Source organism: Haemaphysalis longicornis, unplaced genomic scaffold, assembly GCF_048455015.1.
Source record: "Haemaphysalis longicornis isolate Haplotype H1 unplaced genomic scaffold, Haemaphysalis longicornis Haplotype H1 scaffold_5, whole genome shotgun sequence".
Lineage (NCBI taxonomy): Eukaryota > Metazoa > Arthropoda > Arachnida > Ixodida > Ixodidae > Haemaphysalis > Haemaphysalis longicornis.
The window spans coordinates 67,295,272-67,367,360 of NW_027526385.1; the positions used below are offsets into that span (position 1 = coordinate 67,295,272).

Here is a 72,089-nt window from a genome sequence, read left to right on the forward strand (position 1 = left end):
GCTATAGTGCTCCGGCTGCTTTACACATTTTCAGTAATACCAATTATTTGTTTGAAGTTTGCAATAAAATTGATGTCATTTGTTAGTCTTTTTAATGAACGAAACTTTTCGTGGCCACAAAACAGTGGTCGAAAAACAAATGCTCAGTTTCTTTGGTGGCTTGTAACGATTCACTGGAATTTCCCATGGACAACCCAAGGAATCCATGGCTCGTACACTGCAGGGTAGTGCGAGTCTCCATCCGCCGCGGTGGCTCAGCGGCTAAGGCGTTACGCTGCTGAGCACAAGGTCGCGGGTTCGATTCCCGGCCGCGGCGGCCGCTTTTCTGATGGAGGCGAAAAGCAAAAACGCCCGTGTTTACGAGATTTCGGCGCACGTTAAAGATCCCCAGGTGGTCGAAACTAATCCGGAGCCCTCCACTACGGCGCGCCTCATCACCTGCGTTGCGTTGGCGCGTTAAACCCCTACAATCAATCAAATTAGTGCGAGTCTCCAAAAACATTTGACAGGAGGACTGGAAACTAGCGCGGCCCACAGGCTCCATAGGTGGAAACCAGTAGCCTACCCACACAGTGCCATAAAACAGTCAATGGCGGGAGTCTCTGCTAAATAGTAAGCAGGTTCAAAGGGTAGGTTCGCATTGATAGATTTTTATGCAAATGTTCACTGTGCGTAGATTAACTATTTAGGGGGCACAATAGCCATTTTTGTTATTTCGGAAAGCTTTTGAAGGGTTGCCTAGGTGTTCTTCAACAAAAAAGAGTAAAAGCTCTCAGTTAGGGATCTCAAAAACATTGTTTAGACTCTCCAGCAATTGCCCATGCCTGAAGGAACTCGGCTGATAGTTGGTTCCGACTGTCGTCCTCACTTGCTAGCTCCCTGAGCAAGCACATGAATGCAGTGACTAAGAAAGATGGTGACCAAAGTGAGAAGAGAAGGTGGATCCCGTACAACAGGCCTTGATCATCTAAACACCAGAAAAAAAGCGCCGATGACTCACAGGCCACGACTAGGGCATTAAAATACCTTTTGACATACATTTACAGGGCATTTACAACCTTTTATCAAAAAAATCGTATGATTATACACAGTCCCTCCATGGAAGGGGTTTGTTTTTGACAAGGCCGTTGAAATTTGTTATTAGTAACAACATAAACTCATCATTGGTCCCTTTCATTCAGCACGCTTACGAGCTTCGTTTTAAAAACCCTGCTGTTTTCCATTTCACGTATAAATGAACTGCGTATGAAATATTATCTTATTTACCTATGTTCGAAGTAAACTGTGTTATACCGTAAAATGTGATGTGCCGAGTGCATGCAGGTGTAACGTTCTTCAATAGGACATGCAGAACATGAAGCTCAGTGCTGATAAACTTAAATCAGGGAAAATAAAGCTTCATATGCTGCTTCTTTATTTTTGTAACTATTCTCACTACCAAATACCTTGGTGATAACTCAGCTAAGCTCACCTTTTCCCCAGGGCTTTATAATTATTTTGCTCTGCAATTATACTTTCTCAGCTGGAGCATGCCTGCTGAATTCAGGCCTCAACCACGCTTTGCTATTTCACAATTGCAGCTGTATAAAATGTTGCTCTTTTGGTTTTGCCAATGATTTCCAACAAGCCACTTAACTAGTGTCAAAACCATTTTATACCTTTAATTGTTATTTATAGCAAACAGTATTATATCATTTTTCATAACACATTTTGTTGTAACCTCACTCAATGATTTTGTTACCCCGCCAGCCTGGTTCATAAATATTTACGTGAACATAAATGCCTTATTGCAATACATTCACATGCCCGTCTTGCAGCAAATCTGCAGTAACAGACACCACACATTTCGGCTTTCAGGCGAAGCTTTGGTGTCCGCAAAAAGGAATCTTTTTCTTGGGTCCTCTGCAGCGCTTGGTAGAAATAGATCACTTGCTGGTTTGGCTTTCTCGGAGGACTCTAGTGTAGTACAAGAAAGTATCGCTAGCTTATTCCTTATTTGTTGTTGTTTTAATGCTGTGCATCTTCCAGAAGAACCCTGACATTTTGTTTGGAAATGAAGCTTCACACCACAAATAGTGCACAGACAGTAGAGCTACTCACTTTTTGCATAGACACAGAAGTTTGGCAGATTACTTGTCATTAACAAGCAGGTGTTTGATTTCTGGCTTAAGGTGCAACGCTGGGATAGTTTACTAGTTGGGGGAAAAACACAGCGCTGATAAACGGTACTGAAGTACTACGAAAGGTGCCGTGATCAACATGGTTTCCATGTGTTGGCAGCTTTTTTGTCCAGTGTTTTTCATGAATATTTGCCAGGGGGCCTTAACATAGCCTGCTTTTGTGTAACAGAAATGTCAACAGTGAAGCACTTATCAATGCTCACATGCTGCTCATTGATACCAGAGCATAAGTTCGTTCAGCAGTCATTTTATTGTTAAAGCCACCCATGATCCATACACCTTCCAGCTGTACTGCAACTTTCACAAACACCGACAGACATTCACATCCACGCACGTGCCCTTGGCTCCAGTTCTTGCACAAGGAATTAAGAAGTACTCTCGAGAGCGGGCAATGTCACGCTCGACACCAACCATTACCCCGAAGTTGTGCTCGATAAACTATCTTTTAAGCCTGTTGGCTTAAAGGATTGTTTAAATGCCCGTTTTGTGGAAGAAAAAGAAACAGCTAATGGGCACACAACACACAACCCGTGAATGTGTTTTCTAGCAGCTGGCTTCTGACGAGACTTGCATCATTGTGAACAAAATGTGGGACATTTTGTAATGCCCCTTATCCCTGAGTAAGTTCACTTGAGCAATTTTCCAAAACAGTTGACACAGTGCGGAGTAAAAAGGAATAGAATGTGAAACGTCCCCTCACAATTGGAAACTCTTCCTGTTCACTACCCCAGAGGCTTGGACAGTAGACGCTTAAAGGCCAACTGCACTCAAAATTTCGACTTCTTGAAAACCCTATTTCCGTATAGTCTGCTTAAAAAGAAAGCAACATGCAAAATACAACAGCTGAAATACGCACGTGGACGCCGCAAGCGACCAGCAAAAATCGGCGATTTTGAAACCGAAACCGAGGAGACCGCGGCCATTGCAGTGACGTTGCAGCCGTCCAGCGAGCGGCCGGACGGTCACCAGTTCGGGAGAATGTCTGCGCGCAAGCTCTACGCGCGCACGGGGCAGCAGAGCTCGACCGGTTCTCCCGCTGCGTGGCTGGCCAGAGGAAAAAGCCACCGCAGGCTGGAACGTCACAGGCGCGTCATGGCTGTTTACGCGATCCGCCGGCAGGTGCAGAGTGGTCTGCGGCGGAGCCTTTTTAAACGCTTCTGACTGATTAACGAGGCGTTTCACGGGGCTACCACTTGTGTCCCAGCTTATTTGGGGGTACTTACTACGCATTAAAAACAAATTTGGCCGAGGTGAAATTTGAGTGCAGTTGGCCTTTAAGCACGCTTCACCAGTTGCGAATACAAGCATTAGTGTCAAGTTGAACTCCGCAGAGTGCTTGGGATGGGCATATAGATGTCACAGCCACTTGGGATTTGTGCATAGACTGCAAGCCTCCGAGATAAGCTCTTATCATCATTAGCCCATCCTGCTGAGAGTGAATGAAAGTAGTGTGGCTGGTTATGTTCAATTCCAACCAAGGCAAACACAAGAGTAAAAAGGAACGAGCATATCAAAATAAATACTCAAAGCAGATGCAGGAGGAAGTTTTGTTGCCTAACCAGGTTAGAGGAGGCAAAAGGTACTGGAGCGAAGGAAAGGGAAATGAAAGCCAAGGAGTAATTTTAAGCCTTGCCTATCATTTCGTTAAGACTTTCCAAGTTAAAAGCACAATGGTACTCAAAGCAACAAATCTGAGCATAAATGAACAATAACTGAACTGTCACTTGTTAACCTTATGCACACCAGACTTTTAAAGGACTATTAGCAGAAGTTCTAAACTTGGCTCACACGGCGATCTTATCGGCTGCACTTCTCCCATGCTTGCACAGTTGGAGCTTGAGCCTCCTTGCACAAGAAGCCAGTCAGTCAGCGAATGGTTTCAGTGGTATCTTGATCAGATATCTTTGGACGGGCAGTTCGGCTCCACCCGCGGAAGTGAAGCTGCGCTGCCTGCACGGATTCTGCAGCGCCGCGTGCACAGATCGTTTCTGCGGAATAGTCAGGATACATTTCTCGGGGATAGTAGTACTGCCCCGGGGGAAAATTTGCAGAAGCTACATGCGAGGTCGGATTGCGTATGATGATGACATGCGCTACCTGACGACACTCGATTCGTGCACACGCTGACACTACGTCACTCGCGTTGGCATGTCATACTGATCCCCACGTTTTATAATTGAGCCACCACACCAGAATCAGAACACAAGGCTTAGCATGGAAGAAGCGAGGCACAAGTAGACAATGAATGCAGGCGCGTAAAGCCGATGGCACGCGAACTGCAAGACAACGTGAAGATTACAAAATATTAAACGACAACACTACAGTTCCAGGAGCATGTAAAAAGCGGGGCGAAGCAGCATGCAGAAAAGAATGTGTTAGTCTTACCAAGACGTGCAACAGCAAGTTCAGGAAAAATACCCAATCTAAAGAATTACAAGCACACCTCCCAACAAGAAAAAGGCGCCGCGAGGCAGCCGCTGTACAGGGAGAATGGCGTAACGATGCGTCAGGCCTGCCATTCGAACCACGGGCGGAGAACATCGGGACACAAGACGTGAACACCCTGCTGCCGTTGTCGTTAACACAAAAAAAGCGACATGATCAAATGACGTAAATATGACGTTTGTTTTGTGACGTCACAGGAAGTCACGTGATTACTTTAGCTTGACGTCACTTCTGCGTGGCAGCAGCCACTGCGTGGGGAGGGGGGGGGGGGGCTCGTACCACGTGCGTGGTACGAGACATAATCTAAGTAATTACTTACAGCTCCTTTTATTCGTGAAAGTTTCGGTTTAGGTGGAGCGAACACCGAGGCAGCCGCCATGACGGGAAGGCGCATTTGACGTCAGTCGTCGAACCCCAGCCGATTCCGGTTTGGGAGTGCGCGCGTGCGCCAGATCGGCCCGACCGGCCGAAGTCTCACGTGTGGTCAGTTCCAAAAACTGTGACGTGTGCACAAGGCGGAAAAGCGCGCGCCTGCAGGACCGCGGCCGCCTGATATGTCCCGGGAGCCTTGACGTCGGCTGTTTGGGTCGCAACGCAGATGACGTCATGAGCTTGCTCGATGGCGCGTACGAGCTTTCTCGTTTGCGCAAAGATTAAAATTGATTTAAATAATGTTCTACTGAACGGTTACGGTTTAAACTTCCTAGGGAGTATCTCCATATACAAAGAAAGCTTTTTACATAGTTATCCGAGCTTTGAAATTTAGTGTCAACACTCCTTTAAGGCTTCCCTTGGCGTAACGCATCAAATACTTCTCTACTTCCACCTTGCGTTTGCGTCGTTACCTTTGCTTCCGTTCCTGTATTTTTCGCCGGGAATTACTACGGTAGGCACACTGCTACACTTGACAACTCCAACCGGATCTGAGTCCTATGAGGCTGACGTGCAGCCGTTCTACTCATATGCCGTCACGTTCACTTGTCTTGTGAAATGACGTCAGCGCACGACGCTCTAGGCCGGCCCTTGTTCCCCCGCTAGCAACTTCCTCCGGTATCGAGGTGGTAACACATTCGGCCACTACCCTGAGGACCGAATTCCCAAACGAATTTCAATGTGCTTTTTTATTTACTCAACCCAGCAGCGGTCATTTTCTATGCCGGACCACGACAATTCAAGCTTTATACGGTATGGGGCAAATGGTTCATTAATATCAGGGGTTTTAACGTTCATTACACCCTTGCAAAGGGAGTTTTTTGCTGTTTTTGATAGGGTACAAGGGTGTTAGTTATAGACTAAAAAGGGTGTAAACCATTTTACAATGTTAATCCTCCCCACTTCTACAGCGTAAAATGATTTACACCCTTAAGGGTGGTGTAAATCACTGTCCGTAACTAACGCCCTTACACCATAGCAGAAAAGGGTGTTTTGTATGTTATAACCCCCTTACACCCTAGCAGAAACACAAGAATACACCCTTATAAAGGGTGTTTTAACGTTAATTACACCCTTGCAAAGGGTGTTCTTTGTTGTTTTTGATAGGGTACATTGGTGTTAGTCATAGACAAAAAAGGGCGTAAATAATTTTACAATGTAGCAAAGTTCGATATAATGAGGTTTATTGCGTGTACATTGGCTACCACGAGGTGTCTTGGCCCCGAGGACAGTGGGCAACGAACAATGAGCGAACGGGCAATGAAGTTGCACTGTAAAAGTATTTACCCACTTTTTGTCTATAACTAGCGCCCTTACACCCTAAAAGAAAAACGCACCCTATAAACTGGTTTTTAAATAAGGGTATTTCTCGTGTGTTTGGCAGGATGTAAGGGTGTTATACACGACAGAACATCTTAAAGGGTGTTTTGAAGTTGAATTTGAAGTTTATTCATCAAAAGTAAACGGTTACAAAGGAAGTTTACAGACAAGGGTCCCGAAGTCAGCGACTGCACTGGGACCCTCAATGATGAAGTACACGAAAAACGTTACAGAAGTAGCAGTGGAAGCGAAAACAAGTACAATAAAACCTTAGTGAAGAAAACAAATAAGCAAAAACATGTAGTGCATGGTTTTCATGCAGAATTTACTAAAATAATAAGCTCTGTACATAAAAATGGCATTTAAAAAGCAAATTATCATTATACACAATTAAAAACTAACGGTTTGTAAAAGTACACAAAAAACTACTGCGAAAACAAATGACGAAAGTAAAACCAGCGAAACCAAGAAATTAGGAAATATATCAGGTTAGAAGAAGATTTTTTAAAGATTTTTTAAAAGCTGTGATAGAATGTGAAGACTTAATAATAAGTGGTAGGCGGTTACACAGATTAATGGCAGCAAAATGAAATGTTTGCTGGCCATAATAAGTTTTTACCTTAGGTAACAACAAGTTGTTATTCAAGGCAAATCTAGTAGTGTTATGATTCTCTAAAGTACCCACGTCAAGAAGTTCAAAACATAATTGGTTGTTGAGTAGTTGAAAAAAAAATACCTAAGTTATAATCGAACAATGCTGTGAAAGATAAAACTGAATTTCCGCGGAGCAGAGGTGATGCACTTGAATAGCGAGGGCTGCTAGTAATGATAAGCTTGATTTCGAATGTGCTAAATAGATGATAGGTGGGTGTGATATGTGTTACCCCAAACAGTAATTCCATAGTTGATATGACTGTGCATGAAAGCGAAGTAAAGGGATAACAAAGCCTTGGTTGGAAAGAACGGTCGCGCCTTGAGCAATGCCCGGATGCCAATTGCCATTTCTTTTCTGATATGATCGACGTGAGAAGTGAACTTAAGGTTAGTATCAAGAATTATATAAAACAATTGGACGCAGACCCATGATACGATCCGATTAGAGCCAAGTTTTATTTCTGGCAACATACCTAACACTTTCTGGTGGCTTCTAAAGATCATAAGTTTTGTCTTAGCAGGATTAATAATTAAATTATTTCTGCAGCACCACTCAGTCACATTCGTTAAATCAGCGTTTAATTTATCAGTTAGGGATACTATAGATGTGTCTGATAATGTTATTGTGGTATCGTCAGCATATAAAAGACAGTTGTATCGGTGTAAAAAGTTGGGTAAGTCATTGATATAAATATTAAACAATTGTTATTCTTATTTCCACTAGGGAGTAGACGTGTTAGCTAAAGAAAGTGATTTACACCATTTTACGTGATGACGTGAATGTCAGAGTTAGCGCACTGGTTCCTACTCTGTCGATCCTGGTTCAAATCCCACGCGGACCCAAAAGTGTTTTTAAATATTACTTCCCTTTACAGCGGCAGCCATTTTGGTTCTACATGCTTTAAAGAAAGCGGTCACTTTTCGCGTTTTATGAAGCGTCTAAGCGTCTGCCTTAATATTAATAGTAAAACTTACACTAATTTTAATTCCTGTAAAACCAATCCAAATGTCCGCCTCTTTAACGGTGTGCGGCACCAACTGACCGAATGATCGCGCTGCTGTTACGGGCTCAACTATAAAACGTTTTGCAGCACAACTGTTATTTATTAATACCAGTTTAGTTGGGGTGAGTTCCGCGAAATATATGGATGGCTCAAATTGTATTCGTTTGAGTGTCCGCGCCAGAGCAGTTCTGGGAACTGCGTGGCCATCTCGCGGCCGCAAGCGAAACTAAAGGAAATAGCGAGCGGAGCGGCGTCTAAGAGGCGGCGCTGCCATTTCATGGCGTCACCAGGGTCCATCTTCGTGCGTGCGCGCAAACTGGGTCTGAACAGTCTCATTCTTCCATGCATTCGAAGTCAAATGTGAAACGAGTGTACCCCAATAGTCACTTTAGGGGTTGAGGTCAAACGCAATGTGCAATTCACGGAACCTGCCTGTAATTTGAGCACAAACAGCTCAACAAAAAGGAATACTAATGTGCACACACACACACACACACACACACACGCACGCACGCACACACACACTCAGAGAAAGAGGGAGGGAGGGAGGGAGGGAGGGAGAGGAAATGTTTGCATTGGGCATGTCGAGAGAGAGCAAAAAAAAAAGAAAGAGTGGGAGAGAGAGAGAGGAAGTTCAAGATGCAACGACGCATTTTACGGGTAATTTCGACTCCGCGAACTTGAAACTCCAAGCTGGGAACAGGACTTAACAACCACGTGAGCTTTGATTATTTAAGCATGTGCCGTGATGAAAACAAGGGGAAGTTCGTTATCATCCTTGGTTTGGTGAGAAATTATTGACACTCTTAGTCAATGAAAAATTATTCTTTCCCGTTGTGTGCAACTACTAGGCACTTGGTATATCAGCTTTAGATACTGAAGTAGAGCAGTGAAGATTGCTGGGCGAACTGATGTTAGAACTTTGGAAACGAGGCAGCGCTAATAGGCGATGATGTGAGAAAAGGTGCAATACAGAGCACAGATTTTCATGTTCATTGAGCCCAGAAGAGAAGAAATATACAAGCGGCGCAATTGTCCCGATGTTGACCAATTTGATCACTTCGCACTGCTTTCAAGAGGGCAGTCACTCTCTTTACCAAAAGGGAAATGGAACCGCACGGTTAATGCGTATTGCACTGATTTTTTTCGGTGGAACTGCGCTAGGATAGGGTCTCCCGCATTTGTGATGCCTCCCATCTAAACACCACGCAGCTGCGCCAACTTTGTCCACCTGTCTTTAAAACGCGAGGCATTCGCGTGTGTGCGTTTGTTTGTTTGCAGACGGCTGTTGCCGAAAGAAGAAATATAGAGAAAAGCATTTATTGGTAAGGGTGGCTCAAGGGCCGTTGGGGGAAGGGGATTAAAGGATGGGCTAAGATGATGTGAGCTCTAATGTGAGGTGCGTTCTAAGATGAAGTGTGCAGCAACCTTTTGGGTGTCGTTACAGAAAGAGGGGAGCAGACCCGTCGTTCTATATAGGGCTCGAGCAAGACCACTTGATATTCCGAATAGTGCGATTGGGTGGAGGGTGGGAGTGCCCACGGAATGAGGAGTGAGGGGTATTATGGGATTGCTGCCAAAAGAGGCGTCCGCCGGGGCACAAACTTTAACTCTGTCGGCCGATCCACGTGACAGGAAACCACGAGGACGCCATTCTCCATTCCGAATTGTTGGTCTTTTGTCTCGCCTTAATGGGGATGTCCTGTTCAGTCCGGACACTCGAACCCCCCGGGGACATTAAAAATTATTGAGCGTGCGGGACGTGTAGACTGTATGCTCTAAGGTGGCGTGCCCCGATTATCCACTACGGAATATATATCTAACCCGATTACAGATCATCTAGCAACATTAAATGACGTCGAGAAACGGCTATTTGAAAACCGACTTTCTAGCTTGGATGACACTACCCCTATAGATGTTGGGGATTCTAATGCATGTTTTTCGGGACCGATAAAGGGAGTTGTTTAGGTGTTTAATGTTGAAGGCTTTTGGCTTGCGACGGCACTGGGATCCTGTTCAACCGACCACGCAGCAGCGTACCTGCATCGACGTGACATTATATTTAACATGTGGGCAGTTGTGAGTATGCCGATCAGTGTATATCATTGAGACAGCGAAGCCACAGTGACTGTCGTTACTAAGTGACTACGACTTTACAGATCCACTGGTCATCCGCATTCGCAGAGTAGAATGGTTTTGAATGTTTTTTATAATCACGGGATGAAGCCTCGGCAAGCCGTTATTACCAGTTGAGAGTCTTAACTCCTCGTGTATCTGCTAACTCTGCCTAATGTGAGAGGGTGGTGCGCCTATCGGTTTAACCCACAAATGAACGCTCTATAAGTGAAACAAACTTTTCTTGAACAATTTTTCCGTGTCCTTGTTCCCCCTTTCCAGCAACAGGACCTGTTGGCCTCATATCTAGAATTAAGTAATTCGTCCCATTTCGTTATACTAATGCCACGTTGGATTATTTCTTTTAGTCTTTTATTTATGACGACTCGATATAGCGCATGAAGTTGATAACGGCATGCAGCCGCAATCTCGACAATGGACAGATAAGTGGCCGTTCCTGTTACTGTTTGACATTTGTCTATCTTCTGGTAAAATGCGTTCGTAGCCGGTCACTTGAACATTTACTTGCGACATTGAAATCACTGTGCTCAAGAGTCTATGCATTTGAGCATGAATATGTCACGATGGATTTTCTGACACCATTTGGATGTACAGTAAGCTCTCCGGAATCGCCAATAGCGCTGGAATGGTTCCGTGTACCGTCAGCTTAAACTGACAGAAAACATGCACGTGAGGAGCGAAGAAAAGTTCCGTATTTGCACGATTATAACGCGCCACCGATTGTAACGCGCAGGTAAGTTTACGTGGGAAAATTAGAAAAAAAAACTTTCTTTTGTACTGTCTTATTTATTTATTTTCAATACTGCCAGTCTCATTCCTAGACCATAGCAGGTGGGCAAACAGGTTGTACATGGAGGTGGTACATCAATAAATATCAGTGCAGAAAACAGAAACAGGAATGTAGTGAAATGGCAGCCATCACAAAGTACAAGAACGAAAAATATACTAATTAGTTTACTTTTAATTATAGATAGGAAGAATACGGAGCTGAAATTCTTCAAGAACACACTTGAAACTTACAACATGTACACACCCATAACAAACAAAAAGCATAATCAAGTCCCGCTTTTTAACTTCTGACAAGACAAAGATACCAACAGCAAAAGAAGAGAAATTGTGCATGAAATGCAGTGGGTTGAATTGAGTTGGATTTAAGGCACAAACTACTAGATAGTATAGTCACACGCACTACCGCTAAACTCTCCGTGTCACATGTCGTTACCTAACCTCATGTACTGTTCCCCTGCCAGTTTTAAAATAATTTTTAAATACTCTTTAAACTGTTGTCATTGTTTTCTGAATGTTTACCCTTTGCACCTTTACATTTACTTTGCGTGTCCAATGCGATGCTGCTCGATGCTTTGCAGCGGGTTTCGGTTTTGAGCCCGATTGTAACGCGCGCACAAATTTAAAGCCTACTTTTAACAAAAGAAGGAGCGTGTTAGAATCGTGCTAACGCGCTATTCGTACATTACAACTGATTAATTAGGTGTTTGAGAAACTATTTTTTGTCGTTTCTTTTTGAGTCGATATAACAGCGCAACATCATCTACTGAGTCTAGATTAACACCATTGGGTTGTATGTTGCTGCTCTGCGTTATAGTATATAGTGCATGAATTCTGGCTTGGTGTACAAAATCACTTATGCCATTAAACCTGACTAAGTGTAAAACGATGCCATTCATCCGAAAATTGAGTACAGCACATAATACCTATAGCATAAATCCCGTTCCCATTAGCCCTACACTATCATACAAATATCTCGGAGGGTATCTGTCATCGTCGCTATCATGGCCAACTCATATTCAAACCATCTGTTCCGAAGCCTCACACACTCTCGGATACTTGCGCCGCAACTTAAAATTAGCCTCGCTGGACATTAAAAATTTAGCTTATAAAACTTGTGTGTGACCGAAACTACAATATGCTTGTTCAATATGGCCATAGAGTTTCATACTAATATACACTAGAGGGAAATCTGGTACCACTGTCTAGGGAAGCCGCGCTTCGGCGAACGTTCCGTCATGTACCGGGCAGGCACGTTCCACTTGTCCTTGGCATGGCTCATGAATAGGCTGAAAAGTTGGCTCTGGCTGCAAAAAAGCAACAGTATTACTGCAGAAGGTTCATCAAATTTGTTTTGTTTTTATAAAACTGAACCTTCAAAAAGATTAATTAGTAAGTGATTATGTAGAAGCTTCAGGCACGATGAACAAGAAAAAAAAATGTTACCCTTTTTTCTTGATTATGGCCTCAGACGCCGTAGGGCTAGCTAAGCCAACTAGGCGAGGAACGTCGCTAGCTGCAATGGCGCCGCCCACGGCGGCCCGCGACAGCAGCGATAGATTTCCCTCTAGAATATATTAGTATGAAACTCTATGAATCTGGCACCCCTTACAAGCTTATCTTACTAACGATTTAGAACGAATTCAAAACCGCGCTGCCCGTTTTATTTCCCCCCAATACTCTAACGATATTAGCGTTACTGCACTAAAAGAATCATTAAACCTGCCATCGCTTGAATCTCGTCGTATAATTTCTCGATTGTGTCCTGTGCATGCTTTCTATTATCACCCTCGTCCTCCTACAATATCACACAGAACTTCATACCGCATAAACCACAGTTATCTAGCGCACCTATAAACGGACACACCTGTGCAATGATTACCTCCTCCTTTCCCAATGGGGTAAGACTGTGGAACAAACTACCAGATAGTATAGTCACATGCATTAACTGCCAAACTTTCCGTGTCACGTATCGTTATCTAACCAAATGTACTGTTCCCCTGCCAGTTTTTAAGATAATTTTAAACTGTTGTCATTGTTTTCGGAATGTTTACCCTTTGTACCTTTACATTTACTTTGTTGGTAATATTTACTTTGTATTTTGCCTTTTGTACCCTTTGTATTATCATTGTTCTCTGAATGTTTACACTTGGTACCCTTTGAGTTTTGTTTCTGTGTTTATTATACCTTGTGCGGCGCCCCCCTTATGTAATGCCTCCGGGCTGCTAAGGTAGAATAAATAAATGAAATAAATAAATGAAAAGCCAGAAAAAAAAAACGAGTTCCTTCATGCGATGCCCCGTCCTGGGCAACTACTCTTCGTACAGGAACACCGTGAGAAAAGAAAACCTACGTATCAGTTCAAGCAACGGCACTGCTAGCGGCAGCCGAAGACAGCATGCATGCACAAGTTTCTTCGAGTCTTTTTTTTTTTTTTTTTTCGAGGAATTTATTTTCTGTGGGTTTGCATGTTGAAACTGTGTTAATGTTCGGCTTTAGGAACGTGAAAATTTACTAAACGTGAATGCCCGTGGCCATTTAGCGGCGCATTATCGACAGAGTGCCCGCGCTAGATTAAGTTTTATCAATGTCATCTCGTCTGGCGTCAGGCGGACCAACGCACAAAGAGCAATTAATTAAGCGTATTGTATCAGTCAAATGGGTGACGCATGCGGTGAGCATTGCAAGGAACCAGTGATTAGATATATCATGGATGATTAAGAGGACAATATAAATTAGGTAGCACGAAGTGACGTCTGTTTCGATAATGCATTTTTTTTCTTGGACAATATTTACTTTTTGTCTCTGCTTCCTCTGTGCTTGTGTAACCTCCGTCTAAGTTCCGTTTTTAGAGCCGTTCCCTCACGCCGGTGTACAGCTGGAACGAGCCGTTGTAGAGGGCAATGGCCGTAGGTCCAGCGACCCAGCAGCACCCGGGCGACGTCCGTTATGTGCCAACGCCTGCTGAAGTAGAAAGCCGAGAGGATACGTGATGACGTCATTGCAGCGTCACCCTGCGGAGCGAACAGAAGCATGTGCTGAGGAGTGCGAAAAGGCATGGACGCGCTACACTCACAGGCGCGCCGTAGGATTTGACTAAGTGCCTTACAAGCTACAGCTTAAGTCGGGCTTATTGTTAGTTAGTTTGACAGGCGACAAGAACGACGACTATTTTCCCAAACGACAGGTATTTGCGCAGGCGACAGGTATTTGCTGGCTAGCGTTGCTCAAAACCGCTGTGCTTGCATCGTCACTTAACGGACTGTTGCTTTTGTCGGTCTCTCTGCCTATCACTCTCTCTTCTCTCTTTTAATTTTTATTCCTTCTGTTTCCCCCTATGTAGCTTTCTTTTTTGTTTTGTGGACGACCTTTGAGCCGATCTGCTGACAGGTTTTATGCGTTTCTATTTCCGAAGCAGCAGAGGCTCCGTGCTTGAGAGGTGAGCTGGCCTACGATTGCTTTCACACCGTTTCTGTGCGTTGGTGACTTCGGCCAGTCAAAAAAAGCTGGTGTTGAAACTTGTTGAAACTTGTGGAACTTGGGGGCGTCGTCGAGCGAATCTGTGATCGTGGAATAGCGATGATGGCATTCCCGGCCATTGTGTTCTGCAACGACGTGACCGCATCCTGCCATCGATAGCGAAGGTATGCTCTTTCAGCATTAATCAAGAAACTTCTCCGGTAGGCAGTGGCAGTACTCTATCGCCTGACGAAATATTGCTGGTTGGCCTTGTTGTTCGTGATGTGCTCGCTTGAATTTTCTGATAATGACGTCATCCCGAAGGCTTCCTACAGCGGTGATGATGCTTTCTTTTCTTTTTTCTCGAAGAATCCGATTTACTCCCAAAAAAAAATTCGGCCGAAATTCAGAGAATTGCGCGCTAATGCGTAGCGTTCTTATTCCGCTTGTTTAGAGTGCGAGTTCCTTGCAGCTAGATATGCTATGATTAGCTAAAGACGATGGGTTATTTTATTGTTCTGAAGTTTTCTTTTTAGCGATCAGGTGCGTTTACTTAGCCAATTATGTATTTTCCCTCAGATTCAAGGCGAAGGGCGGGGCTGGTACGTTATCGCTATTTTTTATTCGCATTTCAGATGTTCTCTTGCGGAATTCCTCCGTTTACTTCGGTTTTTGCAGAAGCTGCATACGAAGCATATTTGTGATTTCCAGCGTTGATTTTTGTGATTTTTTTACTTTTTATGTTTTATATTTTCGGTTTTCAATATTCTGTTTGACCAATTATCTCCATTTACGAACGATTAAACGTGTCGCCACCGCCAAATGTGCATGCTTGTGGAAAAGCAGGGTGTTACACGGTACTGGCTGTGGGGGTGCTGGGCGAAGAATGCTGCGCAAAAAACAGCATAGAGTTGAAAACGCAAATGTGGAAACACAGTGAAATTTACTTTGTTTTTTCACTTATGTGAAAAAACACAGTGAATGTGATTTGTGCTGCGTTTGATATTTTTCTTTATTGCTTTCGTGATATTGCCGCGTTCATAATACGCAGAGCTCGCCGTTACTGCACCCAGGAAACATCCAGCCGGGGTAGGTTTTCTGCGCTTGATCACACCCCAGCACAGTAATTCTGGCGAGTCAGTAAGCGGTAGAGGCTTCTCCGGGTGGGTAAAAATCAAGAAAGGCTGCTCTCACAAATCACTGAGAGCGGTCTGTCTTGATGTTTGCTCAACAGGTAAAAGCCGTACCGCTCTTTGACTAGCCAGACTCGCCGATTGGGAGGGAAAATCAAGTTAAAAAAATCCCGGGCACTCTCCACTAACGTGAAACATCGGGAGGGGCGAAGAATGCAGTGTGTAAGTGTATTCTTGGCGCCTTGGCGTTTTTGCTGGCGGAGATGAAACCGTTAGGGGGTAGAGGTATACAGCTTTGCTGTAAAAGTCTGGTGTCCTTGAAGCACGATGCTCTGTAGCGCGAGGCGTGAACGAGTGTCCCGGTGTTTTTTTAGTACGCGTTACGAAGCGCTCCGGCGCGAGGCGTAAACGAGTGTCCCGGTGTTTTTTAGTAAGCGTTATGATGTAGCGCAAGGCGCAAACTACTTTCCCGGTGTTTTAGTGCCATGACTGCACGAGACGACGATTACAACAACGACGGCGACACGAGACGCCAACAGCCCCAGCCCTTAATAAGGGGCTTGGCCCCTAAAATACCTCTTCCCATTTAGCCTGTTTGCTAATCCCCTGGATTTACTGTCTAAACGTCAGTAATTACTTACTGAGCTGCCTTGCGACGGGTATTTCACCTCTAAAGCCTCAGATTTCTGTGATGGTGTATACATATGTTAAACCTTTTGAGTTAAAAATGTATCAGCGTGAATTCAGCTGCGGTACTTGACAGTACGGATGTCGTATATATAAAAAATGCGTGTTTTTATGCCTAAAGATCAAACATCGATTAAAAAGAAGTGACTCACATTGGTACGGTGTACAAGCCAGACCCCAACGGTGCAATTGTTTAGCGTTGCCATTTTTTTTTTTTTCGCGATTTAGGCTGAGGGAACCGCGCAGATGGGAGTGTGTGTCGTTATTATTGAAGGTAATGGAAAGCTGACGAGACTATTCTCATCGTTTGCGACTACTGGTACAGCGCCACCGCAGATGTCGCTGTTTATCAATTGGGCCGGGTGATTGGGCAGCAACGTACACCGAATTTAACGTAAGCTAACAATAAGGGGGCAAAAAGAGTGCCATAGGAGGAATACAGGAAAATGAAGAGGCAAGACAACCACTGGCACTGCATTTTAAAGCGAAGTTTTCAATGCCTCTCTGGTGACGTTTGATGTTGCAGTAGAACACACTGCAGGAAAGCCAATTTTACACAACGGGCTTCACAAAACAACGATGATTATTAGCGAGTGCAAATCAAACGCTTCGATAAAAGAAAAAAAAACTCTTCTCGTGGATGGAACCTAACCTCGATCCCTCGCGTTTTGAAGTCGATGTCCATCCGATTTCGTTATACCGACACAGTCGAAGCAGTTTTGATTTGGGACTTTGACTTTGACTCAATTCGTGTTGAAAACGTTTCGCGTTTTAATCATCTTTCTCTTAAGAAAGGGATTTGGGTTTTTCTTGCCTTCGTCTTATTAAGCTGTTTTTTTTTTGTTCTAGCCGTGAACTAAACCACCCAGCAAAGCATATTATTGAGCTTGGCTGCAATATCAGAGAAAAAATCGCGCCAAAAATTTATTTGATGACTAAAAAAAATGGCTGAGCTTACGATGCTCCCTAATGCGATATTTGGGCGCAGCAGTAGTGCAGTGAGGCAGCACTCACTCGCGGGTTCTCCTGACGGCATGCAGCGATGATGAGCCTCTGCGTCGGCGGCGCAAAGTGCGCCTCAGGAAGGAGCCCCGAACGGCGTCTTAAGCGAACGCACATCATAGTCACGTGCATGCCGCCCTCACGTTTTCGCCGAGCGTCGCGCCGTCGAGCGCCTCGTGCGGGCACAGCATACTGCCCCCTCGCCTCCCCCACCGCACACTTTCGCAGAGCGCTGCCTCGCGCCGCCACGGCGAACCTCTCTCCCCTCCCAATTTTGCGGACTCTCCTCCTTCGCTTTCTTTCATCGTTCGCTTTTTATTTCACTCGTCGGTCTTGCCATCGTTCGCTCAGTCACGCCGAAGACGCTGCTCAGCCAACACACAGCCGCCGAAGGGCTGCGCCCTAAAATAGAAGCATCGAAAGTATTAGTTTTTCTCGCCGTTGCCACACATCTGCGATGTGGGGCGCTGTAGCGAGGGCTGCGAGGTCGCGTCATGAGTTTACACCACCTGCGGCCTATGACCGCCTATTAGCGCTATTTTGCCTGGGGGACAGATTCATCTCGACAAATTGTTCCCTCTCTCCTACACCCTCCGTGTTTCAAGTTAAAATTGCTCCTACCTCGCCTCTGTTCGTTATTTCCATTTACTTTTACACAATAACTTCCCCCTCCTCTACTCATGTCGTTCCCTCTACCCCCTCCAGACTACTCACATTGGAGGTCAAACTTATCCATTAGAAAAAAAAAACGGCGGGGAAGAAAATCTGGGAAATGCCAATAGTACAAACAAGAGAAAGACCAAGTATGAAGGTAGGTTAAAGCTGGGAGTTGTCTGCACGATGTACGAGCAAAAAAAAAAAAAAAAAACACACACACACACATACAAAAAACAAGTACATTCAAAATCGATGAAGCAACAGTCGGGAAAAACAGTCATGAGATGTGGACAGAAAGCTGAAAAGAGGTGTCGAACATTTTAACAGCAGTGCTGCTTAGGCTCTTGGTTTCACCGTCCATGAGCAGAAATAATACCAGAGAAATACCGAGCGCACGTGAGCATGCGTCTCATGGGAAGCTCCCGGCGTCATCCAGCCTTGCGCGTGAGCTTGCGCAAAGTGAGGGGCTCGCAAAAAGAAAAGAAAAAAATAGCGAGCGCACGAACCAGTCAGCGCTTGAGCAAACAGCGTCGCCGACAAGACGACTGTCGTCTGCACCTGACGTCGCTCGATCCGCGTTGCTAGGGGCAACCACCTGCGCTCATAAAACTCGTACCGCCGGACCGGCGGCGGCAGAATTCTCTCCTACTCTGTGCCGCTCATACGGGGGTGGGGCGACCAAAGAAGATCCGGACGCCAGAACAAGAGGCGGCTTATAGGGATTGATTGATTGATTGTAGGGTTTAACGCGCCGACGCAACGCAGGCGATGAGGCGCGCCGTAGTGGAGGGCTCCGGATTAATTTTGACCACCTGGGGATCTTTAACGTGCGCCGAAATCTCGTACACACGGGCGTTTTTGCTTTTCACCTCCATCAGAAAAGCGGCCGCCGCGGCCGGGAATCGAACCCGCGACCTCGTGCTCAGCAGCGCAACGCCTTAGCCACTGAGCCACCGCGGCGGGTGCGGCTTATAGGGAAGTGCGCCGCGCCGCCACGCCAGAATGCAATCGTCCCGAAGAACAAAAAGAAGATGCAGTGCAGGTGCAGATACAGAGGGAGCACTCGAAAAAGACTTTGCGGCGAGGACGATGAAATATAGGAAGACTAAAGAAGGCACCGTACAAATATACCACTTATATACTTTACATTACATGTGATCTGGTCTTCTGCTGACGAGCGTCACATATATGCATAGGCTAAATGGTTCTCAGTGACTTAAATTGTGCTCGTCGAGTTTCGCTTAGTGAGGCGAACACAGCTCTGCTGTGCCATCAGGCATGCACCGTTGTGCAAGCTGGCTTCGATGTTTTTTTTCTTTGAGCAATAACAGTCACAGAGAAGTAACTCATTGCTTCACAGAGAGCCTACCAGTTTGCTTGGGGACAATAACGTTAACTACAATAAATGAACTACAATAAAATTAACGTATTCAGGAAACTAGAACTATCTATCTCAAGTCCTATCTATCTATCTATCTCAAGTCCTATCTATCTATCTATCTATCAAGTCCTATCTATCTATTCTGTCTCAAGTCCTTTACGCAACAGAAATTTGTTGCAGTGGGTATACAAGTAAAATAGAAAATGACGTGGTTAACTTTTTGTAGGAAGGACGCAGAAAGGATGTGACATGTTGCATTAGAATGTGCTAGGTTGGAGGATGATGGGATAGGTCTTCATCCTGCAGTGGACACAAATAGGCTTATGATGATGATGGCGATGATAATTATGACTAGCCAATAAAATCCGCGCGAGGGAAACGGCTGCCTTTGCGAAGCACTAGGGTTTGAAGGTGATCGGCAAAAATTCAGACACAAATTTGTAGAGGGGACCAAAGGGAGATTAAATACTAGTGGAGGAAAAAAAATACTGGTCACCATAACGCAACACAGCTACCACCTACTTCGGAAAATTTTTTCTAGCCTTATCATGGTGTTATTAGTAGCGCTAAGGTTAGAATTAACAAAGATGTATTAGAAACTACGCTGAGGGGGCGCATCCCTCAAAGCGAAGGGATGCCGATGTCAATCAATCAATCAATCAATCAATCAATCAATCAATCAATCAATCAATCAATCAATCAATCAATGAATCAATGAATCAATGAATCAATGAATCAATCAATCAATCAGTTGTTTAAACATTTTATTTTATAATTATTATTGATTCATTCAGTCAATAATGTATCAATGAACAATGCCTGAAATGATTCCCGTGGCTATCTTCTGAGCTCATAGCGTAACGCAGCGGAGCTTTTATAAAAACAAACAAACAAAAAAAACGATATATCAAGTAGCGATTACCCCCGCACTATTGGAATAATCAAGGCGTTGACTGACTGTCGATTAGTCTGTCAATGATTAGGTGTACCTGACTGACCTAACATCGCCCTATATTTCAGAATGATGGGTCACTTTGGTGAAGGGTTATTTCATTGACATGGCGATTCCTCATGAAATTCGAAACTAGTTGTTCTCCGAAGGGGGGGGGGGGGGGGGTGTTATACCTCATACCTCATCGGTAAAAAAATCAGAAATACTAGTCTGCGCCCAAACAATATCTTATTTCTGTTTTCTTAGCATAGTCTCGTTTTTACAAATCAATTTATTGACGAAGTGTGTAATAAGCCTGGGCAGAAAAAGGCCGAAAGAAGGGGGGGGGGGGGGAATGCGCAATTTTTCAAATTTCAGGGTGGCCGTTTTGACACCGACCCCCCTTCCCCCCCGCCTCTCACTGGCTATGGCTTTCACCTCTAATGCCCGTAACTTTGCACCCATGCAATATCCGACATGGTGGTGCGGTATAAACTTATAACGCATAAATAAAACGTCAGAAAGACTACGAACGAAATTCCGTCGTACGTTAGAGAGCCTCCAGTCAGCGTAAGTTATTCTGTAGCCCTTGAATATGGCGTGCCTCGTATCCCAGAAGTGTTCTTCGATGCGTTAAACCCTAAATTTGACGCATGACTTGGCTAACCGCGAACTACAACTTTAATCCTTCCGATACCGATGATGAGCTGCTAGTGCGAAGGTAGGATGATTTTGTAACACTCACATCGCGTGAGTTAGAGTTGAATGGCGAGAAAGGGGAAAAACGAAGAGTTGCCAAATCCGCGGCGCCGTCTTCAGACTGCCTTTCCCCCCTGCGTAACGTCTTACTCCACAGTAGCGTAACCCTAACGTAAAACCGCGTCTGGTGAACGTGCAACCATGAATGACCAGCGTCGCCCAAGGTTCGACACTATAGCTTACGCGGGGCTTCTGAATGGCGCCAGGCCGTACACGATTCAAGGTTTCAATCCATCAAACGCAGAAAAGAAAAATACGAGCTGCCTCGAGTGCGGTTCGCTTCCTCAAATTGCCCACTCACGCATCAGAATACGGCCGACCACTAGTATACCCTGGAATGTCCACGACCCTCTCCAAGGTAGTAAAAAAACAAAAAATGGACAAAAGAATAGGTCGTAGAGAAGGAAGCCTTTCTCGGGAGATTTTCGTGCAAGGGATATGCACAAAGCCATTTCTCCGCTCTGCCATAACCTTAACAACTAGCTAAAAGAAGGACAACTACCGAGTCACGCCATCAGCGTGTGCGGCATCTTGGCAGCCACGCGAAATTCGAGGGCGTTTCTTTTGTGGCGTCCCGCTATTGCTTTTAGTATTCCCCTTCATTCTTTTCTTGATCTGAACTTCGCGTGAAAGGCGGTCGAGCGATTCCGAAGGAACGGAGAAAAAAAGATCGTAAAAAGATAGACCGTGACGAGAGGAGGCGTGCGGCACAAATCCACCGGTGCCGGATCACGGGGAAAGGCCCGGTCGACCGTCGTGCAGTCGAGGGGAAAAGGAAGTCGGCAAGCCCTCTCCGGTCCGCGCTCCCGTCCGGAGCCAAGAGAGCGGGCGAAGCCGACCAGTCGACAAGAAGGTCTGCCGACCTTGGGGACGGACGAAACGTCGCACGAAGCGCGTGATTCGAAGCGACTTGTGAGCGCGCACCAGGAGCCGGAGCGGGCCCGCAGCGGACGTCTTGGTCGCCACTTAAACTGCCACTCAACGACTCCTCCGCGTGGGCTGTTGCTGTCGACAGTCGTTCCGAGGTCGTGTCGGAAGCGTACGGCGCTGATCCAGAACTTCCGCCTCATCGGCGCGCTGTTTTAACTAAAGACAGACAGGGGAAGTCCTCCGGACACCAGAAGCAAGGGGACAGTTCCGGGAACAAGACCTTTCTCAACGTGGTGAAACTCGACCGTTGCGGCTTTCAAAAAGTGCGGACTCAACTAGGCTGAGTTCGTTGCTTCGAGTGAAGATGCTGGAGAGTGCCGTCTGGGTCTCAAGACTCCCGCTTCTGGAATGAAGGAGGTACAGAATGCGGCAAGGCGGTTGTTTTTTGTCCCATTGCAATTGATTGGGCCAGAACTTACGTTCTCCGCTGCAGAACAGGCAGTCGACTGCTGACGTTCATCTTCCTTCACCGCGAACAGCCGTTAAGAAGAGTTTTGCTTCGACTAAACGGTTTCGCGAATGTGTCAGACTTCCCTGTAGTGAAATCTGAAGCCCTCATAAGTGCTAGAACGCTCAACAACTTGTATCTCGCGAATCAGATGCAGACTCGCTAAGGAACAACACTGAGTTCCACTGATAACCTCGAACGCAGATAACAAGGACGTGCGCAGTTTACTTAAATATTGACCTCTTTCCACAGTCCATGGAGGGAAGAGCTCGGTAGCTGCAGACAACTCGTGGACGGAACTTTGTCGAGGACGACTCCAAAAACGCAGCCATGGTAGCCGAAGAAAACGGCAAGCCCTCGGGACTCAAGAATGGATCTTCAAAGGGCAGCATCGTGCAAACAACGGACGTGGTCAAGAGAGCAGTCTTCATCACAGGTAAGCCTCCGTCAAAACACACTCCGCCCGCAGGCATGTGCATCATGATTGAAAGATAAACGGGGAGGCGGCGGCTAGTATGTTGAGCAAGGCATTGCGGCAGTTAACCAATTATCATACAAATGAGAAATAGCGTCAATGTAAGCTTCGGTGGTCCGATTGACGCGTGGGACTTTCTGTATCTGATCACGGAGCTTGGAGCCTATAGGCTGCGTTCATACGTGTTTTTTAGCCGAGGTACGATCCTGTTAATTGGCTGGCGCATAGAATGTCGCTTGAAGGGAGCGCTATCACAAAATAATTGGCCGCGCATGCTTCCTCAGGGGTACTAAACGCCTTTCACACTTTGATTGATTGATTTTGGGGTTTAACGCGCCGACGCAACGCAGGCGATGAGGCGCGCCGTAGTGGAGGGCTCCGGATCAATTTTGAACACCTGGCATCTTTAACGTGCGCCGAAATCTCGTACACAAGGGCGTTTTTGCTTTTCGCCTCCATCAGAAAAGCGGCCGCCGCGGCTGGGAATCGAAACCGCGTCCCCGTGCTCAGCAGCGCAACGCCTTAGTCACTGAGCCACCGCGACGGGTCTTTTATACTTTCCGAAAACCAGTTTTGGTGTTTTGATGAGAACGTGATGTCACTTTTTTGTCAGTTATGCGTAGTTGATGAAGCGTGTCACAGCCGTTCAGACCCTTGTTGTTGACAATAACATTGCAAAGGTGCTACGGAAGGCTCATTATTTATTTCGAAATCATGACAAAATCTCTAAAGTGCGCCGGTAGATTACGGGGCGTGAGTTAAACAATAAACGAGTTGGCGACAGAAATTACTCTCAGTGACTGCTTCGCAACCGGGCTTCGACATTCTAATGAGTCGGTTTACTATGACTTCGTAAATCCGCCCACCGTGATTAAAACAATTTGCCACAATACACAAACGAAAAGAAAAATTCTGAGCGCCTCCAAATGACGACCGCCTGCCTTACACCTCCACAGAGTCTCAACGCTAACTTTTAATATTTTGGTGGGTTAGCGTTGCGAAAAAAACTTCTAAAAAATACTAAAGATACTACCTAATACCCGTATTTGAAATATTATTAACTACAATTATGCTCGTGGTATTAATATTATTATAGCGATAAAATTATAATAATTAGTGCTTAGTGATTAAATAGTGGCGCATTGAGTCATCTAAGTTTTTGCATCTACCATGCAGGGAGGTATATTCGTATAGACACTGTTGACGCGGCGAGCTGATACAGTCAGGAACCCGACAATATTAACAGGAGCAAAAATGCAAGCTGGAATTAAAGCTATTGCACGGTTGGATGTAATCCCTCGTTAACTCGAAGTAGTAAAAAACGGGAAAATTTTCGAGATAAGCGGTATTTCGAGTTAAGCAGAACGCCGAAAATGTTTGCCCAGGTCACTGTAAAATAAAAGCCAGTGCCGCGAGGAAAAGCTCCACTGCACGAGAGAGCTACCGTAGTGAAGGCACAAGAATTCGCAGGGAAAAAAAAAAATTCCTTGATTAACGCGACTTTTCTCTCCAACGTCAGAGATTTGCACTGCTTTGGGCGGGACATTTTGGTCGATATTCGGAAGCGTCCGTTGCACAGACCACTCACTACTCAGCAAAACTGAACTCAAGATGCGTCGCGCGCAGATCGCGGGGAAAACAAAGAATACCAGCTCGCACATGCAAGGGCTCGGTTGCGTACTGACGGGCGCACGCTACAGTATTCTAGTTCACTATACGCACGCTGCACACGCTGCCCCACCGCGCAAAAGTCGCGCGCAGGTGCGCACACGTGATCACTCTCGGAGTTGCTTGAAAAGGCGGATAGGAAACGGCTGCGTCCACGGGAATTTCAAATTCGCCCTTCACGACAGCGTTTGGCATTATAGTAAGAGCTAAGCGTTCGCACGGAGCCCTCGTTTCCTGTTGGGAGTGGACTTTGCCTTCTGCCTTCCCGAGATTTCGAGATATCCGCTGTCCCCTCCGAAAAACGTTTCGAGATAAGAGGTGGCAAATATATAGCACCCATGGGAGGTTAATGCACGGCGAAAAAAAGTTTCGACTTAACCGAGGTTTCGAGATATGCGAGTTCTATTTAATGAGCGTTTACTGTATAATTTAAGGGTGTGGCTATTCTGCCGGCAGCCGGGAGAAATACGTTTTCGAAATTCTCCCGGCAGTCGAATCTCATTGGCTGATGAAGTAACGTCAGAAGTGCCGGGAAATATAACCTTTTCGTATTCTGCCGGCAGCCGGGAGAAATACCTTTTCGAAAAGGCCGTGTCTAGCGTTCCGTCCAGACGAAACGGCAACTGTCACTAAAGTTCCGTCCAGAGGAAACACAACTCGCGTTGAGAGCAGTCTCTCTTTATTTTTACCTAACCGGCCAAACCGCCACCGCTCACTGACTAGCCAGAATCACTGATAATTATTAATCATTATTAATAAGTACAGATGATACAGATCCGGACGGATCTCAAAGCCGCCACCCGACGCCCGCTTCACAATAATTAAACGAGAGCAGTCGGTCTTGATTTTTACCCAACCGGCCAAACCGCTTCCGCTCGCTGACTAGCCAGAGTCATTGTTAATTATTAACCACTGGTAATAATTACAGGAGATCGGGCGTAACTGGCGATGGCTACGTCGGCCTTGGCTCCAGTGAGCGGGAGCGGTTCGGCCGCTTGAGTAAAAAACCAAGAGCGACTGCTCTCACCGCGTGAATTGCAAAGCGGGCGTGAAGTATAGCTATTACAAAATGCTAACCACGACAGCAAAAAAATAAAATAAAAAATAAAAACAAAACCGTCGCGAGAATCGAACCAGGGACTACAACGTCCGTAGTCAGCGGCGGAAGCGCTACACCAAATCCCCTTTTTTTCCCGTTATTGCCCATCTCGGACAGCAACACCAGGTACCAGGTACAATGACAAAGAAAAAAAATCACAATAATGCCGCCATGCCCCCCAGGGCCGGTGTTGTCATTTAAAATTCCCTAAGCGTAGTCAGAAGTTCAACTTTATAGACTACTACTCTGGTGGAGGGGTGCAGCCATGACACGCACGGCTAGATAGGTTTTATTTTTCGCTACACCAAATCCCCAGGACGAGAAATGGCGGCTAATCGGCTGGTTTTACGCGCGACGCGCGACGTCGCGCGTTTGTCACGTGACTCCATCAGCCAATGAGATTCGACTACCGGGAGAATTTTGAAAACGTATTTCTCCCGGCTGCCGGCAGACTTGCCACTCCCATAATTTAAACGCTCTACCGGACGTTCTATTGCGACTGAGTCGAGCGTTAATTTTATTTCACCATAATCATAATCATTATCATAATTATCTCCGTTATGAACAAGTTTTTTTACTCGAGGACGGAAGCCTCTTGCAGTTCCTGTCTCGCGATGTCCCAGTTCGCTCTTTACCACCGATTTTTTTATTCCGTTTCTCTATCGAGCTAACTGACGTCCCTCAGTAGCCATTATGCTTCCTGGTGGACCATCAGTCATCAGTCTTTCCCAAGTTCAGCCAAGTCCATTTCGCTCCCTTTAGTTGGACTATGAGTCGTCCACCCGGGTCTATTCCCTGATCCACTAGGCTCGTTTTCTATCCCTAAGCGTTAGTACCATTACCATTCGCTACATTCGCTCCATTGCGCGGAAGTCCAACCTGTTGTTAGGATTTTAGAAATCTATAGAAACTTTTCTAGGAAAGTTTCCATAAATTTCTTGAAAAAGTTTATATTGATAGAAAAGAAATCTCGAAAACTTTTTAAAGAACTTCTGCACAACACAGAGAGGGTTGACGGGTTTATAATTCTGAAGTTCGTTAACACCTCCCTTCTTGCGAATAAAAATTATGTTGACATTTTTCCGGACCAGGGACACCTTTAGTGTTTCGAGGCATTCTGGGAATAATTCCGCAAAATTTTCTAATACACGGTCGCCTCTATTTTAGGGGTGATCCACGATTACCCCGTCGCTTCCTGCGGCTTTTCTTCTCTTCATTTCTTTAAACAGCATCTGCACGTCATCGTTAGTTACTCTTACGATCTCGCGAACCAAGTTATCCCTCTCGTTACTCTCACCAGACCTGATGTTGCTAGCGTGAAACAAGACATAAAATCTTTCCGCCACTTTCATTATCTCGCCCCTGCTGTTCATAATGTTACCGCGTTCGTTTGTAAGTGCACCAAGCTTCTTCTAGGCTGAGATAAAACTTCCTGGTTTCGAACGCTTTCGAACTTTTTTAAATGTCTAACTGAAAAAAAAAATTCCCCCAACTTATGCATCCCGGTTCGTATTCTTCTGTTCTACTTACTACGTTTTTACTTACTAAAAGTTTTACTTACTACGTGATCCGAAATTGAGGCTAATTTCATCAGTTCGATCGTTGTAGTCGTTTGGCGTGCAATTTGTATTATTTGGGAGTTTATCACAGCCCCGAACAAGCAAAGCTCGGTTCGCACAGGGAATAAAAATGATCAAATACTGGTCTTTTCGTAAGCCATAAACTATCCCTCATGTGTGTACATACTGATTCACTTCATAGTTAAGTTTACAGCCCTAATCTCACATTACATAACTTCGTCACTATTGGTTTGTCTGCCTTTTTTGCCACTTAGGTATTCTTTTCTTGACACTACTGCGAAAATAAGTTCTTACCGGTTGTCAAACGTATCAATAAATCATTTTAACAAGCCATTTTCGGGGCAGTGAGAAATGCTTCCGACAGTGAATTATAATTTCATAACCTTTCATGTTTTTAATATCCTGCATTCGTGCATTCCATTGTGACTACTGGACATTCCTGTCTAGTAAAAGTTCCACTACTACCTCTAAAAGTAAACAAAACAATAAGAAAAAAAAAGCCTGAACAAAACTGAAATTAATACATTTCGCAATTAAGAACATTTCGCTTTAAGAACAATGTACTACCATAGAACATGAGTTATTTGATCCAGCTAAACATTCGTGACGAGCGGATCCCCAAGGAGGCCTCGTAGTAGACCGAAGAGGTAGGAGGCTCTAAAAAGTTGGTGCACAAAAATTACCCCACCTTCCCGCAAAGGGAACCCTGTGGAGATGCGACGCATCTTGGGGGTTCCCAATTGGTGTTTCCGTTGAGCTGATTCTCTAATTGCGTGAAACGTGTGAGGAACGCGTATGATGTATTCTTTATTTAACACGCGGCGTAGCGTTAACAATGACTGCCTTGTGGTCGCTGAAGTGTACGGGTAGTGGGTGGTGAAGTAACGGGACCACCGTGCAATTTGCAGCGAAGATCAATTCTATGCACGTGCCCGAAATCGGAACGCCGGTGCTGGAACGACCGCGGCTATGACGCAACACAATCCAAGACAATCCACTTTAATCCAATCCAATCCAATCCAAGCCAAGTCAAGCCAAGCCAAGCCAATCGAATCCAATCCAATGCCCCTCGCGAGAGAGTGTTCGCTATCGGAGAGGAGAGGGGGTGAGCGGCGGAGAGCGCAGCTCGCGCGGCGAGGAGAATGGGGGAGGGGTGTGGACGGACAACAACAACGCCGTATGGAGGGACAAGGCGAGTGAATGAGATGCAGTCGCATCTAAAAAGCATAAAACACGCAACGGTAGAGGAAATATTAATTTAGAGCTCGCAGCCTTGGAGAACATATGATAAGCGTTGTTTGTGTCTTTCTTTTTATCATAGTGATGCTTGCATGACGATATAAAAACATTTCCCGTATGTATGTCATGACACATCATCATAGCCATCATCGTGATTTTCATTATCATCATGACCCATCAATCTGAAGGTGCGGTAAGCTGCGTGTGATATCGATCCTAGCGAGGAAGTGGTGGGAGCATGCGCGCGTATTTGTGCGATTATGGATACGCGCGATCATATTCTATGTAATTTGTTTATTAAAAATATTTGCCAGCTCGCACTAGTGGCGCAAGGCTGGGAGAGAGAGAGAAAGAGAGAGAGAGAGAGAGAGAGAGAGAGAGAGAGAGAGAGAGAGAGAGAGAGCTCTTTATTAGATTATTAGATGAAAGCAGAGAGATTTGCCGGCATGTTCCCGCCTGCATGCTACTCTGCGAGGATGGGGAGAAGGGAGTAAAGGCCCTAAAAGAAGTAGGGCAGAAGAAAGAGGGGAAAAGAAGAGATTAAAAGAAAAAGTGAACACGAAGCTTTGCGTGGTGACTTAAAAGTCCACACGATCTCACATGTAAAGTTCTAAATTGTCTCTGCGAGGCCGATTCCGTGTAAATAGTCAAATAAAGCAACCAACACTTTTCTCTGGGAAGATGGAGAGGGCCAGGGTCCAAGGAGACCTTTCAAAGATATAGATGCTGGAGAAACAGTGGAACTGGGAGTCGACCTAGCGTCTTCCGGTTTTGCTAAGTTTTGCTGCGTTTCGCTAGGCTAACCTGAGTGTTGAGGAGTGAGGCCAAGTTTAGCGGATATTTACATGGCCGTTCCGCTCGGTCCAACACACTGACAGCGGATCCCAGGGGGGAAGAAGCTAAGTCGCACCCCTGCTCCGCTGTTTCTCCAGTATTGCACGACTATACTATAGTGTAAGCTGCGCCATTTTCTTGCGTCTTAGCAGCGCAAGAAAGGCTATCACTTTTAAAATGGCAAAGTAAGGGGTGAGCATACGCATATCGTTCATGTGCTCACACTCCAGCGGGTGCAACAGCTGGCTTCACTGTTATAATACCGTGCCTGCGGTTGTGCACCTTTTACAGGCCGCGCAGGTTTTTTTTCTTGTTTTTTTTTGCTAACGCCACCGGACCAAATTTTAAACAGCTCCGCTCTTAAAAAAAATTAACCTGAATTATTTTGGTTGCCCCCTTTGCGCTAGCCTGTGTTTCCCGGCACTGGGTGCACGAATGGGAGCAAAACACTTGGTCACTTGAGCAAAATCGCAAATTCGACGATTTCTTTTGAATTTTGTCGCCGGCATCAACATACGCCCGCGCTATACGGTAATCCTGGACGCGCACTGGATATTAGCGGAACCTCATTGAAGTCGTCTCACCTGCAGTGGATTGCGACCAATAATGATGTCCATTCTAGTAACCTCCTCCATTAATGCAAGTGAACTTATTCCTCCCTTCAAATCTCTTCGTAAAGGCGTTTCGTCAATCGTATCAAACAAACATCGCTGCCGACCCGGATCCCTCAACTGCAGCTGTGGGCGAAAACGGGGATTTTATACCGAGCTGGCGATATCTTCTTCCTGGCCGGCAAAAACAATTGCTAAGCAGGGCCAAATGAAGCTCATGTGTAAATTCCTCCTTTGCGTCATTCTTACCTCCCTTAATGTGCACTCGTGCACACCAGTTTACCGATAGCTTAAATCTCGCTCCCCCGCGTCCTATGATGTTGTGCGGATAGATACTTGAACGAGGTTAGTTTGGGTACGGCGTGCATCTCTGACGTTAAACATTTGATATCTTCGCAAACTTTACTGCTTCTAACTCACATATTCGGGCTCTTGAAGTTATTCGAATCAAGGCGTCGAATGAATATGCTCTTATTCTGGCGTTGTATTGTTGCAGCCGGCATTCAGAATTAGGATTATGTCATAAAGGAAAACAGGGCTACTTTTTACGCGTTCAAATTGGGTGTTGTACAATTAACCGTGGATACGTTATACAAGTCCGGAAACCTGGTAGTTCTAATTTCTGGACATGCGGGTGTGTTCAGCCAACAGTTACTTGGTTTGCCTCTTCAAGGCAATATTTCGCATCACCGAGCCTTTAAATTGCGCACAAACTTTGCAAGAAGCACCCTGTAGAAACACTGAATGATTGGTTCTACGGCGAAATTCGTTGCCCGCAGAGAGTTGCGTTTGCTGGCTGCCTTCCCTCGTCACCTTGAATAACTATCTTTCGAATTTTACATATCACGCAAAGGACGGGACGCAGACCGTAACCTTGGGGCACACCAACTACGCGCAGGCAGTTTCCTCAAGACACAGAAGACTCAAGCACTCCTAATTAGTGGTGATAGTAATGCCATGTCGGGAAACGTTGCGCCTCTGCGCATGCGTGAGCGAGGGCGGATTCGTTCCTCTCGTAACTATTACGTTCGCCGCTCCGTCCTTCAAGAATATAGTAATTGCGTTAGTTCCCCCTGTTTTTGTGAACACACCGTCTCCGCCGTCTCTCCTACGCGATTTCTTTTTAGCCCCGGTAACCACTTAACGCAGTCTTGCCGGAAGCTATATCTGAATTGTTAGGCCGCTCGGAGTCGGCCTTGAACGGAACAAAAGGGGCAATCTGAAATTCTCGGAATAAAGACAATACGGCCGGTTTGTTTGAGTGTATCTTTAAAGCAAGGAAGTAGCCAGGGTGAAAAGGGAGCGGATGTTTCCTGTGAGGCGGCGTGCGGCATTTCCTGCGCTTATATCTCCGCGACAGTGACGGATGCCGGGAAGGTGGAGACCGCCGTCGCAGCGGATTTCGAAAACAGGAAGTTCCAGGTTCACTTCTGTCCCGCCCACTGCGTAGCAAATGTGCAACCGGCGCTCGAATCGCGAAATGTGCGCCGCCCGCCGCCCTGGTTTCCAATGACGAAACTGTTCCTTAACAATGGATTGCTTAAGTTTGGGCCATGAAGAGAACATACATTTTTTGTCTGATTTGAAAGAAATGGTCATTAGTAACTCACTCATCTCCATTCCATGGTCAAGCGCAAGAAAAGCTCATTCCAGTTAAGAAAACACTCGAGAAATATTAAAAACACTAAAATTTCCCTCTACAGTGATGCAACATGGGAAGAAAGGGTACATTAAAGGCGAGAGCTAAAAACACAGTTATCGGTGTGTTAACTGCACGTTAGAATGTAAGTGATACGATAAAATTGACTAGAGGACCCGCCCAGTCATGTTTTTTGGCGGTGGCGTCGGTCGGAAAACCATAGTTGCACAAAAAACACTGTGCGACGTTACACAAACGTCGCCTGAAAGTGGCTGGAAAGTTCCCACTACTTCATCTGTTTTCCAAAGCTTTCATGGCCAATGTTGCTCAGGAGCAACAACTCAAACAATATTGTAGCGTGTAGATAAAACTAGAAAGCACTTATAACAACTAAGCACACGGAGAGCAAAAAAAAAAAAAAAATTCACGCATCTGCACGAAGCGAATCACGACGAGTGGGCGAAGCACTGGGGATCGTTCTTACCGTAAATCACCCGTGGCATTGCCCACTCGAGCATGCAAATGAGTGACAACGCGTGTGTACAGCATATACAATTCCAATGGAATCCAATTCGATACAATTCAGTTTAATCCAATTCAATCCAATACAGTTCAATCCATTTCAAACCAATCCAATCCAATTTATTCCAATGCTCCTCGAGCATGCGCAACACTGTGTACACGGACGCCAAGCCCGGACAAAGCGAGGTCCTCAGGTGCTTCGCCCTTAAAATGTCGACACAGCTGGGGCAAAAGGGCTTCGTCATTCTCTGCTTTCAGTGCACTCTCGCGCTTACGTTAGCGGGAGTGACCACGTCACCACGATTAATAGAAAGTCTGTGCTGCTCCAGTTGTCCTGCATAAGACGACACCGTGAAATATTTTTCTCTCTCGCAATTTGTGGCTCCTTTTTCGGCATTTAACACCATCTGTTGGCATAAAGAGGTTCCCGGAGCTTCAAAAATTAAAAAAAGAGCGGGCAGTACGTACTTTCCTGTGCTGAAAAAAGTCTTGTTTATGTGTGTCAACTCGCTCCAAGCCCGGAAACTCAATGGGCTTGCGACAGGTAAGCTAAATTGCGCAATTTCGTTGTTAATACAAATGATAGCCATACAAACTGTACGTTATCGTCTTCACTTGAACCGTAAATCATGCTAATCAAGGTAGCTTTCCTGTTCAATTGATATATATGAGCAGCCAGTGCCCAGTGCTTCCCAGTGCCCAGTGGGTCATCGGGTCCGTCCTATTGAACCACAATTTTTCTGACTTGATATTTGCCATCTTGGAAGTTATTTTAAATGATAAAAATGTTTCCACATTATTAAGCAGAAAATTAAAGTTTTGGGCACCTCTATTATTCCTTCGTAGTTTGCGCTAAAATTGGTATCCTTGTTAGCGCTACAAAGCAGCCTCGTTAACGAACGCACATTATAATTTGTCGTCATGGCGCAATTAAGCTCTGATTTAAAATCCATACGGCGTACAAACTGACTGACATGGGAGGTGTAATTAGGTTTACCTTACAGGCGGGCAAGATTGGCGGTCACTGTGCTACATAAAGCTGTAGACTGGGCTAGTTGGTAATTCATAGTGAACAAATGTAGCGCAGCAGAAACACAAGAGACGAAGGACATTTTGAGCGCTCGTCCGTGTGTATTCCTTCCGTCTCTTGTGTTTCTGCTGCGCTACATTTGTTCACTGTGCTACAGTCGGGATGGAAATATTTATGTGTTCTTCGATCATAACGAACAATAGCAGTGGAATGTCCAAATGTGGAGGAACTAATCGGTTATTAGAGAAAAGAAACCTAGTGAAGCACTATCAGTGTAGCCCCAATCGCATCTTAGAGGGTCAATTTAGTTTTTTGCTTAAGATTGTGAAAACAGTTTTGTGATCTGGAAGGACTTTCGACATCCCAAATATGAAGTCGTAAAAAAATTTGGTTCGCTAGGACGGACACAACGAGATGTTATACCTGGGAAACAGTGGGCACTTGCTGCTTCATAAATCAGTCGAACAAGCAAGCTACCTTGAACAGCATGATTTATGGTTCAAATGAAGGCGCGTAAACGTAAAGTTTAAATAGCTATAATTTGTAATAACGAAATTGCACAGTTTCGCTTACCTGTCACTAGCCCATTAAGCCGCCGGGCTCGATGGGAGTTGACACGCATAAAGAAGACTTGTTTTTTAGCACACAGAAGTATGTGCTGTTCAGGACAGGATAGAACAGGACAGGACAGGACAAGATAGCGCCTGTCCTTTCCTACTTATTGTGTTCGTCCATTTTTAGCGCTAAAACCACGTCGCGCAGTTCACACCAACTCGCCCAGCAAACACTTTCTCTTTTCTAATTTTTGTAGGTCCGGAAACTTTTGTCTGTCAACAGATGGTTTTAAATGTCGAAAAAACTACGAAGTGAGTGAGAGAAAAAAATATTGCTTCAGTTGTTGCTCTTGACCAGAATTGGGAATCAAAAGGTTTTAACAGACCAACTTTTCAGCATGTTACCTCCGCACACGGCTAGGCTAACTGCAACCGTGGTAGGCAGACAGTATCTGAAGGATGCACTCTGTATCATCTCAGTTCTGTCTTGAGCGACTCAGCCAACCTTTCTTAATTCTTAATCCCTCTAAGCTTGAACAACGCACTTGTTGGGGTGGTTGATATTCAATTCACATCACTCCGGCGACTGGCGGGCATTGCCGGAGGCAACAGCCGTTTTAAACAAATATTAAACCTAATGGCGTCACGTCCGCCGTAGAGAACGACGAAGGCCACTCCACACTTCGGAGAGGGCCTCGTTTGCATTTTCGCAGTTCCTATCGCCCATTTCTGTCTCGCGAAGAACCGCCCTGGGCAAGATCCCTTGACGCGCAATTGTTATACCACGTTTGTCCTTTTCCGCCTGGCGTAAAAGCGGCTTTTGGCGGCCACCGGTACGTCATCGCGCGTCAAGGCTTGTCAGGATATTCACGCCCAAGGCGAGGCAGGTTTGGTTGTCCGTGATTCACGCACTAAAGTCTCAGCACCGCGGCGCTCTTAAGAGAAGCGATCGATAGATTCAGGAACGTGGTTTTCCCATATCAGACTGGCGGCCCCCTTTTTCTGTGCGTGTATATCTTCAAATCGCGTTCTATAGTTGGCGTGTTGCTTTGATACATGGACAAGCTCCCCCTTTTGAAGTACGTGCAATAGCTTCGTAGAATTTTTTTATTTTCATTTTACCTAATAAACGAGCGTTCCGTTTGGGTCCTCCCGGTCGACAAGTATTCGTGTTTTTCCGAGCTCTTACCCGGCAATTTTCACGTTACACGGGGTATACCACCGAGAACCTTTGGAGATCAAGTGGGCGTGACGCTATGGGAAACCATTGCTCGATTTGTGCGTGCGTGTATGCATGTATTGTATCTGATGCTATTCGTGTTCGTGTCATTCAGAATTCTGAGGCATTTAGACTGGGCAATTTTCGGGCGCTTAAAAACTTTGCTCAAACTCTACAATCAGCAGAGGTTCGCACAAAAGAAGTAGCCAGGGGAGGGGATACGATGGCGCTTTACCCAGAAGCCAAAAAGGAAAATAATTATATTCGGCATAAAATTTTGCGTAGCGTTTACGTGATACCAACGGATACGTTGGCGCCTCTGTTCGCTATTTTTTTCCCCCCTCTTGACCTGTCATTTCTTTATTATCGATCATTTTTAAAATGATTTTCCGCCATGATTCATCTCTTTACTCGTCTGCTTAAATCTGAGTTTTGCAGTCTGATCTGACGCCACACACACGGGCGGAACGAACAGCTAATTCAAGCGGAAGCGTGTAGTTGAATATCCTTAGAATTATTAATTCCCGCAAACGATGTTTTATTTCACCCGCTGCGGTGACACTGTGGTGGCTAATATATATATATATATTTAAGCTCTTCATGCGCTTCGAGTAATACGGCCTGAAATGCATGTGTTTGGGTTGGGACCAGAAGAAATTTCGAATAAAGCGATATTTCGCGTAAAGCGAGTTCGTTATAACAAGGAATTACTATATATATATATATATATATATAGTCAAACCTCGTTATAACAAAGTAGTCTCAGGAGAGCACGTTAGTTCGTTATAACCGGTATTTGTTTAGCAGTAGAGGTAAAAATAGGCTATAACCCATCAACCATCAGGCTCGCGCAAAAACACTTGATACAAAAATGCATGTTTATGGCTTCTAACCCACTACAAACAAGGTAACCCTTACCTTTCTCCTTGTCGCATTTCAAAGTCAATGAACCCGAACATGATTACGTGAAATTACAACGGAACAAGGTACACTTGAAAAAACAGACCTGTGTCCTTATTTATTTGATGAAGGATGAAGGATCTTCGTCTGGCGGCTACTCACAGCGCTAAGCAGGATGAAAGTTTTCACAGTGTCCACGAACAAAAGGGCCTTTATGTTTCTGGAGTTTCGGACTACGGGAGGTTTTCCAAGTAGCTTCTCAGCCTCCTGGTCACATATTTCTTCGTTATATCCGATATCGCGGGGCTCTCACGGTTTCAATAAAAGAATAAGTGTCACTGAAATAAAGTTCGACCAACCAAAGTTTGTTTTTAGTTCACTATATCCGATAATTCGTTATATCAGTGTTCGTAATAACGAGGTTAAACTGTATATATATAGCCGTTGGGGCTTTGGAAGGGCATTTCCGTGCCCACACCGCTTTGCAGGTTAAACCAGCGTGGTAAGTCGCTTAGCTTCGGCCCTGCCACACGCAGCTTGTGCAATGAAGTGTATTGTAATCACAGGCTAGCACAAGGCCACATGCCGCCATCGCAGTTACTCCTCGGAAAACACCCCCTGCCGCCCCCACCACCACACGCGCATGCACGTGCGCGCTTAAGAACGTTCGCCGGGATGCCGTGGCAAACGATTTAGACAGTCGTTGTGTTAAGCACTGCTCGAGACAGCTCATCGAGGTTAGCCTTGCACTTTCGCAATGCCGGGAACGTTGCGCCTTCATTTCCGAACGGTATTTCCGCACCCCCTGCGGCCTTCGTAGCACGCTTTCAACGTGCGGTGTCCCCGTCCATTCAGAGGTCGGGTCAGCAAGGATGCGTCACGTACGTTGACAAGGGGTCGCTCGAGGAGGACCAGGCTGCTTTTAAAGGGACCATGAAGACAAAATTAGCACAAAGTTAGCACAGGACCGGGAGAATTGGAGATTATTGGGAGAGGCCTTTGCCCTGCAGTGGACATATGTAGGCTGATGATGATGATGACGATGATGATTAAGACAAAATGTGACTTTGTTCAGCTCGAAAGAACTAGACGTTGGTAGCTCACTAAGCTTCGTTCCAGCCACGAAGGACATTTTTAAATCGAACAAACGCAAAAAAAAAAATATTTGGAACTTTTCAAATTTCAGTTTTCAAGTGACGTCATATGGGCAGGAGAGACGTATTATGGGCCTGCACTAAAGCATAGCTATCAGCGTCGTAACTGCACGTTAACATCGAAATGATTTGATCGAACAGAACTAGAGACCCTCCTGCAATCGCCCAGTCATCGTTTCCTGGTGGTGGCTTTGGCGGGCGGACGCCAAATGCGCAAACGAGATTTTGTGAGCTCATACGGAAATCGGCCGGAAAGTGGATGGGGAGAGGACGCCGCTGCTTCATACGTTTTTTTATCACGATTATTTGTTTGAAGATTGTGATGTACTTGGGTCATTGTTACCGGAGCTATACTAATCTTAAATTTGTAATTATCTTTCCTCTTGCTTGTCATCTTGTGGAAACACGTATAACACATGTCTAGACAATCAACGAATTAACGACACCTCCAAAGCCAAACCCTAATGATCACGACGTTCATTTCTTATCTTTGCCACCCCCCCCCCCCCCCCCCGTTTATACTGCCCTTAACATACCCACATAAATGAATTACTTACTTTAATGTTCGCAGTCGTTATGTTTCGTATGGTTAATCACGATGTCCGCACAGAAAGTTTCAGATCGGAACTTCTTGCTAACTGTAATAGAACTCGGTTATCGGTGCGTGAGAAATTTGTGCTGCCTAAAATTCACACCAATTACGTTAGCATGACTGCTAAATTAGCTGGTTATCTTCATGTAACTCAATTTCTCCTGAAATCAGTCTTTCACGGCTGGTTCCTTTTGCGAACGTACTTAAAATAACTAATAAATAAACTATAGCTACACCATGGCCAACGCATAACTTTAATTTTGAAGTTGAAATTTCTTTATTTTTTGTACTTATGCTTGTTTTATGCTTGTTTGATGCGACGTTGTATGTAATTATATTTTTGCGGCCCCTAATGTGAAAGTGGAGATTTACACTGCATCTAACGAAAACCTTGTCTAACATAGCTTAATCCTACGTTTATAAGCACTGCAGACTTGTTTACTATCTTTCTATACTTTAACATCGTATTAATTGTTTTTTTCCCCTTTGCGCCCTTCCCTACTGCGTTCTCACACATTGTGTAAAAGCTCTGCATTAGCAACCGTTGTCTGCTGCACATTATGCATTATCAAAGCCACGATGTGTTAGATGTCCCCCTGACATATCACACTCTATAGGACCGGCTCATGTAGTATGCTTATTTGTCCATCCTTTTAGATTTACATTTACACTTTATATTAGACTTCAACTTTAGCAAAAAAAGCAGCCGTTTCAATGAACCAAACTTCCGTTTTGTCTTCGTAATAATTCCTTTCAATCCCTTTCAATCTCTCTCTCTCTCTCTCTCTCTCTCTCTCTCTCTCTCTCTCTCTCTCTCTCTCTCTCTCTCTCTCTCTCTCTCGCCGTTAAGCCTCGGTTGCGAATACAACTAAACGCCTAGACGTTCTGCTTCCTCCTGGAATTGTCAAAGGACTTCACCGTCTAGCCGCTTGAGACGCTTTGCTTCGTGATCCGGTCCCGCCTCGAGCTATAGAATGCCTCCGTTCTTCCTCTCCCTTACTTCACCTGCTGTGTTTTGGCGTCTACAGTCATCAAAAGTATTAATAATAACGAAGAAGCGGGTGCCAGCCTATGCAAAGAGGGAGCGCTTGCAATTGCCACCACCGCATTTTCGGCGGCTGATAGTCGGTCTTTAACTGACATTCTTCACTCAGCTGCTCCTGCGCATGCGCATATCTTCGCTTACTAGCCCGGGCACTACCACAAGCGGCCGCTCCGAGCGTAGGCTGGAACCTCGTTCATTGTTGTTGTTAACACTGTTGACGACTGTTCGGCCACTTTACGCTGCTGCCGAGTTCGAACTCGCGCTACCGGACCCTTGGGGCATGTAATGCGGCGGAATGAGACCCGGTGGGCCACCAGGCTAACATAGTGTCTATCAAGAGACGGGACTAGGCGAAGAGGAAGACCATTAACTTGACCAAGGGACGACGTTAAAGTACTCGGAGGCAACGAATGCTCTCCGGCAGCGCAGGACAGAAGTCATTGGAGATTTGTGGGAGAGTTCAAACTTGAGCTGGCGGGCGCGTAACTTCGAAAGAGAGCGGCAGCGCGACAGTGGAGACGAGGAGACAAACACTTGCGCTTGTGTTTGTCTCAATCTCGATTGATTGATTGATTGATTGATTGATTGATTGATTGATTGATTGATTGATTGATTGATTGATTGATTGTAAGGTTTAACGCGCCGACGCAACGCAGGCGATGAGGCGCGCCGTTGTGGAGGGCTCCGGATTCTGGTGATCTTTAACGTGCGCCGAAATCTCGAACACATGGGCGTTGTTGCTTGCCTCTATCTCGTCCCGTCCAGTCTGTTGCGCTGCCGCTTTCTTTCGAAGCTGTAGGAGAGACCTTCGTCTTCCAGTAGACTTAGATGGGCTGATGACGGTGATGACGATGGAACGCTTTCCAGACTTGTGGTCTAGGAGTCGTTTCGCAATTACGGACGCCGGACGTCGGATTTTAAAGCGAAAGCTTTCTTACTGGGGCCAATGCCGTCCTGTCAAAAAAAAAAAAAGAAAAAACAAAGTGCATTTCCAAATAGACTGGCTGGTCCAACCATAAGATGTCTAAACCCACGGCGCGAGCCTGAAAGGAACCCTGCAACACATTTTTCAGCTTTTTAAAAAATTTTAAATGCTTGCAGAGCGTAGTCACCCTACAAACATAGTACTTAGATTAGGAGGTTGCAAAGTACGTCAGCCAAACATTACTGCTCTATGCCCATCAGATAACTTGTAAACTCGCTCAAAAATTTTTCTCCCTTTCTCGGCCTTGAAGTTCTTCGACGGCCCGAATTACGTCACCAAGGCCGTGTAGCGGCTGTTGGCCGGTTTTCCTTCAGGTGAGGCAATAAACGCTTTTCGATAGCAACTTTAAAAAGAAAACCACAAAACAAATCAGAAATGAAAGGCGTATCTGGTGCGACGAGCAAATAACGCATTGCTGCTCCGTGCTGGCGATAACTATAGCTTTCGAAGTGGTTCCACACGCGAAGGAAAGAGGGAAAGCGCTTATCGAAAGTGTTGCAGAGTCCCTTGAAGCCAGGCTTCCATTGTGTTAAAATGGGAAATCGCAAAAAAAGGAACGGTTCTAGATAAGACAGTACACGCATCGAACATGAATAAGAAGTATACTTTTATCTCATAAACCACGTATCGGTATACATTTACATATTTCGTAGATGCGTTTGCTTACTGCCCGAAAAATGGTCGCATGGGTTCATTCTTCGTTTGCTATTTGGGTGTTTGATGGTTTGTCGATTGATTGGACGCACCTTTCAGCCCCGGTTGGACGCACTTTTAGGTATCGCGCTTCTCTTCACTCCCTGCAGGCAGGGGTGGTAAATTATTTCTGTTCAATCGGTCATTTATTGCTTTCGCCTTATGAACTGCTTTGAGGGTATACCTTAATAAATGTTACCGTGTATGGTAAGTGGAATGAAATGAAAGTTCTCGTCACTGCGCAGGCTGCGACACGGGCTTCGGCCACGAACTGGCCAAGCGGTTGGACGCGGCCGGCTTCCAAGTGCTGGCCGGATGTCTGAACCCTAGCTCGGAGGGCGCCACCATGCTTCGGGACTTCTGCTCGACCTCGCTGCGTGTCGTGCACCTGGACGTGACCCGGGAGGAACACTTCAGGCGCGCAGCCAAGACCCTGGCCGGAGAACTGGGACCACGGCGTCAGTATTCTCATCTGCTCCTTGAGTCTGACATGGCTTGACTGCCTAGAGTTGTTACAATAACTTCTAAAACGAAACTATGTACTGCCTAGAGTTGTTACAATAACTTCTAAAACGAAACTATGTGATCTAGCGCGCCCTCTGGCTGTGCCCTGGTTCCGCCAGGTTTCGCCAAGTTTCGCCATGTTTCCCCTGACGTTTTCGCATTACTTTTGGGGCAGAAACTTGGCGCCTTACTAAGCGCCTCGCAGGAAAACTTGGGTCAGCCCAACGAGCAATCGAAAGAAGGATTACGCAAGTAACTTTTAAGGATATAGGGAACGAGGATCCCGTAAGACAAAAAAAACATTCGGGTGGGAGTCATCGTAGCTACAATAAGAGGAAGAAATGGACTTGGGATGGCCATGTAGTGAAGTGAAGTGACATCCGGTGGACAATTAGGGTAACGGAGTGGATACCGAGAGATGGATGTAGAAGAAGGAAAAGGCCGTTAACTCGTTGCAGGTTTGGAATAAGGAATTTCGAGGTGAAATAATGGACTCGGGCGGCTCAGGACAGACTCAAACAGTCAAGTAATGATGATGATGATGAATATGGCGACGATCTACCAACATCCACTACAAATGATTTGAGGCATAGGTACACCAGTCAGAAAAAACGGCCGCATGGTTAGTCCACCCTAGGGTGCCTCGATGACGCCTTGGCCCTATCATTTCGACATGAAGGTGGGCGTTAATCAGAGCACACTCCTGACCACACAGCACCACTCCATGCGCCACATATTTGTACTTCAGTGCTTGTTTTACATAACTGTGTTTCGTTTCGCACATAGTGTAACAAGCAATTGCTCTCATCCTAATCTGTAGATGAGCAACCTTTGCTGGTGTCACGCATCAAGCATTGCAAGCTGAAGCAACCAAGTGGCAGTTATGATCCATTATGCGTTAAAAATAGGTCATTGGAGCACTTTATCTCCACTAGAGAGTTCTTATCTGTGTCCTTGCCCTTCTTGCGTCTTTTTGTCTTTGTTTTGCGCTGTAATCACTATGAATCTTTCCTATGAAACTGCCCTCCCTTTCCCCACTCTTCTTGCCCTCTTTCCTAACTTTAATTTTCATATTCCCCCTTCCCTTATTTTCCTACCTCATATCAATTTTCCTTTCTCTGCTTCCCCTTTAATACGCCGCAAGGCAAAAGAACGAAGCGAGAAAGCTAACTGCCTTAGACAAGTGTCCTTTTCATTAGCCACTTGCAGCCTCAACGTAAGTGAAAAAACTGCGCAATTTGAGACGGCCGCAAAAAGGGAGGAAACACAGGACAGGCGCAGACTTGCAACTAACATTTATTACACAAAGGTCACATATAAGTACAGCCGGAACGCCTGCCACCGCGCATGCGCAAAACAATGCAATAACACTTCCAATAACAATAATAAAAACCCAACAAAACAAACAACCAAACTCCACTCATCAATAAACTTCATCTCGCTGTTGTGCAACCAGATTGATGACCGGAGTTAGGTTGCTTGTTTTGTTGGGTTTTTTTTATTGTATGTGTTATCGTATTGCTTTGCGCATGCGCAGTGGCAGGGGTTCCGGCTGACCTTGCTGTAATAAATGTTAGTTGCAAGTCTGCGCCTGCCCTGTGTTTCCTCCCTTTTTGTGGCCGTCTCAAATTGTGCAGTTTTTTACTTACGTTTAAGATGCACCAACGCGCCCACCAACAAGTCTTTCTTAACCCCTTGCAGCCCTGTGGGCGGTGGTGGCCAATGCCGGCATGATGAGTGCTGGCGAACTGGAGTGGGGCAGCACGGAAGCTGCGCGCTACCTCTTCGAGGTGAACGTGTTCGGAGTGGTGAACACGGTGCGCATGGCTCTGCCCTTCATGCGCCGACGGCAGAGCGCCCCGGGCGCCAGAATCGTCGTCGTCGCCAGTGTAGCCGGTAAGTACCATGCTTTCTTGCTTAACGAGTGAATCTATTTCGGTGGGCATTGCGCAAACACTATGGGTAAGGCCACCATGAAGACAACAAGCTCGTTTTATTTGATAGAAGACGTCTTTGATAATTCTCTGTTATTTTGACGCGAAAAGTCAAATGGCGTTGAGAAACATTCACATTTCCCGCTGCTCAAACGTTCCGCTACGTCACAATTAAGCGGCGTAATTCAGCGCTAGCGTTCAAAGGGCACGATCACCGGGAGCTAGAGATCGGTACCAATGCATATGCACCACCCCTGGCATAGGCACTTCGAGCAATCTTAAAACGAAACTATGTAACGAGCAACCTTAAAACGAATCTTGGTGACAGTTATTGGCGAAACTGGGTGCACTCAGCTTCCATATAAAAGCGGTGTCCAACCGTGGCGATGTGTCGAAAAATGGAAGGTGGAAACCGGAAACTGTGGCCGTCGAAGCTTTGGTAAAGCTCCGGCTGACAGGACCCCTTGTCTGTCTACAAGGCAGGAAGCTCCGGGACCTTGGCTATTATCAAGTTAATCTCAATAAACTGTATAGCTTTCCGGCTTTCGACAAGTAATGCCGTACATTCTAAACTCTCCAAGCTTGCTAAACTCTCCGTGCTTCCTTATGCAGGCCGTGTGACGTACCCGGGCCTGGCCTTCTACTGTATGTCCAAGCACGCCATTATCTCGTTCGCCGACGGGCTGCGCCGCGAGATGCGCAAGTGGGACATCCTCGTCTCCACTATCGAGCCTGTGCTCTACAGGTAAAGAACGCACGGGTACAAACGTGTTCGCTACTGACTTCACGCGTAGTCACGAGAACATAGTCACCCGTGAGCACTTATACGTACTTGTGGGTCATGAGTCCGTACTCACTAGGAACGCGCATGCGTACTCACGAATAGATGCACACTGAAGATCGACTACGTACTCATGAGTACACAACCACCCACGGGTGGTACACAAGGATATCACTGTTGAGTTCTTGTAAGAAACCATGTAAGATTGTTGACGTCATTTTTTTACTTTACACAGGGACAACCAATGTCCCGATGTCTCCTTATACTACTTGCGAGGCCACTGTCAATAGTGGGTCACTGTCAATCGACCACTGTCTGCCCAATTCTTCGTATAGCTGCAAATATGTCGCATATGTCGCAACTGGTGTTTTGTTCATGGAAAAGAATGTAAATGGCAGGGCACTAAATGACCTCGATGAATTTGAGGAGGCTGAAATCTTTCTGAAAGTTTTGCTGCCGTGGACTTAACGCTTGTGCTGAAATAGGGCGGAAATTCATTGAATTTGACACAAACGTTAATAACGGTGCGCATAGTGCACTCGTTACACACGTACACTTATACTGACACTATGCTTCATTAAAATTAATTCACATTTAACGGTTTGGTGATGAAATGTTTTCACGACAACCCTCCTAGGCACTCATGAGCCGGCACACGCACATAACTGTGTAATTAAAAAAACGTACGTATTCATAAGTACAGTCTTTGTTAAAATTTTGTGGGCCACGGTGACCGTGGCGGGAGCGGGCGCACGGCCGTGCGGGGGCGCTGCGCTTGCCACTGTAGGCTAGTTGCGCGGCTAAAGAGAGCGAGGGGAACTTTTGCTCTTGCTTTTGTAGCGTGTTCGGCGCGACAAGCGCTGAGCAAAGGTCGTGCGCAGAAGCGACTCTAAGAAAACGGCCCCGCTGCGCTTATCGCGTCAGCCATAATGCGAAAGGAAGTGCGGAAGTTCCCCTCACTTTCTTTAGCCGCGTAACCAGCCAACAGCGGCAAGCGCAGCGCCCCTGCTCGACCGCGCGCCTGCTCCTGCCACGGTCGCCGTGGCCCACAAAATTTTGACAAAGACTGTACATGGGGACTCGCAAGTGTACATGCGTACGAGTACATATAACTCGGAGTGCTTATCAGTCAGTTCTTTGGTTTGTGCCTACGGTCACTCACCATGAAACTCACACGCGAGATTGAATTGTACAAGATTGAGCCAAAGGATACCGGTCATCATGTATGTCTATGTTTTATACTGAGACTATAGTGTACAGATATCCATTCGGCTGAAGTGGTTAAAAAAGGCTTGGCGGCATGCATATGAACAATCAAAGCGAATGCGTTTAGAGACACCAGAATTTTCCTACACGAGAAAGGCGGCATCCTCTCACTAGCTTAAAATGGCGTGTAGGACAAGCATTTAATATAAAGACAGCATTTTATTATTAATTAGTATCACTGCATTTCAGTGATGCGTGAGTGCTTCAAAATATTTTGAAGCGTCATAAAATCTTGTTTTACCCACGACGAATTTTGTTTAGGCAAGGCTTCATGTGATCAGGCGTTTTGATTGTGACGGACGCACAACACGCTTTTCCCCTTCTGTGCGCTGCTCTGAGAGAAACTACCACTTATTTCAAACAGTTCATCACTGTGACTCTACAATCACGCACGTGAAGGGTCCGCTTTGCGATTAAAGCTTGCGTGCTGTTGCCACCCGCCGTAAACGGCGCGTGCTTGATTTCTTGTCGGAAAACGCTGCTGACGGTCTCGGATGGCTAAATGCTTATTCCCTCATTCGTTTTTTTAAAGCGAAAGCTTTCTTAGTGGGTCCGATGGCGTCCTGTCAAAAAACTAATGCATTTTACCCATACACCAGTTGGTCTAACGAAAAGCTCTGGTAACATCTCTGGACACTGGCCACAACCGGGCTTCCATTGTGTCAACATTGTTAACTTGAAAATCACGAAAAGATAAGGCAATACATACATAGACGCGCCGCGGTGGCTCAGTGGCTAAGGCGTTGTGCTGCTGAGCACAAGGACGCGGGTTCGATTCCGGTCGCTTTTCTGATGGAGGCGAAAAGCGAAAAAATGCCCGTGGGTACGCGATTTCGGCGGACGTTAAAGATCCCCGGGCGGGTCAAAATTAATCCGGAGCCCTCCACTACGGCGCGCCTCATCGCCTGCGTTGCGTCAACGCGTTAAAACTTACAATCAATCAAATCAATACATGCATAGATCATGGAAAAGGAGTACAATAGTAAGCATTCATCTCCTAAACCTTGTATCGGTATACACAAAGACCGTTCGTAAATGCATTTGCTTAGTGCGCGAGAAATCGTCGCTTGGGTTCGTTCTTCGTTTACGATTTGGGTCTTTGGAGATTTTACAATCGATTGAAAGCACTTTCGAACTTTCAGCGAAGTTTTGACGCCCTTTTAGCTTTCACGCTTCTCTCAAGTTTCGCCAGGAAGGGATGGCAATTTTTTCCCCTATTTTTTTCCTCCCGGCAGGACAAGGATGGCCATGCCCGAACACATACAGTGCTCGGTGGACCAGTCGTGGCAGGACACGCCCGAAGGTGTGCGCGAGGCGTACGGGAAGAGCTACTTCGAGAACTTCCGCTCCCGCTGCCTCGACTTCCTGGCCAGGCGGTGCCGCGAAGACCTCTACGAAGTCGTCGACAACATGTTCCACGCCGTCAGCTCCCGGCGCCCACGCCGATCGTACTTCTGTGGAGGCGCCAAGGACAGGTTCCGGATCGCCCTCCTGAAGTTCCTGTCTCCGGCCACGGTGGACCGCTTACTCTGCTCCATCAACCAGAGCCACGTCGGCCGCTCCGTCTCGGAAGACTGACCCGTTGCTACTGGCAAAGCCCATGTGACTTTATACAGGACCCATATGTTCTCATATGGGTCCTGTATAGTGGCCCTGTATACCCATATGCTTTCATATGGGTCTATACCTATTTATACGGGGCCCATATGAAATTAAATGGGAACCCAACGAATGTATATGGGGCACGTAAGAATTGATATTGTTCCTATACAATGCAATACGAGGCGATCCGTCGAAAAAGCCTGTTGCGATGCCGCATGGGCCTGTGCATTGTTTTGTAATGTTGGCCCATCATTCGACCGGTTAATGTGTCATCGCCCCCTCTGAACCCTTCGTTTCGATCCCGTCCCCTCAGCCCTACCCCATCCCTTCTCTGGGTCACTTGTGCGAACGGGAAGATGGGCCCATCGTTGTACAATAAACAAATAATGTGCGAATTTTTTTATTGATTTGATTGAAGCTGTGGTTACAATAGTATCAGCTATCAGAGTAGTCTGCTTCATTAACTTGATATACGTCTGCCGCTCCTCCCCGAAGGGCTGCCCTTCTCCGCTTGTGAGGAGGAGTCTGTTACGATGGATGAAAAGGGGACAACGATTTTGAACCGGAAACGTTATTTACTATTCTAGAATATGCCGCATTTCTCTGATTGTATGCCTTACAGCGAAGTTCGGTCGCAAAGTTGTCGACGACAGCGAAGCCTTTCTGCCGACATCAGGGCACCGATGGCCTCAAATGCTGCACATCAGCTACAAGAATGACACTGGCTGGATTTCTGTTGCTTGTACCAGGATTACAGAACACATTAGGTTTTTTAGGTACACCCTACTGGCGCGCCGTTTTTAATTCGCTGGATACCCCGAAGAAAGTCGCTGAAAGTACAAAAGCACGATATTACGCATGCTCTATCTTTAAAGCGGTATTCACACGACGGAGCCTTTCAGCGGGGAAATCCGAGGGAGATCGTGACGTCACCGCAGGCGGACTTCTGCTCGGCCAGACCCTTCGCTGTTCGGACGGATATCACTGTTTGCAGTCGTCTATCTCGACAACAGGGCTGCCATAGCACCGCCGCTTCTGCGACGGCGGCAATTTCTGCTACAGCCCCTACGTACTGATCTTGTCAGCCGCCTAAAAATTGGCCGCTGACGCGATGCAGGCGCTGCCACGGAAAGAGAACAGCGCGCAACACGCGAGTCAGTGGGTGGAGCGACCGCGCACTGGGAGCAGCCGGCCGGTCCGCATAGAGATTTTAGGCTTAACACTGCGGCGAATATTCGATTGCCGCTCTCGCAAGCGGCGCAGATGACGATTTTAATGCAATTTGCTATCGCATCGTTCCCCCTTTCTCGTATGTGTAGCTTTCTTTGCGCATTGAGGAGCGATAACAAGGTATCGCTCGGGCTAGTTGCGGCGGCCTGCACCACTTCGCGGTCGCCGTCGCCCAGCGACCATGCTGGGGGTATACGCGGCTCTTTCAGTGCGCCTGTTGTTTGCGCGGCGCATTTTCGTGCCCAGTGTAATAAAAAGCCATAAAAATAAAGCGCCTGCAACCGCTCTAGAACATGAGTCGCGGCCAGCTGCCCGACGAGCGGACGAAATCCCGCAGCCTCCGCCGCCAAGCATCGGATCGTTTGTAGCTCGCGAGCGGAAGCTCTGACCTCCGATCGGAGCGGCATGCGCCGGAGAGAAACCGTGACGTAGGGGTCACGTGGCGCGCACTCCTAGGAGCCACACGGCGGATTTCTGCGTCGTGTGAATACCCCTTGAAATAACTTATTTCCCCCGTTTTAGATGCGACTGCATCTCATTCACTCGCCTTGTCCCTCCATACGGCGTTGTTGTTGTCCGTCCACACCCCTCCCCCATTCTCCTCGCCACGCGAGCTGCGCTCTCTGCCGCTCACCCCCTCTCCACTCGGATAGCGAACACTCTCTCGCGAGGGGCATTGGTTTGGATTCGATTGGCTTGGCTTGGCTTGGCTTGGCTAGGATTGGATTGGATTTGGATCGGATTAGTTTTAAGTGGATTGTGTTGGATTGTGTTGCGTCATAGCCGCGCCACGTTGCGTCATAGCCGCGGCAGGGGGTTCATGGCACGTTTCACGCGATGGGAGAATCAACCTAAGGGAAACAACAACGGAACCCCCTATGCGTCGCATCTACACAGGGGTTCCCGCGAGGGGAGGTGGGAGAAATTTTTTGTGGAGGGTGTGCATGGCGTTTTGGATGATGTCAGGAGCAGCGCACACAACTTCTGGGTGAACGGGATGAGCTGTAGCGGTGCGCGATGACAGCTCAGGATGCTGCTCCGTTCCTTCTAGTTGCGGCGGAGGTTTTCGTCAAAGACGTAGACGGTGACTACGTTGTCGAAACGGTGAGGGTCGTGACACCATCTCTGATAACACCGTTGACGTTTGCTGGATAAAAAATGGGACCACGCACTTCGTCAGATGCTTAGCCAGAGAAGCTGTGACGCGAGGCGGGTGTCTGCCATTGTCACGTTGACGCTGCTTTACCCGCACCACCGCCGCTGTTGCTCGAGCTGTGCGTCACGTAGTAGCTCGCTGCGTGAGCGCTCTGGTGCGAGACTTTTTCAAACACAATAGTCTTTCTTGGGCTACTTAAACCCAGAAATTTCGGTCTGTCTGTCTGTCTGTCTGTGACTCGATTCAGCCACCCGGCCAAAGTGAAACAGGGACTGCGCAATAGTCTTATATACCCACAGCCAAATCTAAACGTCTAGGACCGGTGGCAATGTTCATACTTGTCAACATTGTTGAACAAGAACAACACATGCAAATATCGGGCAGAAAATCAATACACGAGTGATATTTGCGGTGTTTCTTTATTTAAAAAATCATGCATGCTTGATTTTTGCGATATCAAATGAAATACTACATCAACTGCAGAAAACCATCGTCTGCTGTTTCCCACGCTGCTATAGCTCCTGCGGCATTTAAGAAATGAAACGGCAACAGCAACAAAAGGTTGCACTAGGTAGGTTCCACGTTACGCTTGGAACGCTCGTGGAGTAGGGCAACGTGGTTCTATAAACATTGTAGTAGGGTGGTGTCTCGACTCACGCGCGTTTCCGCCGTACGGCAGCGTTGCCATCAAGGCGTCGGTCATATAGTATTGGAACGCGGTAAATTTAAACTGACTTGGGCAAACCTTCAGCGTGTTTACCTTGGGAGGAACGAGAAGGGCGAGCAACGTCACGAGAGGTGAGTGGGAAAGAGAAGGAATGCACTTACTTGGCAGGGGCGCCAGTCGACTATCGTCTTTCACCGGCATTTACAAGGAAAGGAGCAGACACGGGGCCATTTTTTCGCTCCCTCCGATGCGCTGTTCTCAATTACCAGTGTCGGTAGCTGCGCGAGTGTAGCTACACCATCTATAAACACACCCCATCTTTCTCCCTTTGCTTCAAACTTCCCTCCAACCTGTTTTATTTCTCGAGCATGTGCATGAGGTTGCGCGTGAGGAGTTTTCTGGGTGCACAGGACTACCCTATTTACCTTTCGTTTAGTCATATGAAGCTTCGCTTCAAAAGTTGGCCCCAGGTATATCGACGACGACCTGGTTCTTGCCTCCGGAACTGCGGCGCCTAGTTTTACTCTTCTGCGCTGACAGGACGACGGCGACGACGACGACGACGAAGATGGTGATGATTAGTGACTCTCCCTTTGAAATGGGGCGTCGGTTGTCAGCAACCGACTTGCCTCTTTTATTCTACTCACTTGCGCTGCTTCTAGCTAACCTAATACTTTTGCATTCCCCCATCTCCCCGTCAACCCCAGTTTTAAACTCCCATTGCTCCCTCCCCGGCAAATTGGAAACAGCAAGCGCCACCACGCGGAGGCTTCACGGCTGGCAGATGACACGGATGTCACGGGCAAAACAAGCTGCATCCCGAAGGACGAACTGCGGATAGGGTGTATAGGATAGGATGCGGATAGGATGAGGGAGAGTTGCGTGTAGCCATCATGCTGAGGAGGCTGTGACGTGCCACGTGTCCCGGAACTCCACGGGAAAAGCAAACTGGTCCATAGTCCGGCGTGCTACAAAGTTTAGTGTACTGGGTCCGGAACGTGTTGGTGGACGCACACGTCCGGAAGGCCGGATAATCGCGGAGCTCTGCTGCACAAATCTTCATGTGGCTTCGGCGTAGGATGTTGCAATGGCGGCCGCAAAGGTCGACAGAGCGGCTATCGGCATGCGTGTACGGCGTCGGTGTAGGTAAGGGTTGGAGTAGCGGGAGCTTGCGGCGTTTTGTTCGCATATGAGATAGGAAAAACGAGAGGACCACACTTTGCTGCCTAGCTGCATGGAACGGCGTCATCCAGTTGTTGCTGAATGTTTCCGAGTTCAAGCTACTATAAGATTGATGCTTAGGAACGCACAGGAAGCTGACGAGTACTTCCTAGCAAACGAAATGTTGGATACGCAACACCTGAGGTGCCGTTGTCAGCAGCAGCCAAGCTTGACAAGTACAGGTCTTCTACTATACAGGTCACCGATTGAGAACCACTGAAGTCGCGCAGTTCATCGAAACTCGCCAAAGGCTAGTGACACCGGCCACCTTCTAATTCTGAAAAGCATCGTCATCGATACCATAAGAATGCGTTTGATTCTCCCTGCTTTGTCCATTGTCAGGTTCGGTGGACAATAATAAATAGAAGAGGAAGCTTTGAAAACGAGACTAGTTTATGATGTTATACCCAAAATCCCAAGGGAAATACATAGCGAAGTAGGGAAACTAAAGAACGGTGGGGAACTTCTAAACACTGGGGAACGGCAACAAAGTGGTATAGAACACAGTAATAATTTCAAGCATACGGGGAACAGTCAAAGTCCGGAAATGACGGGCGAGGGCAAAGCACGGTAATGAAAAGTCCACAACCCGTGTCCGCTGCTGAACGGAGTTGCCCTACCTCTCGTCGCGGAGGCGCCGTCGTGATGCTTCGGTGTTGACAGGTCGAGGTGGCGTGTCAATGCCGGTGTGGTAGCGCGCGCACCGAGCTCCCGTTGCACCGTTGTGGGGAACGCAGCTCTCTTGGGGCGTCGCGGTCTCCTACCGACGCACGGCGACACGACTTTCTTGCGGTGGTGAAGTTCTGGGGCTTGCAGTTGAGGAGGACCTCTTGGGGCACGACACGGGTCCGGTCGTCCGACCGCCGCGCATCCCGGTCTCGATCCACACTCAAGCCTCCCTGTGCTCTCTCCCCGTGTTCTTCTTCGGCCGCTTCTGCCCCCAGCTGCTGCCGCTGGCCGCGTCCCATTGGCTGGTCACCGGCGCAAGCTCGTACCGGGGTCGCGGGCCTTCGGCGCCGTAGCCGGTGTCGATGACTTTCGTTCCGCGTGCCTTGCGTCTTCTTTGTTCTCATCTTCTTTCACTCATGACACCATGTCGCTGTCGACTCTCGTGAAAGAAGACGAGAACAAAGAAGACGTGACACCATGTCGCTGTCGACCCTCGTCTGGGTCTGAGTTGGTGACCCCCTGGCATACCTAGGCGGGAAGGTGCATTTCGTGGCAAGAGGTGGACAAATACCCTCCCCCGTGGGAGGTATGTTCAAGAAGAGCACGGAATTGCAGTACAGTGGTGGGAAGTATTATAAAAAGGGTGGGCAGGGACTAAAACGGGAATATAACAACTAGGGCTGGTCACTCAGGAGGGCATAATTACAATTGAGGACCCATTGGTGTTTTAGGGCTCTTATAACAAAAATAGAAGACCAAGTAAAAAGATGCACACAGGAAATTAGGAAGGGTTACAAAGGGGATGGGAAAAAATATTGTTAAAGGGTACAACTGTATATGTACAGTAAGGTTTAAGGTACAGAGGAAGAGATATAGTGGCCGCACCCGCTTGAAAATATCTGAGGCTAGGTGGCAGATATAATCGCGTAACGGGGTGCAAGAAATCATATATTACTGAAAATGAGCGATAAACACGACATAAGACCAATAGGGTGAAATAAAGTAGGCAGTACAAATTATAAAGTGAGTATAAGTTGAAGGAGTGGGAAGCAGTGGAAGTCTAACAAATTTTCGTAAAAAACGAGTTGCAACAACAATCAAGATAGCTCAGGTAGGGATATCAGTAACAGAAACAAGGTAAAACCACAACCAAGATAGTTCAGGTTGGAACATCAGTAACAGCAAGATTCAATATGATGTAAAGGGGAGGAAAAATACGGGGAAGGGGGGTCGGGGGAAGTAATCAGTTTCTGAGTTTTACAGAAGGGCTACCAGGACACAAGGGACAGCAGGACAGGGGAAGATGAAGATCGGATCACGGCAGAGAACGAAGACGGCAGATCAAGACAGAAGATCAAGAAGAGTCAACGTTGAGCATGAAATTTCACCATCGAGGAAGCACTTAACCTGCATTTGTGCATTTGTGTTTGCATATCAAGATCACATGTATGAAGACCGACATGTTGACTAATAACCGAGCTTACACATAATAGTTTAAAAAATACCACTGATTGCCTCCCGTCCCCTCCCTTGACTTGGTTTCGCGTGATAGATCTCTCTTCTTTCTTCTTTCTTTCTTCTTTTCCTCTCGTAAAAACACTCTTTGACTTCGGTCCAGTTTGTTTATTTTTAATTGGCGTCACCCGTGATACGTACGTGGTACGAGTTGGGCTTTTATTTTATTTTATAGCCCTTTATTTTGTCTGTCTGTCGACCCTCGTGCACAGATCGATGACGTGTTCGACTGAATTTCCAGCGTTCTTCGGTGTACGTCCCGGCAAGCGCTTCTACGAGCAGAGTTTTCGTACAGTAGGGCGGCCGAACGTTTCTGTGAAAGTGTGACGGAAAACTTGACATCCACTTGAAATGCAGCCAAATGGTTACAATGAAAGGTTGTGCAGCCTTTTCAGAAACCTTGCAGTTGAAAAAAATTCGTTCCGGTCCAGGATTCGAACCCTAGACCAGCGCCTACTTAAAGCAGTCACACTAGAAACCGAGCTAACCTGGACCATGAAAAATTTTTAGAACCACAGTAGCCGAGAAACGCCTAAAAACTTCTGCTACATAGCAAAAGGGTTAAATAGGCTGGGACCCACGAGCGCTGATAACTCAACGAACAGGACACCGTGAAGCCTGTAACTTTGGTTCAGGACAGCAGTGGCTGCAGATAATTGTCACTGGGCCTCTTCGATTATCAGTCCCGGATCGTCCGCGGACTGCCCGAGACGCGATCCGGTGCTCGATATCCTCGTGTATTCCTATGGGACTCCCGGTCCGAACACAGTACTGCCCGCGGACCATCCAGGACTGGTAAATCGAGGAGGTCCACTGATTACCCTACCCAGTACGTTGTGGACGTCGCTTTATTTGATGGCTGATACTGAAGGCATCACCACAGTCATGTACGCCCAGACGAGGATACAAATTCTGCGTCCCCACCGCTTTCGCGCAGACGTCAGCTGAAGTGGGAACAAGACGTTTTCGCGTGCAACAAGTGTGACTGCTTGTGAGCCCTCGCGTTACAAGTGCGGGTTCCAGTGCAACAAGTACAAGGGTTTCGCCAGCTAATGTAATATCTACAGAGCACAGCGTTGCCAAGACGTATTAAGGCGTTAAAGGCACGCAAAGTACACTTTACTTTGTAGAGGTTCCAGGACAATGATGCCGGCGGTGTGGTCTTCGTTACAACAAGAAAAAAAATAATTCAACCCTCCGTCTAATAACGACGATGGTCGAACTCGAACCCTTCTCGTGATGGAATCCCACAATGCGAGTGTGTACTACACCGGAGGTACGCACCACTGTTCTGGAATACCCACCACAACTCTCGGGTGTGCACTCCGTAGGTCTAACGTTTGGGCTTGGGGTGTACTGCGCGAATCGGTACCTGATGCTGGGCGTTCGCTTCGACCGTGTCTAAATGGAGCAGTCTAAGACTACAGTCTTTCTTGGGCTACTTAAACCAGAAAAGTTTGGTCTGTCTTTATATCTCTCTGTCTCACTGTCTGTTTGCCTTCTATTCGTCGATTCAGCTGCCCGGCCAAAAGTGAAAATGAAATCTTGAAGGAGACGTTTATACCGGCAAAACATTTCCTTACCCTTCAATCTGGTATCACACTTCGTAATTGCCAACATTGTTCAGCAAAAATAAAACATTAGGCAGATTTGAGGAGAAACGTCAATACAGAACTAATGCTCGCAGGGTTATTTCAATAAAAAAATAATTGTTACATGAATCTTTAAAATAGCAAATCAATAAATGTGTTGAAAAAAAAATGTTTGACCGAAAAATACCAAAAAGCCATGCCTTGGCCGTAAAGCGGCATTCCAAGAAGTAAAACAGTAATGAACGGCTCCAGTAGATGGCGCGCGAGCAGTGGAACGCGGGAAATTCGAATTGAATTAAACAAACCTCCGCCTCGTTCGTCGTGGGTGAAGCGATGCGGCAGGGGAAGAGCGTAAGAGGTAAACGGAAAAGAGAAGAAATGCATTTACATTGCAGGAGTGGCAAAGAACTATCGTCTTCCGACGACATTTGCACGGGAGTGAGCAGATACGCGACCAATTTTTAAAGCGAAAGCTTTCTTAGTGATCACCGTAGACGTCCTGTCAAAAAGCTAATGCATTCCCTTAGAGACTGGTTGGCCGACAGAAAAACTCTCATAAGAAATACAAAAGGTCCTAGGGCCTCCACATTTTGATATGACAGCTTAAATTTCTCCTGGAAACATGTCTTTCCAGCATTGTATTCGTGTTTACAGCTGAAGCCGACCTCCAAGGTATCTGCGTAAGCTGGGTCTTTGTAATCTGGCTTTCCAACATCGACTGTTATGCATTGAGGCAAGTCGATGTATGGAGGCAGAGTATGATCACAGAAAACAGCTCTGACTTTTGTGTTATCGAAAATTTCCCGAAACAAATTACATGGCGATTGCCCGCTAAGACGACTCTACTTGAGGGAAACCGGGCTTTTTGTTGTGTACAAGGGTCAGTAGAATATCTCGAGGAAGGAACGGTTCTGGATAACACAACACATGCATCCATCATGAAGAAGGAGTACAATAGTACAGCTTGATCTCAAAATCACGTATTGGTATAGGTTGTATTCCCTGGCAAGGCACGCATGCAGGCAACCATGTGAGTGCGCCCTCACTGGCTACGTCGGGCTCCGTGGGATGGCTTTACTTGTCCGTGCTAAGCACAGGATGTGTGTTGGACGTTCCAAACTCTACCGCGCCGAATGCAAAGTAATGCCTCAACCCCAATGTGAGTGTGAATAATAACATCTCTGTTGACGGTCGACTCCAGCGTTGAGAATCGCGTTGAAACGGAGCAGACAACGCACGCCGTTTTTTTATGCAACGTGCGGGCGCTGTGGCACAAGCCACGCCACGTCTGTGGCCGTTTTCAATGTTGCCAGTTGAAGAAATTGTCAGATGAACTTTTCAGTGAATACCATCTATACATTTAGATCATTCGTAGATGCGCCTACTTATTCTCGAGGAGGAGGAGTGTTAAATGTTTATTTAACGAGCGCTCTGCGGCTGTTAGGGCACCTGCCAGGTGGGGGCGTCCCTAGTCCGGGATGCCCTGGCCTTGGCTGGCAGTCCAGGCCCTCTTCACCTGTATGCGCAGGCTCCCAGGGTCCGGACCTTTCGGGCAGGCCACCCACTGCTTGTAAGAGGATGAAGGGTTGGGGGTAGGCCTGGGGTTTGTCCGCACTCACATACTTGGTGGTATAGGGTGCCGGGCAAGGGACATAAGTTACAGGTGGCAGGGTATATGGTAGGGTAGATGGCGTGAAAAAGGGTGTGATGAAGATAGGAGTTTGTATTGTATTCTTCTCAGGCTGGAGAAATCGTCGCTTTCGCGCTTCTCTGAAATTTATTTAGGAAGGAATGGTAGATTTGTTTAGTGGGAGGAAAGACTGTTGCAAGTGTTATAGAGTCATGGCTCTATAATATGGAAGTCTCCGTTCCCCATAAAAGTTGTTCATATTGTGAGTCGTCTATAATAACGAATCAAGGTGAAAAACACAAACATTAAAAGAGTACTGACACGAAAATTTTATGTTACGTTTTTTTCGCTGCTATGCGTGCCTACCAGCCCACTAATCATAGAATGACAGATTAGACGGTCGAGCGCAGCGTAAACATTCATTTACGGCGTCGTTTATTCGTGCCAGTTTCGGTTTCGACAAAAAAACGCCGAGCGGCCGCCATGACAGTATGTATCACATGGCGTCACCATTCTTGCCGTATCGCTGCTTCTCTGGTTGCGCGCGAGCGAGCGCACGCGCGCGCCCAGACCGGCCGAGGTCTTCGCCGTCCCCACAAACCCGGGCAGCATGACGTCAGTCCCAGAACCATGACGTGTACACACGCCCGAGCAGCGCGCGCCAACCACAGCCAGCGCGTCGGCTTCGTCACGGGAGCCCCGACGTCGGCAGTTTGGGGCACGTAACAGATGATGTCACGTCGGCCCGCTCTGGGCTTTCTCGTGCGGACGAAGATTAAAATGGATTTTAAATATGTTTCGCTGAACGGTTGCTGTTGAAACTTGCAGGGAGATATCTCCTGATAAAAAGGAAGCGTTTTACATAGTTATCTCAGCTTTGAAATTTCGTGTCAGTACTCCTTTAAGGTAAGATCGTTCAAGAAAAGAACCGTCCACTTCGCCAGATCAAGGACAAGTTTTTTTTTACCAGAGTATATCACGTATTAAATATGCTGAAGGTGTCTCACTTCTGAATTGGTACATATTTTCTTTTTCATATCAGCGGAAAACTCTCTCCACTTACGCTTAACACACCCATTGCCACCGCCGAACCACGTCCATCGAGCGGCCGTGGCCGAACTGACCAGAGAAGAGTACCGCCATGCCTTTTATGCGCAGTGAATATTGGCTCGGACTTCTTGTCCTGAGCCTAAGGACTTGCTATTTGTGGCGTATGTGGTCGTGCCGGGCAATCTCCTTTGATAGAAAAAGGGTGTCAACCTGTAGTCACAATTCGCTGATCACGAATGTTCTCGATCGAATTCGATGGTACTGGACGGAGGAGAGCTTCGAGATAAATGCATGCTTCGGCAAAAAGTAAATTCCTGGTGCACACTGGGGCCTCGGGGGCCACCAGTCATCTTTTCTATTTTTTTGCTTTGTGGACCGGTGCACATAATAACGAGACGAAAGTGTTCGTACTTAACCGTTTCGTCTCCAAAATAGCCTTACATAGTACGCACTGCGGGCATCCATACTAACGGGGCAGAATTGCATGGCGAGAGACCGGTCCCCGAAAACTTCTACCATATTACGGGGTGTCCATATTAACGGTGTTCACATTAACTAGACAAGATTGTAGTATGTACTTTTCGAACTGGATCACAGAGGGCACCAAGTGTCCAGCAAATGTCCGATATTCCTTTCCCACGGGGGCGCAAGCCGGGCACCTTCTGCATCACTTAGCCCCTCTACTACTTGTTCTCTGAACTCTGTCGATATTCTCTTGAGGAGGATGACGAGGAGGAGGAGGGGGAGGAGGAATAAATGTGTAACTAATGTAGTCAGCCCTGGGCTATTCTCTTGAGCCATGGTCAGAAGGAGCCTGCTGTGCGGCTTCCGTGGCCTCGAGGTGGACGCGTTGGTTCCGACGCTAGTGGCCTGTGTTCGAGTCCCAGTGACTGTAACAAGTTTTTGCCAAATTTTGCGATATTTCGGAATGTCGCCACGTGAGAATACGTGAACACGTGACACGTGGGGGAGTACGTGACACGAAATAAGCATTGTGCATTGGGCACGCAACGGAGCGCACACTGCATCCTAACGGTTCACTGGCTTACGTGGACACCCGAACAGCATTTTTTTCTGAATAAAGTTAGCATTCACCACACTATTAGCATTTCTGTAAGCAGTAGAACTGGCTGGGCTTGGATTCGGCTTGGCCAGCATCGGATATTAAATGGCACAACTCCTCGAGGAATATTTGCAATGAAGCTACCCATTGTTCACTTGCATCAAGGATTCAAAGACTTAAAGGTTTTATTTCCGCAAGAGTACGAGGAGGCAGGCTAGGACCAAAGGCTACAATAGCCTGAAAGAAGCGCCAGCCGCTATTGGTACAATTTTATGGCAGCATGAGTACAATGAATAAACAAAATTGCACTGCAAGCATTCGTAAAAAAAAAGAAACATATAATATAAGCATAACAAAATATAAACATGTCACGATGAACTGACGCAATCGTCAAGTCATCACAAATAATCATAAATTACCTTCCATAATAGTACCAGAATTCGCTATCAGATGTAGTGAACCCTGTGTTGTCAGCCTTGGCCGGGAGATGGCGTTGTTGTTTTTTGTGCCTGCCGTAAGAGCCGCGCTAGCATTAAACGAAGAATATAAAACATGGGTATATTAGTTTTTTTGTAAGATGACACATCATCACCCGGCTACAAACGGGATACCAATAGCTATCATCAATCACCCTCCTCACCATCAGAATAGCGGACGAACCACATACGGGTGGCTCATGATCGCCACTAGCTGTCGTTGTGGTTCTCAACTACGAGTGGGCCGGGGACCCTTTTTAGCCACGCAAAAGTGATATGGGACCGCGTCATAATAATAAACTGTAGGCGGCCGATGAGGCGGTGCGGCAGGGACTACATTTATTTAGAGTTGCGTGAGGACGACAACATGGGCCCGAGGATCGGAGAGCGCCCGTGGAGTGCGGCCGAGCAGCGCGGAGGCCATCATTGTTGTTGTTGTTGGGCAAAAAAAAAATGGCTCGTACCCACTGTTCTGTGGCGCGTGGCTCACCGTGTGTCGAGGCCACGCGCTGCTGACGATGGAGGCAGCGGCCGATGATGATGGTGGTGGACTCTTGCTCTCGATGACGAAGTGGCCGCTACAAAACAATTAGAATATGCAGCTAATGTCTCCCATAGACCTATTAAATGTCCGCCTTTTGTTCTTCGCTGCACCAACGACAAGTAGGGACTACCGCGCCCCGTCACGAGCTACAGAGACATTACCGATCTATACAGGGAAGGCAGGTGTAGGTTCCCCGGACCTCACCGGCACCTCAATAGGAACCAACAGACGATCGTACGCAGAGTACAGGCGGGGTCGCTGGCGCATCCCGTCCTCTTACACAGAATGTACCTGGAGGAGCACGACATAAAGGCGGGCGCCCTAACATCTGCGCCTCAGGCTCGCAAATAAAGATTTATCAATCAATCAATCAATCAATCTCTCTCTCTCCTCGCCGCTGTGCCGATGAGAGTCGTACTGTTAACAACTCCGTCTTGCACCTAGAAGTCGCCGAAACCGTGGCCATATACCGTAGTTGCACAAGGCGCACCTTCTCTTGCTAAAAGCAGCCTTAAAATTTGTGTGCGCGTTACAATGGGGTAAAAACCAAAATCGCTATCAATGTTGCTCGCCTTAGTTTTCGTGCTAGCAGGAGCTGGATGAGCTTGTTTATGGAGCCCAATGCATTTTGATGCCACAGTTCCGTGTGTCAAGTAAAATGGCTTCCGTCAGGTACGTGGTATCATGTTTATTACACCTAGGCGATAGAACAGGCTTCAAATATATTTTTTTCGAATTATCTTAAGTAAACGTACGTGCGGGTTGCAATCGGGGGTGCGTTTGAATCATGCGAATAGGGTATACAGTCAAACCCGATTATAACGAACCCGGATAGAGCGAATCGCTCTATGTATCGAACAAAAGAAGATCAGTTACGAAAATACATGCGAAATATATTCCTTATAACGAAGTTCACACCTGATATATCGAACTCGGCGTGCCTAGAATTGGCGCCAAAATGCATGGTCTTGGAGCGCTGATTGAGATGTTGATTGGCTGCGATGGAGATGTTGAGCCTCCCATGGAGCGGTGTGACTCCCGGCACTTTCCATAACTGTTTCCGACGCGCCTGTCTCATGATTAAACGCTCCCAGTCAGCGAGTACGGACCAAGATGGAAGCATCGATGAACTGTGAGAAGAGCTCGCCAACGTTCCCGATGTTGTGCTGAAAGGAGCGCCCTTCGAGGCTTGCCTGAGTGTCGACGACGACGTCGCCTTCACTTTGAGCCCCTCAGACTCCGACACCATCGCCGATGTCATGACGGCTGGTGCTGCTGGAAGCACTGAAGAGGCGGAGGATGTCGCTAGTGAAAGCCGACCGAAGCTTAATGAAGCGCTTTCGGCTGTCAGTGTGCTCCACCAATATTTCTTCGATATTTAAGGACACGGACTGCACCTGATGCAAATGATGTCTCATGCAGACAATGCTGCGCTAGTTGACGCCTCCAGAACAAAATTGAAAACAACAATAACCGCTTTTTGGGAAAGGAGGTAGTTACAGCGGAAAGTGGCTTTATTGCTTGCAATAAATAGTTTTGGGTATGGTAATGGCACACTTTATTATGTTCGTTTCTGAATGCAGGGATGGAAGGACGAGGGGAGGGGGGTCGGGGTAGGGGTGGGGGGTCCCGCGTATTGCCAACTCGTAACAACAAACTCTTTATAGGCGGGCTCGTCTATTTCGAACTATTGGATACATCGAACTAATCGTGTCGCGTATTTCAGTTCGCTATAACCGGGTTTGACTGTACGGCTGCTCTTTGTTTGCCTGGCTTCCTTGTACAGCTGAAGGGCTGTGCAAAAAGCCGACGTTAACGCGTGTGCTATGCGGAAAAGTATGATGGTGTCAAACACCCAAGCAACAAGTTCGCGTTGCCGCCAGTGTTTGTCAAAGAGGATAAAAGTTTAGAGAGAGAGAGAGAGAGAGAGAGAGAGAGAGAGAGAGAGAGAGAGAGAGAGAGAGAGAGAGAGAGAGAGAGAGAGAGAGAGAGAGAGAGAGAGAGAGAGAGAGATTCGGGGAGGGCTTCTGGACCCCTGAAACGCTTTGGAAGACCAAGGAGGTCCGCAGGCTCCCTTTTGAGAACCCCTGGTCTATGGTTTTACCGAAAACTTCGAATACAAAAGTTTCCTCGTGTCATCAGAAATCGCTACACAAGTAATCCTGCTCGCCAAGAAATTCGAGGAACCACTGGAGTGGTCGTAGCTGAATTTTAATTTACGACGAGGCTGTTAGTGGTACGTTGGTAGCAATTTTTGTGTTATTCGGTTGTCCTACGAAGAATGAGCTTTCTTCCAATGCCAACTTTCTTCCAGAAGCTCTGTAGTTTTTAATCTAATGTAGGCATCTTAGAAATATCCCGTAGCCATCGACCGGTAATACCTGTCGTCAAGCCTCATTTAGCTGTGATGATCGGTTAGTTGAGAGTAAAGTTGCAAACGTCTCCAAATGTACGTCTGCTGCGAATACATGGGCCTCCGCGGGAGGAGAATGTTTCCCCAAAACGTATGCAACTCGAGTTTAACAATGAATATCCCCGCAACAAATGATATGACGTTTGTCTCCTCAGACGACTTCATTACAATGGTGGGTTTTATCAGAGCACGTGTCCTAAGTAACTACCTATAAGCCGCAGTTTTTAAGAAACCCTAGAACACTTCATTTATTTCTTTTATTTCCCAACTTTTCTCTAAATCTCAAAGGCTTTCAGACTGTAGTCAACAAACACATCCAGTACTTAGAGTAGGGGGCCATAAAGTACCTCAGTCAGAAATTACTGATGTACGACAATCAGATAAATTGGAAATTTGCTCAAGAGGTTTTTCTATTTTTCTCTTTCTCTATTGGCGTTCTTCGAGTGCTCGAATTGCGGCATTAGAGTGGGGTAGCGGCTATTGGCCGGCTTCCTATTAAATGCAGCGATGAACGAATTCGAACCACTTTAAAAATCCCGGGCCACCTCCACTAACGTGAAACCTGTATCCTTGGGGCCTTGGCATTTTCGCCAACGGAGATGAAACCGTTGGGGAGTAGAGGTATATACAGCTTTTCTGTAAACGTTTTGTGTATTTGAAGCCCGAAGCTCTCTAGCGCGAAGCGTAAACGAGTGTACTAGGGCGGTATGCTCGTAACTGTCCCTTTTGAAAACGTCCCTTTTGCGTCCCTTTCATCGTGACGTACTTCCGGTTAAGCAATGGACCTTTGATTCAAATACCATAACTGTTCTTGCAAATGCATTTTAAAGAACTGAAACCGTATCAGAGTATCTTTTATGTGTTTATTGTTCCGCGAGCGAACCAACAATAAGGCGACGAAAAATCGTCTATTCCAAATCGTCTGCTCCGAGTAGCCACGGCTCATAGCTCCGCCGTGCATGGAGGAAAGAATACTCAGGAGAGGCCCCTAGCACCCCAATGCATTGCAAAAAGTGTGGAGGAAGTCACGTGATTTTTCTTGAGCCCATAGACAATGTTGCTTACTTGTTTACAGCTGCGGCGGCCAAATTTGGGCGAATAGAACGGACAAATTTTTAAGGCGCTTGGTATGTGGCTGCCTCGCTACGCTTGCAAATCAGTGCAGTCACTACGACAAACGTTTTTAGATTAGGCCAGTTTAAGAACTCTGCCGTCGGAGGCGTCTGCGTTCGCCATCGCGCGAGCCTGTTGCTATGACGACGACAAACGCTACTTTGCCAGGCTTAAGAGCTGAAAAATCGTCCTTCTATCTCAAAAACGAAGGCCGTTTTTCGATTGAAACTTTGGGTGAGGGTTAGAATAGGCAAATTGAAGGCGAAATCAACAGCTTAGAAGATGACATCGCACCGAGGAATTAGCGACGATGCTGTTTTCGCTTCGAAGTGGGAGGGCAGGGCGACGCCATGTTAGTCAAATCAAACCGGAGACAGCAAAGGATGATGGGATAGAGTGCTGGGCTCCGTGGGCTCAAGTCATGGCGGGACTCGGCTTCACAAATGTGACGTCAGGGCCTCTCCTAACCTTTTCTTTCCTCCATGTCCGCCGTGCTTGCATGACGTCACATCCGGGGAGTCGCTTTTAGCCAATCAGGGCTCGCTCAAAAGGGACACTTTTGAAAGGGACACAAAAGGGACAAAACACGGGAATACCGCCCCTGGTTTTTTTAGCACGTGTTACGAAGCGCCCCAGCGCGATGCGTTAACGAGTGTCCCGGTGTTTTTTTAGTGCGCGTTACGTTCTAGCGCGAGGCGTAAACGAGTTCCCGGTGTTTCAGTATCGTGACTACACGAAACGACGACGACGGCAGGAGACAGGACACGATGACGACGACGACAGGAGACGCCAACAGCCCCATCCCCTAAGGGGCTTCGCCCCTAAAAGAAAGCCACAAAAGCAAAGCAGAAACGGAAGGCGGGTATGATGCGACGAGCAAATCACGCAGCGCCGCTCCGTACTGGCGATAACTAAAGATTTCACGCCGCTTCAAGACCCGAACGAAGGAGTGAAAGCGCTCGTCGAAAGTGTTGTAGAGTCCATTTACTACAAATAACCTGGAGCCGTTTTTCCTAGACTGTTCCAGCTACACCCCAAAGCCGCCGTGACGCAGACAGCCCCATGGTGGGATAAAACTTGGGCCCTTCAAAGTTTTATAAGGATAATCAACAGAGAAGCATGCTAAACCGTGAAATATAAACTATTATACTGCGTCATGCATTCGTTTGAATTTCGCGCCTACCACTTGTAAATAAAATATTGTGAAAATTCGATTCGAAGTGTATGTGTCCTTCACTTTGCGGAATCATTTTAATTGTTGCTGTAAGAGCTTCGCTGCCCTATGATTTGAGCGAAGATCAACATAAATAAATTTTCTTTTTCCCCACTTGCTCTGCGATGAAGTTATTAATGCCAAGCGCTTCCTTCATTCTGGGCTTCGGAGACGAGGCTTACTCTGCCTATCCGCACTTCGTAGAAAATTCTAATCGATTGCCGCTATAATTGGTTTTGTTTACTCTCGCCACTTACAGAATTATGCTATTCTTTTTTTCAAAATCTCTGTCCTCTTTCTGCTTACATTAATTTCACTTAATTTAAAATGCTTTTAACCGCTCTAACTTTCCGATATATAGGGTCCAGTGGTTAGACAAGATGTTTATTTTTTCAACCCGTGATGATGATTTACAGTGTACTAGAAGATAGAGGTGTGTTGTTCGGCGCATAGAGTTTCATGCTATGGTTCGGCGGACAAACCAATGGAGAGCGCGGGTTCCGTTTTGCGATGAAAAAAATGTAGGGAACGCAGGCGTTCCCCAGAGAACTGATGTTGGAGCCAGCGCCACTTAAAAGTTTTAAAACCAAACTCAACAGCTATTTAGTGTTTTTATTAAACATTATGCCATAAAATAGAAAAAAAAACGAGACCACTTAAGGCAAGAATTAAGGATGAATTTAACAAAAAAAAACTTCTGAAGTCACTTGGTTAGAAACGGCCGCCAGGGGCGCTGCTTACAACAGGAGTTCTTGAGCAGAAATTTAAATTCCAAAGGGAATCACCTAGACCAGCCCCGAACGACACACCTATCTCTTCTAGTACATCATAGATGATTGGTCAATCCCCTGACTGGGTGTGTGCCTTCACTAAGGATCATCATCATCACCATTACCACAATCACCACCATCATCATCACCACCATCATACTCATCATCATCGCCAAATTATGCAGCGCAAGCCGGCGCAGCAGACTTGACTAAAGCGAGGAAGAAGAAGACACTCGACTCCACCGAAGACGCCCGACTCCATCGGCTACCCAATCCTTCGGTTTTATGTTTCGACTCGCACTTTGCTTACGTTGTTGGCCTGTGTAACAATGTTGCTCGAACACTCTAACCTGCTGGTCTACTATGCACGCTTAATCGACACCAAAAAGGACTCCCCAAATAAGCGCACAGTTCGTCCTGCCCGCCTCAACGTAGAGCGAAGGCAAGTGCTGTCATGTGTACATGGCCGACTTCTCATTTAAGATAGACTGACTTTATACGCACGACGTCGTGAAGTCAGGCGGAAGCCACTATACGCAGGACGCGACTCAGGCGCCAACGCGGAAGTTGCTGAAAACTGAAAGGGGTTCCCCAGGCCCCTTGGCGGCTTCGACGGAGGCGGCATGGCATTCGAAGTTGGGGCACAATTTGGTTGCTTTAGCGATTTCAATCGCTCCTTTACAGAATTTCCGCTCCAGAACAACGCCCTTTTCCTAGTGAAAGCTACAAAAACAGTGGACGTCGTCAATTCGCGGCTAACTGTAGGACTAGAACGACTGCAAAAGAAACTGAAGTATACAAACGCGACAACAGACCCAGACATCACGATAATACAATCGCACAATAGATGCGGACATCGCCATGAGTGTTAATGAAAGCGCCCTCTTATTTTCGGCACGATCGGTGCATTTTGTTGTTGAGTGCCGTGGTTGCTCGCATGACTGTTATGATGCGCGCTGATACTTCTACCCATGCCATTTTGCTTTATTGTCCGGGATAAACTGGTTATTTGTTTCTTACGTGTCGGCGTCATTTCGCGAACCCTTCGCACATGAAGGAGGTTCCTTCACGACGTATACATAAACGATGCAGTTCTTGGAATGTTCAGTGCACATTTGGTTTCTAACTTTTAGTTTACGTAAATGGCTAATGCCCAAAGCAAACATGAAAGCTGTTATCATTGCTCAACACATGTGCATGTGCTTAGGTATTCGTGGTAGGTCGTAGGTCGTAGGTATTTATTTCGAAATGGTGAAAATTGGCTTGCATGTGTGCCGAAATCCGTTTAAGAAAAAAATGAAATGGGGGTGAATCTGACTTCGTTTTTTTATAATGTGTTGCAACTGAACTTGAACTTGTAACCTGTAGCGCGGGTGAGTAGAACAATTTCCCGCATCGTTTAGGCTATTGGTCAACGTAATCGTCCATTTACGTGTTAATTCTAAAAATAGGGCAGGCGCTTCCATCCCAAAGTATTAATTAGGAGGCTGGGTGAGAGCCACGCCATCCTTTGTGGGTTTGATGTGATCGCAACCCGAGCGCTTCTGAACTGCATTGACTATGCAGATTGTAAGCCGAAATAATAAATACGTGAAAATTATAATTTAGATTATTTTTTAGGCAGCTGAACGTTAGTTAAGAGCCCCAAATTTCCCATCAGTAATTGGGAATATGGTCGGTGTGTCAAGGGCGTAATGTGGCACAGAAAATGTTAAATAAGTCGCATAGCTGCAATCGTAGGTAAAATGAATGCATCGTCCGGTTCTATGTCTTGGTTTGCATCCATAACAACAGCTATGCTTTTTTTTTTATTGCGATACGGAGCGCTTAAGTTGACAAAAAGCCATTTCGAGGAGCGTTCTACGACTTTCATTTGAATCATCGGCTTCGCGTCCCGTAGTAGAAGCCACCATACCCGTGGTGCGACGGGAAACGGCGATACAGCCGCTTGGGAATTCGGCAAAACGCTCTCTCAGGGCGATTGGGACGGGCGGAGCAACGGTGCGGCGCCGGTTGCACCAGCTGCCGCGTTGGCGCGTCGTTCGCGTCAGACCCCACGTCAGACCGCCCGACGTCGTGCGTATAAAGTCAGTCTTTAAGATGTGCTGACCAATATTAGCTTCAAGTCACGTTGCAGAGTTTAGTTCCCATAAGAGAGCTGAATTGAAGGTATTTGAAGGTAGATATGTTTATTCTTACGGCAGCCTGGAGAATTACCTGGGCAATACATTTCCGTCAGGAGCCTCCTATTAGCTGCGTTAACTACGTGACATACCATTGAAAACAAACACCCTCCCAAATTCACGGCACCCTCCGGTAGGACTAAGACAGACCCACGGAGATGCTTAGTTGGGGTGCCCAGTTGGTTAAGTTAGGTTAGACGGGTTAGGTTATGGAACGCCTATTAATACCGTGTTTTCGCGATTCTAAGTAGCCTCCATTCTACCCCCCCTCTCTCTACTTTCTGGGGAAAAAATTGGAAAAAAAGGTTTTCATGCGAATCTAAGCACCCCCTTTTCTAAGCAAACATCGCAGGCTGGATTTCAGACGCATAGAGGCGGACACTAGTTGACGTTGTGGTCAAGTAATTTATGAAGTTTTCAACTATAAACCACTTCAACGGAACAGAAGACGACCTCCTTGGGAATACTGAGAGCGGCGGCTCAAACGGCACAACGGACTCGAATGGTAGTGAAGGCGACTGAGTATCAGACGTAAGCTGTGGTTTCACTGTCTTTATCTGTTTCCCTTTGAAATCTTTGCCAAATAAAACGTTTTTCTTGATCCTGTCTCATCGAGATACCACCGCGAAAGAAAGTAGCGGGGGGGGGGGGCGGGGGGGGGGGGGTTAATTTAAGGTAACTACGGTAACAATGCGCTTTTCCACTACTGAACAGGCCTCTTGATCCTTACTTAGCGCGGGGTGGACAGTCGCCTATGTACCCTATGTCAGCTAGAGCCACGAATCCGTCGTGGTGTTTGTTGAAGATGTACCCTTGTCTCGCGTTTAGGGGGCCCGGGGTTCTATTCTCGGACCCAAATTTACCCAATTTCCTTTTTAACTGGATTACTTCACTTTGGTTATGGGAGCTTGGCGTCACTCCAAGCACACTTTTACGTGTTCTTTAATCTTTGAGCTGTGGGCCTCTGTGTGGGACATCCGTCTTTTTGGGGCTGTTTATTGACCCCGACGCCTGGTTTTTAATTACCGAGGTAATGGTTTCGCATTTAACAATAGCTCGGAGAGTAGCCTATCGGGTGCATTTTGTGCCGCGCATGGGTCGGGGAGTCATACTTTACCCTTACGAGACCGCACGAGTTGTGCAACGTGCTCATCGAGAAGTGTTCTTAGCAATGCTGTCTTTCTTTCCGGCATCTCTCAAAGGTGGAAGTAAATGAAGTTTGGCACGACGTATGGTCCATGCACGAGAGCAAGGGACAGTAGTTGGACTAAATTAACAAAGAACTGGGCCGATGCTGACAAGGAATACGATACTGTCGGGGCAATTGGGAGGGGCCTTCGTCCGACACTGGACACGAATGCCCGGTGAGGATGACCACGATGATGACTGGCGATGGCGGCGGCGACGACGGTAAAAAGGTAGTTTTGTTCTGCCGTGAACGAAAAAAAAAAGGCGCCAGTGGGAGTTATTTCCAGGCTAGAAAAAAAAATGGCACGTTGATGAAATGTTGCTGTAGATGCGTAGTACAACAAAAGCACTCATCATTCGAACATTAACGAATTTTTAAAGTGAAAGCTTTGTTAGTCCTGTCAAAAGACTAATGCATTTTCCCATAGAGCGGTTTGTCGATCGAAAAGCTCTGATAAGGTATGTGGACACGCGGCGCGTTTGTGAAAGTGGGGTTCCATTGTGTCAAAACGGTTTCTTAAAAATTGCGGAAATCGCGTAAATGTAACGGTTCCTGATAAGACGATAAATGCATTGATCATGAATAAGAAGTACAATAGCACGCCTTTATATCATATAAACCCCGTATTTGTATAGATTTAGATTGTTCGTAGATGCGTTTACTTAGTGCGCGAAAAATCGTCGTATGGGTTCCTTCTTCGCTTGCGATTTGGGTGTTTGACGGTTTGACGATCGATTGGACACACTTTCAGCGAAGGGTGGACTTAGTTTTAGCCGTCGCGCTTCCCTGAACTTTCTTTAGGAAGGAATGGTTAATTTTTCGACCGGGGTTTTACCCGACATCCTGTACAATCTTTGCAGCAACATGTCGTCTCTGGAGGGGTCATCGTTACGTCTCGCCTGCCGCCTCAGCAAGAGGTCAACCATGGCTCTTCTGGTCATCCTCGGTGCTGGTGGGATGCTCGTACACGTGATGTCCGACAGGTGACGTCTCCCAGCACACCTCAATGTTTTTACATGCTCGTAAAGTTGGCTCGTGCGCTGATTTTGACGGACTATAGCACCTGTGCCGTTATTTATACAAAAGCATCAATACTGATGATGATGATGGTGATGATTGCTATTGGTTTCCCCTTTGTGTAAAGGAAAGTTTGACATCCACCTAAATGCAGCCATACGGCTACAAAGGAAAGCTATACAGCTTTCTCGGAAACTTCGCAGCTGAAGAAAAATTCGTCCTGGTCCAGCGGGGTGATGACGTGGCATCTTAACAAAAAGGACCAATATACCTATGTTTTATGCTCTTGGTTTAATACTAGCGCTGGTTAGGGCAGGCACAAAAAACTTATTAGGCACAAAATACTTTTTTCTCCTGTTACAGGTGGTAACTGTCCTAGGCAATTTCCCCTCTCTGCGTTTCGTCCACCAGCCTTCTAATCTGCTTTTCGTCGCCTCGACAGCCTTGAAGTTAACTTCCTCTGTGCTACCCTTAAATCCTAGGGCTTCCTGAAGCCTAATATTTCCCTCATGTAGATTTGGATGGACACCCTCGCATTCCAACACTATGTGCCGCACAGTTTCTGTTTCTTTTCCGCAGACCACGCATACCCCATCATTTTGTAAATACTTCCCCGCAGAGCTCTTAGTTCGCAGGCAACCTCCTCAAAAAGCAAAGCACTGCCTTGGGAATTATCGTAGAAACTTTCCTTACTGATGTCCAAATACTCAGCCCTGTAAATCTCTAACAACGTTTTAGCTTCCATTTTTTCTCTCCATTTATTCATTTCTATCTGCCTTGCCTCTTTTTTGGCTACCTTTGCTGTTTTGGATGCTTCACTGTTCTTTCCATATTTCATCGTTAGGTTAGCCTTCTAGTCTTTCTTAACCACTGCGTGTCCACGCGTTTCAAGTACAGGTACCTAAAAACCTTAGCTGCCCACCTATGTTGATCCATTGCTCTCAACCTCCTCTCAAAACATGTTTTACTCTGCGCCTCCCGAGCTTCTAATGACGCCCAGCCAATATCTCCCTGCTCTGCTTCGTTAGTTGTTTTTTTCATGCGCGCCTAAGGCCAAACGGCCTACCGTTTTCTGGTTAACTTCTACTACTAACCTCTCAACTTCTTTTTTGTGTTATAACGGTTAACGGAGTGGCTACAGGGAAACTCGGCTGGGAGTATTGAAAGACCTATAACTTGATGTAGGAATTTTATTATCAAATTAAGCGGCAAAAGGCGGATTCTGACCGCACACAATAGAATCGACTCGAAGTTATTGTGGTATACGCCTTCCTTCTCCAGCGGACATAAAGTAGTATGATGATGGTGATGATGATGATGATGGGGATGGTGACTGATTACCACGAAACGAAATACATACCTGGCTGTAAGAAATAGTAGTCTCTATGTACATACGCACGTACTAAATGTTTGCGGGACGTGCGTTGACCCACCAAAGGATATTTCTTCATTTCGAGGGGTTGGCACGCCGCCTGATTTCTGTGTAGTAGGGAATTAATATTTATAGCCTAAACTGCGCCCCGCAGAATTCTAAACCGAAAAGTACGTCGAGATATCACATGGAACTCAATCCTGTTCTTACTCACTGCGGGAGAGTAACTCGTTAAAGCCAGAGAGCTCGTCCTAAACATTGTGCTGATGCTCACGAAGTCCGGTATTGGATTCTCAGCTTCGGAGGTTGTACAACGTAAACCTTAAACCTAACCTTTAAAGAAGCCCTGCTGCCCACGGCACGCTTGCCTTTCTGCGTGGTACTTATTGGTTCCGCGTAAAAGTATCAGTACTAGATAAACCTTGTTTTTATAGCACCAATAAACTTATGAGGCTTCAAAGGACATTTTAATGGGTACAAAAACATATACAAGATCTGGTACTAGCGCATGTGTGCTCCCTTTCGTTTGATTTCCAGTTCTTTAGGCCGCACTTCGTTCATCCTCCTCCTCCTCCTCCTCCTCCTCCTCCTCCTCCATAACCCTGCATTCATGCAATTGTCCATGCCTCCCGCACAAAGGTATGAAATAATAATTTATTAGGTTTGTTGAGAAAGGAAAGGCAAGGTGTGATTTGTTGAGCTAACGGGGAAAAATGAGCACCGACCGTGTTTATGATGGCAGCGTAAACTAAATACAAGAGTAGAAGAGTACGGCAACCCACGCGTTCGTGGTCCCTACTCTTCACGTCTGTTGTGTCGTTGCGTTGGCCTGCCATCATGAGCATATTACAACTGGCCCAATTCGCTCGCTATTTTGTTGTTGACAGTGTTCCAAGCATTTAACGCGTACCCGCGAAATAAGCTGTTTTTAAATGTGCTTCTTTTGTGCGTGCAATGTGGCGGCAGTAGCCGGAAGGATTCTACTGATCTCCGGCCCTTCTACTCTTCCCTGGAAGATGGTTCCCTTCTGAACGAAATAGCGCCGCAGCAGGGGATTGATACGGAGAATGAACTAAGCAAGGTATGGAACACGAAACGTCTCGCCAAGTACCTTTTCAAAGCTATTTTTTGAGGGCAATCTATTTTAAGCAAAGCAAATATGGCTAGGGTTTTTTCTGGGAACAAAAAATTCACGCACCTCCACGAAGTGAATCATGACGAGTGGGTGAAGCACTGGGGATCGTTTTTACCGTAAATCACCCGTGGCATTGCCCACTCGCGCATGTAAATGAGTGACAACGCGTCTGTACAGTATATACAATTCCAATCCAATCCAATCCGACACAATTCACAATTTAATCCAATCTAATCCAATCCAATCCAATGCTCCTCGCGCATGCGCAACACTGTGCACATGGGCGCCAACGGACAAGCCACGGACAAAGCGATGTCCTAAGGTGCTTCGCCCCTAAAACTGCAGAGTCTCCACGTGTTTTTGAAGCGCGAGGCGGGCACCACAAAAGTCACTCCAGAGTCTCCACGTGTTTTTGAAGCGCGAGGCGGGCACCACAAAAGTCGAACGCCGTTCGTATGCGTCTCATCACTTGTATGTGCAGGTTTTAGTAATAGCCACCATTTGCGAGATGAAAACACGGCTTAGACCTCCATCTTACGCGTCTTGTCCCTTGGATGTGCATTTAGAGTAGGTTAGTTATCAATAGGGATTATTTTCAAGT

General features: G+C 46.6%; 1 protein-coding gene across 3 annotated transcripts; it reads left to right on the forward strand.

Annotated features, from left to right (window-relative positions):
- The first annotated feature begins 14,362 nt into the window (after positions 1-14,362).
- Positions 14,363-46,659, forward strand: LOC144138371 (17-beta-hydroxysteroid dehydrogenase type 6-like). 3 transcript variants are annotated; one of them, XM_077670621.1, is made up of 6 exons: positions 14,363-14,601; positions 22,597-22,780; positions 40,429-40,641; positions 42,389-42,583; positions 43,234-43,366; positions 45,904-46,659. In XM_077670621.1, exons 2-6 carry the CDS (start codon positions 22,675-22,677, stop codon positions 46,244-46,246), a joined length of 990 nt encoding a protein of 329 aa, XP_077526747.1. In that variant the 5' UTR covers positions 14,363-14,601; positions 22,597-22,674; the 3' UTR covers positions 46,247-46,659. The 3 variants fall into 3 exon arrangements, with proteins under 3 accessions (XP_077526747.1, XP_077526745.1, XP_077526746.1); XM_077670619.1 differs by lacking the exon at positions 14,363-14,601 and adding an exon at positions 21,739-22,253; XM_077670620.1 differs by lacking the exon at positions 14,363-14,601 and having other exon boundaries at positions 22,262-22,780.
- Positions 46,660-72,089: the final 25,430 nt, after the last annotated feature.

What these genes read in the sequence shown, in the direction of transcription:
- LOC144138371 (XM_077670621.1), top strand. Translation starts at nt 22,675, where the DNA reads ATGGTAGCCGAAGAAAACGGCAAGCCCTCGGGACTCAAGAATGGATCT. An exon ending in CGTCGTCGCCAGTGTAGCCG is followed by an intron (nt 42,584 to 43,233) that starts GTAAGTACCATG and finishes TTCCTTATGCAG; the next exon opens with GCCGTGTGACGTACCCGGGC. An exon ending in ATCGAGCCTGTGCTCTACAG is followed by an intron (nt 43,367 to 45,903) that starts GTAAAGAACGCA and finishes TCCTCCCGGCAG; the next exon opens with GACAAGGATGGCCATGCCCG.